The 51,965-nt window shown below is 39.5% G+C and overlaps 1 protein-coding gene across 1 annotated transcript; it reads right to left on the bottom strand.

Moving 5' to 3' along the window:
• Positions 1–591: 591 nt before the first annotated feature.
• On the bottom strand, positions 592–30,352 carry CD44 (CD44 molecule (IN blood group)). The gene is made up of 6 exons (XM_072421559.1): positions 30,085–30,352; positions 7,674–7,833; positions 6,298–6,437; positions 3,180–3,254; positions 1,669–1,992; positions 592–785 (listed from the first exon to the last, which is right to left on the bottom strand). Exons 1-6 carry the CDS (start codon positions 30,152–30,154, stop codon positions 592–594), a joined length of 963 nt encoding a protein of 320 aa, XP_072277660.1. The 5' UTR covers positions 30,155–30,352.
• Between the last annotated feature and the right edge of the window lie 21,613 nt (positions 30,353–51,965).

Here is a 51,965-nt window from a genome sequence, read left to right as displayed (position 1 = left end):
TTCCATGTCGAACCAAAAAATTGATGATTTCTAGTTTACTTTGTTGTACTTTTAAGATGTGTTTAAAAAATACCAAGGTACTGAATGCTGATAATGCTCCTCAGCCTCAATTCCTCTATAGATTTCCAGCCATGGAGTCCCATGTAGACAATATTTTGTCTAGTATGACTACTGGACACCAGTATAAGCTAGGCCTATTTTACATGACTATCCACCTTAAACACTTTTACTATCTTGATGGCCTTTCTTTGGACACCCATGTAGGCCAATTCTACCTAACATAACATTACTCTCCATGCCTGGCCTACCATGTAAGCCAAGTTTACCTAATGTGACTATCTAGTCTTGGACTTCCATTAAAGCCAAAACTACCTAACATGACTCTTCATCCCTGATCTACAATGTAAACCAAGTCTACCTAACATGACTATCTAGCCTTGGACTTCCATTTAAGCCATATGTACATAACATGATTTTTAAGCCTTCAACTACCATGTAAGCCAGGTCTACTTTCTGTGACATCGACATACCATAGTTGCCCAGCCTCAGTGTCCCAAAATACACCATGTCTACCTAGATGGTAGCCTAGCATTAAACTTTTATGCATAAAGCCTTTACAACAAAAGACAATTTCAGTCGACGGAAAGTGTATCCTGGAACAGCTGCCCTTCTCTTCTGTTTGGTTTGAGTGGATCCTGATCTGCCCTTGGCCCCACTATCATCAGCGGCAGGATCCTCACTCTCAGTATCTTTGTCTGAAGGAACGTTATATACGTCTAGGAACTCTGAAGAGTAAGCAAATGCAACATAAGCCTAAACATGGTGCATGGTAATAAATACTTAAAGCTGTAAAACCTCAACATGACAATTTAAAAGACATAAGTCTCAAGCACACATTTTCTGTCAATTAATCTATTTCTAGGGATTCTCCACCCTGCCTCCTGACACATGCTTGAATGCTTCCTGACTTTTAGTTTTCAGTCTAAATAATTGTCATATCAAGCAGCAATGCTAATTTTGCAACACTGTTGTTTTAATTTTCCTTTTCCTTTTCTTTCCTTTTTTATCAGCATAGGCTAATAACTATCACACTGACTTTAAATTTCAGCTGGAGTGCCAGACATTTGCTGGAATTGGTGAACTAAAAGATATAGGTGGGCTGTCATCTAATGGCCATGTATTTAAGGTTTTCCAAAGCCATGGTATATATATGGAATGTTTAACATATTTATAGTGCCATTACACAGTGCACATTCACAGATGAACAATATTGCTCTGAATTAGCCACTAGCTTCCTATAGCTTGCAAGCTCCACTGTTGGTTTAATTCTCCATCAAGAGAAGATTTACCCTGAATTGTGATTGTCTTGGTGGCTGGATAAGACCATTATCACTGATCCTTGGGACATGTTATTACCAGCAACTACTTAAAATTCAGCATTGAATTTAAATTATTGTCCTATCACATGCAAGAAAATCAAGAATAGATGCCCAGAAACACCAACAGAATAAGAACAATAATACAGAGAATATTCCATCATGGACAGAACTACATACTACAGAGAATTTGACAGAAAGATGGCAGTTAGGCACTAAAAAAGGTATTTAGTCTTGGCACCGTCTGTGAATGACTTGTTAAACCACTTCCCAAGGAAAGGCTTTGTCCTACCATCATTTTCTCGTGGGTTCCAGTTACTAGGTGTGTTTGTTGCTGGGGAATGGCCATCTTCTCGATTCACGTGTCCATCAGCTGAGTCAACTGAGATCAGGTCATCTCCTTCTGTAACGTCATTGTATTCCTCATTTCCATTTAAAACATTTTTTTTAGTGTCTCCATCCTCTGGTATATTGTGATCTCCCGAGTGCTCGGACTGCTCAGTAGACATCTCAGGTACGGTCGTAAAATCCTCTGAAACAGTCCATTGACTGGGACCTACGTCAAGTCCAGGGTGAGTTGGACTCACTTTACTGGACTCGGAATCACTGTAGACTCCTAACATGAAGGAAGAGAGCAGGAAATGCTTACTAAGGAAGAAGTATCACCCATAAGCCAGTAGGGTTTACTTCTCCTTATTTACCTGTTTTCTAAACACAGGCAACCAATTTGTGTCAGACGGTTTGGATGGTTTACTCATATCTGTATGATAGGACTTTAGTTACAATGTGCAAAGCTATAAGTAGGCTCATTTTATGCAGTTTTATTATGAGTTTGAAATAATACCCAACAAGGCAAATTCTTAAAGCAATCATATTGATTGATGTAAATTATAAGTATTTGCTGTGGAATTTAACTTTACAAATGGAAAATCCCATTGTGTAGCTGTGCTTGGCTGTAGCTATGCACCTATTCACACAGTTCTGACCTCATCTGACGTTTAGTCTTTAGTTAATACATTGAGGCTCATTAATTGCTTGCTACCTACTGTTGACCTGTTGCAAGAAAGCTAGGCAATGCCACCTGGCATCTGTTTGTGTCTCTATTGTGGATATTGTATGGTCACATATGACTGACGATGCCACAAGATTTTAGAGATGAGAGGAAGGTAGTGCAGTATGCAAGCATATTGGGCCCATAAAACAGATATTCTATCCATATTTTGTCTCTATACACTGTATTTCACTATCAACCTGATTGCTGTTAGAATTTTCCTTACTCAGTTTTGCATTTCATTGGGCCTTAATATTATTTCAGGCTATACATATATTTTAGGACTCACTTGAGCCTCAGCAATATCATTAGTTCTTATAGAATTGGTAGGTCTCACACAAAATGGTAGCTTCCATGCGAGTAGTTCACAGGTTCATGTTAAACAGCTATAAAAATACATTGGAAACAATTCAAAGTCATTCAGAATCTTTCTATTTGTTTCGGGATTTATTTTTTTTTTTATGTTAAAGTATGCTGGTTACCCTCCGGCAGTCAGAAAGTCACCAACATACAAAAACTATGGTTGGCAATATGGAAGATGGACTGTATCACTAAGATATAGAGTATGGACTATACCATGATATTGGGGAGGATGGACTAAACCACAAGATGGACTTTACTACAACCATATGGATAAGGGATTTTATGACGAGACTATGAAAGATGGAATAAATAGTTCAAGTTGTAGATATGTTTTTCTTGTGATGACTACCCTCCCAGGAGAAGACTTTAATTATCAATTAAAGACATACCTTCTTCAGTTGGATCATGGGAAGGGATACTTTTGTTCCTGTAGTCATATTGTTCACAGTTCTTTTCAGTCTGATCTGTGTAAAGAGAAAAAAAGGCATTAATAAACCTAAAAAGTCATAGTCATTAGAAATTTCCCAACAAAAATCAAGTTATTGTCCAACTCCACCTGATTCTACCCATCAACTACATCAATTATATTGAATAAACTATGACACGTCAGGCTACATAGTAGTGTGTAGAAAATAACTTGTGTAATAAATCTTTATGATAAAGTCTGTTTGTATTAACACACTTTCAACTCATTTCACATATGTCAGAGTCACTTCATCAGGGCTTGTGTGTGATGCTCTTTCTCCTCCAGTTCGTATCTAGTCCAGTCCAGAGATGTAAGTTTTATAGAATACACCAAGATCATATCATTACATTTTTGGTTCCCATTTCTACCTATTTAAAGTAACCATGGTCTGCATAGAGACAAACAATATTCCCCACAAATGAATACGCAAGTTGCCTATGTTGTGGGGTTTTAGGCAAACGTATATATATACACACTCATTAGTTTATGCACAACTTGAACTACATATTATTTTCCTAATATTATTATACCAAAAGTGGTTTCTTCTGTATTCTCTCCTCCTTGTAACCAATTTTTGGGGCATTCAAAATCAATTGATAGCTGGACTGTAAATGTAATAATCTTGACCATCCAGGATAGCTAGGAAGTAGCGTGTAACTATAAGAGATGCAACTTTCCCAGATGTGCAAGGTGTAGTTAGGATCTCTCTACAGCAGCTATTCCCTGGAACCCCAGGGTTCCTCCAGGGCATGGTTAGGGTTCCTTAAACTGTGGGCAATTGACCTCCCATTGATGATACCTGCATAGTTATGGGACCAACACTACTTGGCAGAGCCAGCTGTGTGACTTGAATTTTTTACCATTGACACATACACAGCTCGTAGGGAGCGATCCCTTGGGAAGGAGAAGCCTGGTCTTTTGATTACCATTACCCATGACGTGGAGGGTGCGGCACGTAAACTATTTTGGTTGACTGTTTGGACAGTAGCCAGATAAGAAAGAAGAACGTATGTGCTGTACAAGCCTAAAGCATAATACAAACACTGCAGATATTCAGGGGCTTGCTTGGTCCTCCACAACTAATATTTATCATTTTCAAGTAAGTCTACAATAAAAAGTGAGTCTACAAGTTTTAAAACCCCCAGGTGACCATAAGCAGTAAATAAACTGATTGCAATTAGGGACTGAACAATCTGGCTTACAGACGTGGGACTGCAGGCAAGGGTGCAGTATGGTTTGTCACATTGAATAGGACTTAGACAGCCAGCAGGCTGTGTATCCTTGGCTTGCTTGTGCATTGCAAAGGTTACAGTTAGAGACATTGTGAAAGTTTATACTGAGTCATACTGTGGAAAAACGGAGCATAAATTATATTTATTGGAATTGTATGCCAAAGTTACCCAGTCAATACAGAAGATCAAAAGAACCAAGAGACAATATCCTTGCATGCAGTGGTGTAACAATAGCAGCACGCGTGGCTATGGTTGGGCCTGGGAGAGGAGGGGGTTCCATTATGAAAGCTTTTAAACTGTGATTTCAAAATGAATAAAAGTTACAGACCCCACAATGTAAATCAGAAGGCCTTTGTTTAGCTGTCTTAACAGTGTAGATGTATTGCCACTTCTGTAAACCATTTCAAGAGCCAGTCAGTTGTACTACAGTGCCAAATTTTAGGCTGGAAGAGGGATAATAGCTGAACATCTTACTGAACTGCAAAAGAAATATACAATTCTACTCAAAAGCTTAAACAGGGCTCGGTGAATCTTAGGACTTGATGGGCAAAAATACAAATTCTTTAGCAGGCAACCATTCTTCCATATAAGTATTTATTCTGTGCTGGTAGCTGTTTGCCTGGAGTGCAGCTTTACGTCAACCAATCAATATTCTGTCTTGATTTTGCAACCATTGCAGTTACTATTTCAGGCCTGTGATTTATGTATTCACATTAACTAATGACCTGTTATGTCACCAGTGATTATCCATGACTTATGATATGATGATTCAATAATGTAACTCCCAAACTGCCGCCCTAAAAAACTGGGACGCTTTAAGCCAATGTCACAAATGCCCTCACCCCATTCTGACCCCATAGGATGGTACCAAGTATCAAGGGGTGTGGTGTGCCTTTATGTGATTTTGAACTCCAGCTAATGTATAATATAATATAAAACTTAGATGTATAGGCTTCACATTTCCAAATTATACTCCTGGGATGTTTTTACGAAACTGGAACGGCTTAATGAAGTATAAAGAAATAAATGTATAGAAATGTTTTGACAACACTTTGACTTTAAGGATCACTAAACACCCTTTTTTGTTTTCTATATCAAAGCTAAGCTCCAAAGGAACAGTTAAAATGTTAAAATACATATAAAGGAACTGTTTCTACCTTATTTACCCTTGTGTTGGTTGCCTCTCCTTACTGCAAAGGTTGTTTGCTTGTTTTGCCTAAATGATGACAAAGAAGATAATAAACTTCTCTTTGTGTCACCAGTCCTCCAAAGCCTCACCCCTTTCCTATCTGTCTGATTGCAGCCCTCTAACATCATCCTATACAATGCAGGACCAGCAATTCTGCATTGCACAGGAGGAGACCTAGGGTATAAAGTGTTGAATAGTTGAAGAGAGTGCTGGTATTTGTTTCATCTAGCTGTATGTAATAATCCAGTTAAACTTTGCCTCTGTATAAAGGCTTCCTGTAATTTAGGCCAGTCTTCGCTACTGTCTCTGTTTGTGCACGGTGACTGGTCTTGTGTCCGCCCCTTCTGTAGTTTTTAGCAGGTAACTTGTAATAGGTGGGGCATGCTGGGTCCCTCCTACAGTTGGTACTTTACTATCTGAGTTTGCAAAGGCATTTGGGGCACACAAAGTGTATTGATGTCCTTTGTTACCATTGAGGAATATGTTTAAATAAAAGTAATTTGAATTTAGCTTTTTAGCTTTAATGGACTTTAATAAACTGTGTCTTGTATAGGCGGACACCCTTTATTTAGTATAGGCAGGTAAATATAAAATTTTGAACAGCAATTAGCCATACTGACCTGAGGCATTGTAGCAGAAGACATCATACTGAGTGGTAAGATTGGGGTGCAATACATAGAGTCCTACGTAGTTACCAGCGCAGATTGGATTTGGGGTTATACGAGGAATGACAACTGTGTTATTGTCTATCCAACCATACCTGTAAAAGAAAGCTTGCTTCAGCAACCATTGCAATAGTATATAAATGATATGCAAACATTCACCTTGCAAAGAGCCATTTGTAATGAAAGCAAGCTCCTTTTTTTACTCTCAAGGCAACTCATGGAGTGTTTCTCAACCTGGGTTCCTCCAAGAGCTCCTTGAGTTCCTTGAGCAAAAAGCAGTGTGTACCTCTCAGGTCAGATTAACTGACACCAATAATCTTTTTGATTATCTGTAAGGGTGAAGTTCCTCCCAATAGCCAGCAATGTAAGAGGCATTCTTCTCATTGACCACCACTCTAATGTACTATGAACATTGGATTTAGTAATATATACCTGAAAGTTATTTCTAGGGTTTGCCCCATGTTAAAAAAGTTGAGAAACACTGTCATATAACCTCACAATTATTCCTTGACAGCAGATAGAGCTTTATTTAAAGTATTGAAATCCTGTTTAATTATCTTTGTGATCTGACCTCAATTTTCCCTCTCCACCAGGCAGTGGACTGGCGTCATCCAGGACTGAGTGACGTAATTGCATATGAGTGGGCTCAGTCCTGCATACTGCAAACCCAGTCTGCGTCATGACTTACCCCCTTTGGCCAAAAGTCTGGGTTCACAGTCTTCAGTAATGAGCATATTGCACATAAGCCTTGTTCAGTCCTTGAAGATGTCCGGTACCTCCAGAGTTAGTGGAGGAAGTGCTTCACTTCTTCTCCAGTCCATTCACATTCTTATTGTGCAAGCTCCAAGTCAATGTATTTCCAGTTTACAAATAGTATAGGACTCTCTCCCTTTGCCTGGGTGGTTGACCAACAAGCCCCAGTGCTGTCACGTCGAAGGAAAGAGAGTAGTCACATATTCCACCGGACCTGGAAGTACTGCTTTTTTTACTTCTCTTAATAAAAAGTTTATTAAAAACTAAACTGGACCTACTGTACTCCGGGATCGAGCAGTGCCCATGACCCATTTTGTGCTGCCCAATACTGGAAATGACCTACCTTCTGCTGCCAGGGAAAAAAAAGAAGAAAATGCTGTGAAACCACTAGACTGGATAAAAGACTTCAAGACCAGGCGGTGCTTTAGGGGTATGAAGAAGGCAGAGGGTGCCTGATGCAATAAATACATAAAAACATAATTTGCTACAACCTTTAATTCTTTATTAAATTATTTAAATTAATTCATAATTAGCTGCAGTCACTCAATGCATCCCCAGTTATTATAGTGAAGCTGTACCTGCAGATCTCAAATCCGGAATCCATAGCCAGCGTCACATGTTCCTCGGTAGCAATGACGGCATCCAACTCAGCACAGGTTTTCCTGGCTTCATCAGCAGTCTGATTATATCTGGCTCCTTTCTCCACATGGAAAACACCCCAGAACCGACAACTGATAACTGAAAGCAAAGAGAAACAAGTGTTGTGTGAATTCATCAGAAAGCAAACAAGAGATAAAGTCATAGAACAGTGAACAATGGCTCAATGGAGAAAACTTCTTGTTTCCTATATAAAGCAAATTAGAACTTAAAGTGGTACTACATCCAACAATTTAATTGTTTCCCAAAACAATTACATTCAAAGCATGCCTTTGGGGATAACATTCACAGTGGCTGGGATGGATGTCGATTCTCAATCCAACTTCCAAGACCTCAAATAGTTGGTGTCATAGCTAATTACAAGTGGTGCACCATGGTAGCTGTAGACCTGAGGCCAGGGATCCAACTACAAATTATAGGACCCCAGCAAAAGAATGAATGGCACCATTTCATATCATCCATTTGGTTCAAGTACATGGAGTTCCCCCACACACCCCATCTCATGTACCATGAAGAGTAATGTATAGAAAAAAATCACAATTACAACACACTGAAGCACTGGAGCAGGGAAGAAATATGGTGGAGTTTCTTCTGAAAGAAGGAAAGTTTAGGATAAGGAGTTTTGAAATTTCTGTTGGAATGTTTTCCTCTAACTTCTAGATTAAAAGAAAATGCTTTGCTTGGAAAAAAAAGCTAAGGTTCATTCTCCTTTTATCCAGTCTCCCTTGGTTTCTCTTTACTCAGGAGCCCTCAGCCCAGTTGCAAGAAATGGGTTGGCTCTTATTCAGAGGTTATGCAGATATTAAAATGCATTAATGAGGAGTAGGGATGAGCGTGAATGCCTATGGCATTCCTGCAAAAATTTGACTTTTCGATGGTTCCACAAAATTTCAGCGAACTGATCACGAAACCATCAGAAGATCGAGGAAATTATAACAGGAGGATTCACATAGGATTCACGGGATTCCCTTGTTAATCCTCCTGTTTGCGATCCCCGGGGCACTAGAGATTAATTAACCTCTAGTGCCCTGGGATCTTCTCAATCATTCATTGAGAACAGTGTGTGATCCCCAGCACTAGAGGTTACTTATCCTCTTGTGCCCCGGGGATCGCACACTCTTCTCAATGAATGCAGCCACAGCTACAATCATTGAGACGTTGCCCGGCAAAGGAGAACCTCCTGACATTCCAATATAAGTATCTCTTACAAATTATATATTTGTTACAGATACAAATGTATCATTTGTAAGAGATACCTATATTACAATGTCAGGAGGTTCTCCTGTGCTGGGCATCTTCTCAATGATTGCAGCTGTGGCAATGATTGCAGCTGGATTTCCTCCAGCCAGGAAATGTGGCAGGCTCTATCTCTACATCTGCTTCTAATGCACATTTTGAGAATCTCGCTGTGACTGCTGCCCAGGACCCTCTGCACTCATGTGTATGTAATTCATGAGTTTCAAGTCTACACGTCTTATTCTGTCTCCTAAAACCCTCTCTACTTACCCACCATTCCATATCTCCCCTCATATTGGGCCTGATTTAATAAAGCTCTCCAAGGCTGGAGAGAATATACTTTCACCAGTGAAGCTTGGTGATCCAGCAAACCTGGAATAGATTTCTTCAATGTCATTTGCTATTTGCTAGCAAATGCTTTGAATCCTGAATCAGATCCATCCCAGGTTTGTTGGATCATCCAGCTTCACTGGTGAAAGTGTATTCTCTCCAGCCTTGGAGAGCTTTAATGAATCAGGGCCATTGTGTGCTACTTCCCCTGCCTCTTGAATTGTAAGCTCTGTGTCACTATCTGTTTGTCATGTGCAACCCCTATATATGTGTACAGCCCTGTGTAATATGTTGGCGCTATAAAATACTGTTTATTATTAATAATATTATTAATATTAATAATAATATTAATAATAATAATAATATTAATAATAATAATAATGGTTTAACTAGCAAGCTTGAGCAATCACATTGTAAACATTCTAAAATTAATTTATTTCTCTAGAAAAAAAATAATGCAATTTAGATTAGTAGCAGTAAATAAAAAAAAACACACTTTTCGGAACAATTAGTCATAAACCAAGTCAAGTTTTCAGACCATGTGAGTTATAATGTCACCTCTTACAATCTTCTTTTCTAAAAGTTTCAATTTTATAATTACAAAGGTAATTTTTTTTTAATTCCTCCTACTGCATTCATTGTTAGCTTACGTTTTCTTTCAATTCTTTACTGAAGGTTCTGGTACAATGTAATTCTTCAGTAAAACCCCTGGCTGCAGCTGTGTATTGCTAAGATCCGGATGAGTCACTGCTTGGAGTAATGAGAAGGAGAAACCTACAGCAAACAATACACTGCAGTGCAGTAAACTATTTGTTCTTGGTATCCACACATTCAGACACGATGCAGCTTGAATAGCTTATGTTAAAAGAATACAGAACTAAAAGTTTACCTACAGGCAATCCATAATGTAAATCCTTGAGATTAGGGATAATTCCATGGCGTGCACTAAACAAGATTATAATATTATTCTGGGTATGTTTTCTTATAGCAGACCTGCAGTAAGAACTACTTTAGTGGGATTCACTTATAAGTGGACCCACCCGCTGTTATTGCCTTGTAATAAAAGACTTCTGCAAATCTCATCTCTCATCCCTCTCAGTAGCTGGCACACCCCACTCCTCTCTCTGATGCTTCCTCCTTTAAATTTCATTATAGAAGATGATTCCAGGCCTGCAACTGCAGCATTGACAGCTGTAAAAGTGAGTCTTGTGGGGACTTTTTGCACAAGAAACAAAAGGAGCAAAGGACAAAGTAAGTAAATGTACTTTTTATGGGTACCCTAGAGGTAAGTAAGCATACAAGACATTGCAGGGGTAACTTTCATTTCCCTGGAAATAGTCTTTAATAATACTTACCCCTAAGACCTCTAAAAAAGGTAATTGTCCTTCTGGTGAGATGTCCAGGAATGATGGTTATCTCAAGCATCAAGAAGAACCAAATATGCTTAAATTAGGAATCAAAGTGCTGGACATCATCTCCTAGAATTTAGAGCATTTCATAGGACCTCTTCAGAAGGATAGTGACAAGACAAGCACTTGCAGAAGACAATGTTACGTAAAGGGGAAGAATGTCTTTGGCAAAATCTGTTCTACCCAAAAATTGTGCCAGCTAGCATTTGTTTGTTTAATTCGAAGTATTTGTGATGCATTTTTGTTTGCAATTAAATATATTTTATTTTGCAATTAAATATATATTCCAGCAAAGCTTAGTTCCCCCTCCTGATGCAGAGCCTAAACCTTTATTGATTCCATCCAACCCCCATGTTTTGAGCACCCTTCAAACCTTCTCTGGTTACCTCCTTTCACCAAAAACTTTTATCGCACCCAACAAGCCTCTTATGTAAGGATTTAGCTTGTAACCCCAATAGGAAGATTGTTCTGTCTCTGGGACAATGGGAACACAATTTCAATAAAAAGCAAGATAAAGATAAAGCTAAAGCTGGGAAGATTTAGAAGTAATTACCTTTATTGCTGTGTTGTTTTTCTGGGTGGGGAAGTGATTTCTTAATATTTTTCAGGGAAAACAGAGCCAGTTAGTCCTGAAATTTGGGCAGGGGATGGAAATAATAAGTATTTTTCTGATTTCTTCATCTTCTGTCTTCTGTCTAAACGTTGGAAAAGATAGGAGTGATCCGATACACCTCATACTGATCAGACCTATATCAACAAAGGTCAGAATATTTTTAGAAGGAACTTTGCCCTGGAGAGATCTAGCACACCCTGTTTTGACCAGACCTATATTAGCAAATCTGCTCCTATCTCATTGCGGAGCGCTAGAGCAGAACAAAATAAACTATATGATGATGATGAAGAATAATATTAATATTATTATTATTATTATTATTAATATTAATAATAATAAAACAGTGTTTATATAGCGCCAACATATTACGCAGCGCTGTACATGAAATAAAGATAACACGAGTCTTTACTTTCTGTTAATGGATAGCCTAATTTACTCCGGCTTTGACTACTTTCTAAAAAAATACCTATGATACTTAGCACAATGTTTCTTTGGATGCACCTGGAATGCATTTAGCTGATTTAAACCGAAAGTTTAATAAATGGGACAGAAGATAATTAAAGCAAAAACAAATACATATACTTTGGCACGCTGCCCAAATCTCATTGCTAATTGGCTCTGCCTTTTATGTAGCAAGCTCTGCATCTGCTGTATATGTTGCAGCACTAAGTGGCATGTGGCTGACTTAGTAAAGGTTTCTTTTTTCTTTTTTTAGCAGAAAACATAAATGATCTCCATGTTCAGCTTCTTGGATTCTGCATATTTAAACTTTTTTAATACATACACTGTATAGGTTGCTCCTTTTGAACAAGCCCCATCAATGATAAAAAAATAACCAAAGTCCTTTTCCTCTGGGTAAATTATTGTTAGGAAATCTCTTAGATGAAGGATAGAAGCAAGAAAAGACTTTTCTAGTGGCACTTGGAAAATACTTTCAAAATATATACATTTTTTCATTCAACTTTATTTTATTCCAAAAATGATTTGATTAAAATTGCATACAAAGCATTAAATGTATATATAACGTATACTGCACATACAGCAGTTTTTTAATAAGTCTGAATAGTGTTTATTAATATATTCATGTGTCTCCCTTCCAACACGTTTCACCCCTGTATTGGGCTTCCTCAGGGGATTTGGGGAATGATACAACACACTGAAGAAAAATGATACAATTACATTCTTTGTTACGTCTCAAAGGGACATAAAAAAAGAGCAAAAAAATCTTCTAATATAAAAGTATTATGATTACCGTTTTTCTATTGTTATGAAATAAGTGCTGCTTCTAATAATATTTAACAATGTTACCCAAAACAGCATCTCTTAGGTTGAGATGTGCTGTACTCAAGGTGTTGATCCTCAGCACTCCTCTGTGCCCGCTCTGGTCATGCCAATGTTTATTGTCTAGATTTTATTAGCCCTGCTGCAGCATTTAGTTTTGCAGGAGCAGAAAGTGTTTGGCAGAAGTCTTTGGATACGTTCTGAGAATCAGGAGGTGTAGTTTGAAACTTCTAGACAGATCATTTATATTTGGATTAGACATTAAAAATATATGGAAAGCCAATTCTATTTTTAAGTATGTTTGGCATCATGCCACACTGTATACAGTTTTCTTAAGCATTTCTGAGGTGCAACGCAAAGCAATAGAGCTAACAATTCTCATATCTACTAATACTTACACTTTAACAGGGATTCAAACTGTTCCCTATCCTATAAAAAACACAATGGGATCCAAAAAATATATTTTTTGACATTTGCAGAACTGGTATTGATTTCACAACAATTGTATCCATGACTTAACTGGGACTTGGTCACTCTATTAGGCATCCATTCTCAATCATTGCAACATTGTGGAACCCTTGAAATTAATTTTAGGTCATAGGCAACCCTGGATAATAAGTACTGAATTTTAGGCTCATGGTATATTAGCATGAGGAGTAAGACATATAAGTATGGCATATCCAAACTGTTAAAGGCTTTTCTATTTAATAAAAATATTTCAATACAATATTTACATTCATAATACAATAATGGTATCAAAATAAATTCAAACATTGAAAAATTCAGTGTTTCCAAATGATAGCCATTGGAAAAGTGACACCTTTACTGATTGTCAGTCCTATGCCACCTTACAGTGGTGGCCACTTTGATGCTTCTGTACAGTGTTGGTCATTAAAGTGCCACTTTAATATGGGGGTCAGTAAGATGCTCCTTTACATTGATAGTCAGTGGACAAATCCTCTTAGATTGGTGATATCTTCTTATCTTCTTATAATGATGGTACTTTGAGAATCACTGTGATAATGAACCCATTATAGCGGTCAATAAGAAGAATGTTATTATTATTATTATTATGAAACAGGATTTATATAGCGCCAACATATTACGCAGCGCTGTACATTAAATAGGGGTTGCAAGTGACAGACGAATACAGACAGTAATACAGGAAGAGAGGACCCTGCCCCGAAGAGCTTACAATTCCTTACATTATTGGTCAACAATGCCCCTCTTGGTGTCAGTGGTTACTTACCGAGTCATAAATTGTGGAAGGAACCCTTATCAGCCTTTGTAGGAACTCTAGTTGAGTCAAATTCTCTGCCTTACTTTTTCTACTCCTTTAAAACAGACCTTGCACTCAATTGGAAGGTCCACCTATATTGGTCAAGCCCCCTCTTACTTCCCAACTTCACATTCTATATGTAGATATACCTGTAAAATGGTAAGCTAGAATTATACTCACCTTACCCTTGTCTTGAGTCCACATCAAATAAGAGAAGATAACATCATTGTCCTTCGAGGTAGAATCGTGTGGAACGCAGAGCAGATGAATTCTCACAAAAAGATGCTCTTGCAATGGACTGGGGCTTCTTCTCATAAGATTTTGACCATTCTGCATTCCAGGAGGCTCTGCCTGGAAGAGTGGTGACCTCATGCCCAATGAATCAGTAAGGTGAGTATAATTCTAACTTCACCCTTTACAGGTACATTTAGAGCTTGTAGAATATGATCTTGGAAAGGAAAGGTGGCCTGGCCAACAATGGAGGACCTTCAGTTTGAGTAAAAGATCCTCTTTATATGATTATGTGATTTTGTTAATGTTCTTTTCATTTCGGCATCACCAACATCTGTGTTTGGAGCAGATATGTTCTAAATTCTCGAGCAGTTAAAAATATCTTTTCATTTACAGAAGAAAGCCACAATTAATGACCTGACGATGCAGTCTGTCTCAGGACACACGGCATAGCAACAGTCTCTTAGCAGATGTTCTTACAGTTGTTTGCAGGAAGCTGTTACCAGCACTAAAAGAAGAATGTCAGAGTGCAAACTTGAAAAGAAGGAAGCTAACATATTCTGTGCATGCAGCTAGATCAGTTTTAAAGTTTTCCCTTTCAGCCATTGAAGAACCATAAGTTCTAATTATATTTTTAGCCGGCCTCTATATAGGTGTATTTCCAGACAGGACTTATGAAAAACGAAAACCTTAACTAAATGACATTTAGTTTGCTTCAAATGTATCTAGACCCAAGATCAAAATCTATTGGCTGCATTAGTTTTCATTGTTTAGGCTTTTTTAAAATTTGGATTCACCTGATAGCCCTGCCGGTAATACGCTGAGTGCCATTTCAGACCCGTAGTAAGATACAGCATTCTGCCGTTGGCTCACTCATGGTCCCAGCCGCTCTTATTCAAGTGATTGGGAGCTGATGGAGACTATTTTTGTAGCTGCAGCAGATCCCATCTCAGTTCCCGAAAGCAACAAGTCACTTTCTGTTTAGGATTTGTACCATGGCCGCCTGCAAATGTGATTGCCCGCATTGAGGTTTGCCTCTGCCAGCCACACAGTGGCAAATTACCTTTCATGTTGTTTTTACACCATGGGTTAAAGGGGCCCTTTATGTGTAACAACACTCAGCATACTGAATCTATAGATGGTCACCCCTAGGATAAGACTAAAAAACACCTCTTTCTATACTCATCTCTATTACATAGGAGAAGGAGTTTTGAATTCTACAGTATAAAGCCAAAAATACTGCTAACATTGTTTGGATATTAGGATCAACAAATATTTTTGTCTACATGCAAAAAATCGGCAATACTTAGCCTAAAGATACAAAATTTGAATGTAGCCACTATGTCATAGGACTGAAAAGCCGAAATACATTCCATTTTTGGGTTAGGATATACTCTATACCCAAAATTTAAGATCTACTTACATTGTCCAGGTTCCTTCTCCTTCAGAAATCAGCTACACAATAACAATAATAATAGGATAATAATAAAAAAGAAAAAGTTTAGAATTATAGGTCCCACAGCCCATCTTCCAATTTGCTGGGCATGCCAATTATTGAGCAGAGGAAATCTCATTAGAAGACTCTCCAGACTGTTCCAGGAGGATCTTCTCAAGAGAATTTGGCTGCTCTGCAATCCACAGGAACCATCCTGGAACACTGAGGATCCAATCCTTGCCTAGGCCCATGGGCAGAAGACTGGTGTATGGTAAATTTTGCACTTTTTTTGTAGGTTCAGCAGCTCAATTACCACCTGACCCAACCCACGCTCTCAATTCATCATTTACCATCAGGCTTAACCCGAGTTAGGTATTTAGTTATGGAGTGGCTGAACCATCTACCATACAGAATTCATTCCATCAATTTCCAGCCTCATTCATTCCATCATTTTTTTATCATTGTGGTGCCTCCTGACCCTTTAACCCTTTCCATTTATATGACTGTGGCCCAGATGGCTCTGTAAAATTCCACAGCCTTGTTATGTGATTTGGATTTCAGCAGATGCCCCGAGGGGGTAATGACATCCATACCCAGAAAACAGGTGTGTAGTGTTTCTTTGGCAAGTGTCAGAGTATTTCACCATCTCTGTCTCCTTGCATAACAGCGTGCTGTGACACCCACGTGTGAGAATTCACAGGCATTCTCCTTCAACCCAGCGTACATAAGTATTGAAGAGAACCTGTTATTTTGCAAAGTAGGCATTTGTTTGGGTTCCCAAAACGTTCCAGATTGACCAAACTCAGTTCTAGACAACTGAGCCAACCACTCAATAGGCAAGGAAACACTGAACCCATAATCAGTGTACACAGCGGGCATTGTTCCCCTTGGCCTGTGAATACACTGCCCACAGTTGGCAAGCACCCACCGATGGTTTGTGTTTGGCAATGTAATTATCAGCTGTGAGCCCAATATTATTTACACAATGAAAAGCAGGGATCTACTAAAAATTCTGCATACGTTCATGGAAATATTGATCAGATGGTGGGATCTGGATCACACCCTATACATATCGACTGAACTGAAACAAGAAGCCAAAAAATTGTTGGTAGCCCTTATCTGCCCATTTGTTCCTGGTTAGCTTTGCAGAGTATTACACAACATGGCAGCCAGGCAACTATTATTTTCAGACCCAAAGTGCCCTATATGTCTAATGACAGGTTCTCTTTACTCATTTCTCAGTCATCCTCCATCTGCACATTGTGACAGGATGTGTCTCTGCTCCGGCAGAGAAGTCTTTTTATGAGAACTGCACACCACAGACCACAAAAAGGAACATGACTCCATCTTGGCCCCTATGTGTGTGCACGTACCTTTCATTGCTTCTTTATTTAATCTAGCAGGCTTCTGCAGACTTTCACCAAAGTTTAAGTGGAGGCAGCCATAACTGCCATTATAACCTCAGACCTAAACCCCATCACTAAAAAGTAAATGTAATTTCAGATGTTGTTCACAAATAATAAAATGTGCAGCAAAATAATACCTGGAGATGCATGAAGGTCCTGGTTTATGTACGGTGACAATGCTACATGTGCACCTGGCATTGACTTAAAATTCACATTGAACAGACATGGTTCAGTATGTCGGTCCAGAGCAATAATGTGCAGCCATGGCTGGAGCGAGTACATAGAGACTGGAAGAGGCTGCAGGGCATGGGGTAAATGGTAATTAAAGATGAGAACAAGTATTGCATGGAAGAAAATCATGGCTGTTGTTTATGAATGCCAATTACAAAATGCAGGCCTTATTGTGGAAACCTACGGTGTCTTAAGGAGTTCTCACTGCATAGAGATTGAAGAAAGTCCATCACATGACATGGGTCTCCTTTTCCCAGATTTATTTAAAATGTATTGGTATGAATGGTGATGGACTTGCTGAGCTGCTGAGTCACCACTATAAGGGTGAGCTGACCTGCTGATTCACTGCTGGAAAGGGGGAGCTGGGCTGCTGAGGTACTGCAGGGAGGGTTGGAAAACAGGGAAGCTGAGTTTATGAATCTCTTGGTTGGGGATTTAAAAAGGAAAGGAAAGAATAAGGAAACTGAGCTCCACTGGGAAGAACAGGGAAAGGTAAGTTGATGGGTCACTAAGTAGAGGAGGGCAGATGGAACTGAGCTGCTGAGTTACTGCTGGGGAGGGGAGGGATGGTGGAGCTGAGCTGCTGGGTTACTGCTTGGGAGGGGAGGGATGGTGGAGCTGAGCTGCTGAGTTACTGCTTGGGAGGGGAGGGGAGGGATGGTGGAGCTGAGCTGCTGAGGTACTGCTTGGGAGGGGAGGGATGGTGGAGCTGAGCTGCTGAGGTACTGCTGGGTGGGAAGGGGAGGGAAAATGGAGCTGGGAGTCACTGTTGGAATGCTGGAAGGGGAGTGGACAGTGAGAGTTAAGCTGCTCAGTTTTTACTGTTGTGAATGGCAAAACTGAGCTGCTAAGTCTCTGTAGGGGAGGGGTAACTAAACACACCTCCTGAGTTTATAGGTTGGGGCCTTAAAAAGGAAGAAGTGGTCCCTTCCTGGAGAAGACCTTGGGTAGAATTGGGCTTTATTATTTATAATTATTTATGTTCAAACATGCAGCAGATGAAATCAGGAATCATGTCCATATATTGCATGCAGGTGAACCCAAAAGTGCGAACCTATAAGCCAGGTAACTTTTCCAGAAAAGAGCTAATTGATAGCCACTTACATATTTGTTGAGTAAAGCTTCTTTTAATAAAGTTGGGTGTTCCTGCAGCAACCAATCCCATCATATGAACTTTCTGGCCCAGCCTAATAATGGAAAGCTAAGCTACTGTTTTCCTCCTTTCCACTTAATAGTGAAGAGAATAGTAAATATATAAAGCAGTATAAAGCGACATTGTCCAGTTCATACTGTGTGACTAAATACTCGTGGCGCCAAAAGTGGCTTCTGCTTGCCAAGCGGAGCTGGCTGTGAAATTCCATTGGGTGTCCCTGGAAATCTTTAAACTAAGTTATTGAAGCATACTTGTTCTTTATGAAGGAGAAATGTACCCCAAAAACAAAAGGAGGCAAAAGTCACGTTAGATAAAAAGATAGAGAGAGAGAAAGTGGGACGGATCCTATTCACCCAACATCTCCGCACCTGTAAACAAACCAAGACGCTTTGACATCTGTCTCTGTTGCCTATTTCTCACCACGAGCAGCTACTGGAAATGAGACAACATCGCCAGGTGGTAGATCACATCTGTGAAATTATATGATAGAAAGTCATGTGTGTATTGAAAAGAATTACTCCAAAATAAAGATGAACAAAACCAATCTCATCTTTTTTTCACAAACATGCAAAATTTGTAATTCTGAGTAATTGAACTACAGGTACATGGCACATTTGTAACAACTGTCTCATATTTGGAGGGTCTGTCCTTCTTCATACTTCTCAACTGTTGTTTAGTTTGTAAAGATTTATAATTTGCAGTAAACAAAGGACAACTTTTTGTCCACCACAACATACGGAGGGTTTTTCAGCCACTAAAATATACTCTTAGATAATAAAATTCACCTTTACATGGTTTTCTGTTTCTCCAGAGTCAGTTTGTGCTTTTTTTGTCATATGAAACCCAATTTTTATTGTACAGCATTGCATACTATGTTGGTGCTATATAAATACGTTTGTTAATAATAATGTGTGCTGCTCTGGCTAGGTGCAATAGAGTGGCACCATACCTCACCACTTTTGGTTTGGTGATTGCAATGCTGAGGGTCCAATGGTTAATATGATCTGCTTTGGATTTTCTGCATATCCATCAAATGCATAACCAAGGACCTAACCCATGACCCAACCTATGACCTTCATATCAGGGTCACCAGGTATTTTAATAATGAAAGCTGCAAATTTTAAAACAAGTCACTGAATGCATATAATGACTGACCCATACTCACCCTATAAATTTGGTTAAACATCTTTATGGTAGGATCACTAGGTATAATACTAATAAAAGCTGCAGGTTTTGACATGACATGACATTTAGGAAGTGAAATATGGAAACTGTGTCCAAATAAATGCAGACAAAGGGCAAATGACTGTCACCAGTATTGGATATTGGGTCTGATTTATTAAAGCAAACCTGGAATGGATCTGGTCCTGGATTGAAAACATTTGCTAACAAATAGCAAATGACTTTTAAAAAATCTATTTCCAGGTTTGCTGGATCACCCAGATTCCCTGATGAAAGTATCCTTTCTAGCCATGGAGAGCTTTAATAAATCATATCCATTGTCTTCCTGCAGCTGATCTTTTGCTATTACTGACCTGTCTTCCCTGTGCAGAGATGGCCATTATGGAAAAGGCAGGGCTTTGCTTCCTCATGTCAGAGCCTCCAGCAAGGAAAACAATGAGCAACACAGTAGTGACATCACCAAATCTCACTTCAAAACTGCTGAGACAAGCAAATCACTACACATACACAGCAATGAGGCTGCAGGCACAGAGGTGCCTAGGCACCCCCATATACCAGGAAGGTAGCTGCTATTTTTCAGGCCAAATCCAAGACACAATCTGTCTTTTTAGATTGCAGATTAGGCTTAATTACCATTTTTAGATGTTCTTTGTAACATAGCAAGTTTACTTTTTTGAGCTTTTTTACTTTTTCCTATTATAAGATTCTATAAAATATTTCTATAAAAGTTATTTTGTCCTGAATGCTCATCGCAAGCAGAAGTGCAGGAGTTCACCCAAATACAGTTTATTCCAGTGAGTTCGCTGGCGATGAACACGAAGTGGCATTGGCGCGGTGTTGACGGCAATAATCCTGTTTTTGTATCATGAAATGTACAAGTCACTGGAAAACCCAATTAACAAAATAACATACAAAGGAAAAAGGAAAATCCACCTATCGCGTGCGTGGGCTGTGTTACTTGTTATGAAAAGCCATCATGGATAAATGTCACTCTTTAAATGCAGGGCGTGGGGAGGCATATTAAAAAAAGAAGGAAAGAAAAAGAAAGGACAACTAATTCTAGACAGAATGCACACTAAAGGCAAAAAACGTTTTCTGCAGCAACTAAGCAGCATTATATATATAAAAAACACATATTTAATATTTTCTAGGGAAGTAACAAGAACAAAGAAATGTAGTACTAGCAGTATGTAAATATACTAATACACTGTTGTAGAATAACTGCAGTCATTAGCCCAGCCCTAAACCATTTATAGCCCACTTGCTCCCTAAATTTTCCCCTCACCCCTGTACTGTCTGGACCATTTCCCCAGCATTTATTTGCAGGAATGTTTGGTCCAGTCCCAACACTTTTTCCTCCAATCCTAGGCTGGTCCTGGGTGCCACCTAATGACATAGTGTGGGTGAGCCCAGCCAACATTGACGTGGGAGGATGGACCCTTGGCACCTTTATTGGAAGTACATTGAATAACTCCGGATTAGGTGGTGCTTGGTGTGTCTATAAGTAACAGTGTCAGAGATGGGTGAGGATTGTAGCAGCCATTAAAAGCCAATGCTTCTCAATTCTGTAGTGCAGGGCAGTGTGGCATTGGTGGCACTACGATCTCAGATTTGGCCTTGGCCAGGACCCTATCTGCAAGGTGTAGCATTGTTCTCCTTGTGTTTGTTAAAGTATCCTCCAAACATACTGGTAGATTAACTGCCTTGTCTACAAACTGATCTTAGACTTTGTTTGGGACAAATGACCATGGTAATGGACATTGGATTGTGAGCTTCTTTCAGGGACACTTAGCAACATGGCAAAGATGCTACAGAATATGCAGCTGCTATATAAATATATAATATTAGGGTCATCTTTAGTGCTAAACTAGAAAAGAAAAAAGTAATTCTTTGTAAAAATTACCTTTTTGGGTACAAGAAAAGGCCCAGGATAGCTGAATGGAGCTTCCATATACCTTTGGGAGCCAAACAAAGCCCCATTGCACAAGCCTCCAGAATGCCTTCTTGACTCCATTGCATTTTGCCAAAGGGCATCTCTTGATTTCTGTTACATCCTAGTATCAGTGTTTTAATGCAAATCCAGTACACTATCTGAAATGATTCTTGCAGCTATCACTGGGCAAATTAAATGTATTTTCATTGGGTTACCATCTTACCATGTACTTTTGGTTATTACAAGACAATGGAAGAATGTAGCTATATTTGCTGGTGGTGTTTTATTAAACAGCCATCTGATTGGTAAAGCAATCGGATCAAATTTTTTGCAGCAGATGAAAGATGGTGGCGTCTTTAATTTAGCTCCCCAATCCGGAATCCATTAGCATTCACACCCCAGCAAGTAATGCCCCAGTTCAGCAGCAGATCAATGTGACACCAAGAATAAAAGTCGCTTTATTAGCTGGGCTGTCTACAAAACAGCTCATCTCACTTTGATTGGAATGCAGCACTTATTGGAATCCCAGACACAAGGATCAAACACGGACATCTAAGGGAACCAGACTGATTTCATTATATAATATGGAGGATGAAACATTTCGTACAACACTTGCATGTGGTTTAGCCAGTTCTTTCACATGTTCTTACTGGTTATACAACACAGTTTATCATCGAGGATTACGGATGTCTGAAATACTCCCTCCCTTTGAAAAAAAAAAATCTATTAATCTGTTCCATTAATTTGTATGGGTCAGCTATTGAACGCATTCACTGGATTGTCGTGCAGATGTTTCTATTGTCTCAATAATTCACTGAGATGAAAAAGACACTCAAGTCGTCAAACTATAACAAAACAAAAATGGTTCTAAAAAGCTGAATAGACCTTTCATAACCCTTATGAGCCAATCAAAGCCCAATGCACACTTTTAAAGCCTTCAGATTCTCAGTAAAAATGCCAATTGATCACCAAAATGATCACCGCCAAGTTTTCTAGGCAGCCAATCCTGAATAAGATAGATAGGAAATAAGAAGATACACTTTCATAATCGAACCTAGGTGATCCAGAAAACCTGGTATGGATCTGGTCCAGGATTCAAAACATTTGCTAGCAAATACCAAATCACGTTAAAGAAATCCAATCCAGGTTTGCTGGATCACCCAGCTTCCCTGATGAAAGTGTATCTTCTCCAGCCTTGAAGAGCTTTAATAAATCAGATCTATTGTGTGATACTTTCCCCACCTCCTAAATTGTAAGCTCTTTGGGGTAGGGCCCTCTCCTCATGTGTCATTGTCTGAATCTGTCATTTGCAACCCCTATTTGATATAAAGCGCTGTGTAATACGTTGGCACTATATAAATCCTGTTTAATATTATTATTAACAATATTATTAATAATAATAATAATAATAAAAATAATATAGTAAATTTTGTTCCTAGGTTTAGAATATATTAAAACTTCTTTCACTTTTGCTCAACCAAAAAGATTTAAAGAGCTGATTACAAGGTAAGGATATTACCATTATTGGAAGGTATCTGTATAGAACCAGTATTATTTCATCCATGCTTCTAATGGGGGGACACATTGCACCCAAATACCCTGTACACTAGCTGCTGCATGCACCCCGATAGGGGTATTTTTTGCAAAAACACTTTCATATGACATCATCTTGTTTTCCTTGTTAATTGGCCTGCAGGAGCTGACTTTACAAAAATTCCCATTTATGAACACAGTGATTTGTCTTTCACAGCGACGTTCTACATGCCCCGAAGGGAAAAAAAATCAATCCCTGCTTCTGTATGATAATTATGTTTAGACCTATTCTGCTTTCCCTAAACCCCATTAATAATAAGGTGTTAACAAACAGGAGTCATAAGTCATCATATACATGGCAGTCATACGCTCAACCACCTCTGCACCCTGAGAAGCTTCAACCACGGCTGAGAGCAATGACGTGTGGTAAACCCCAGGAGCAAGCCACACTTACCAAATGTCTGTTCACTGTAATATTTGTAAAGTCGTAGGGGTCACAATGTGGGCTGCAGTAACAGACTCATCAGCCACAGAGAAAAAGTTCAGCACTGTTTGGTAATATGAGACAGAGGTGTGTAGGAATTGGATCGGGGCCACACATTGGATGTGTAATCTGTTTTTAGCGTCCACAGATATTTCAGCAATTTCCAACCAGAAGCTCGTAATCCATACATTATTCTCAGCTCTCTCTTATGTTACTTGAGATAAGTCCTCCAACTCTCAAAGTTAAAAAAAACTAATACTAATATTTATTACGGCCTGCATTATTGTGTCATCAATCTCATAATGGATTAATATTGTTGGCCCATGCTTTTCACCAACTGTTATTTAGAACATTGTATCTTGGCATGACCATTTTTAGATGTTCATATATATAATGATAAGACTGCTGACCTCAAGAACCTCAAATACACATAGGTGCGTGTCTACTGGACTCGTTATTTCCAGTAACAGTTGCACTCTACTGGAAGCCAACAGTGGACACCTATGCAGAACTCACATGGGGCCCCTGTAGGAGCTCCTGTTGGCAGAGGACATTCCAGAGCCCCCATGGAATGGTACACATTGCACGTCCTTATGTCTACTCCTGACTCTAGTCATAGGTAAGGGATATGTGTTGGGTTAAGGTTTAGGCATCAAGGTTAAGGGATGGTGGAGTAGTTAGGTTGTTTTGTATTACACAATGAGGTTAGACATTAGCTGTAACATTTAAGTTTAGGTTCTAGGAGTTGAGGTTTAGATGTTGAGGTTAGGCTGAAGATCTGTGTTAAGGGTTGAAGTTAAGAGTTTAGTGTTGGGGGTTAGGTTGAAGCACTGTTTGGTATTATGGCTTCTTGCTAAGGGTTAGGCATAGGGATTAAATTCGATTCGAGATTGAGGTTAGTTGTAGGGGTTGCTTTGGGGTTTAGTGGTCAGATGTAGCATAAGAACTGGGATTTAGTATTAGAAGCTGAGGTTATTGGTTAGGTGTAGGGGTTAGGTTGAGGTTCTGTGTAGGCATTGTGGATGAGGGTTAGGTGTAGGGTTTATGCTAAGGTTTTGTATTAGATCCTGAAATAAGGATAAAAAGTTGGGGTTAATTTGAGGTTTTGTGTAGCTGTTACAGTTAGGGGTTAGATGTAGGGGTTAGGCAAGTATTATGTATTAACTATGGAGGTTAGGAGTTAGGTGTAGGGGTTAAGTTGAGGTTTTGTGGAGGGGTTGCAGTTAAGGGTTAGGTGTAGGGGTTAGCCAAGTATTAGGTGCTGATGAAAAAGCTTAGGGGTTAGGCTAAGGTTCTGTATTGGGGGCTGGGGTTAGGGGGTGATTTAGGGATGTTATATGTTGAGGTTCAGGATTAAAGTCTAAAAATATGTTTGGTGTTGGGTTGAGGTTAGGGGTACGTAACATCTTCACTATTAGTATGTTAGGTAAGATAAATAGTCAACAATAGTCCTTGGTGTCATTGGTGTTAGTAGTGAAGACAAATCCACACACAAACATACATTTATTGATTCATTTCACTTTCACTCTAAAACAATTGCACTCATCTTCAGAAGTGGTAAGACAAGAAATCACTGTATGCATTCTTGAAAGAAGCTCTTCAGAGTTTGTTAACAAGACCTTTTTAGATGAATTTCGAAGAAGACTGGAAACCATCCCATCACGGCTATATTAAGCCTTTGAGGCATCAGTTTTTGGCTTACAAAATATAAAGCAGTTGCAAAAAGTAAAATATGCATTGAGGTACAGAGTTCCTTACTGTCTTCTGATATCTGTAGATATCAGAAGACAGTAAGGAACTCTTACTGTCCAAATGTTTAGTATTACGAGCACTGACCTATTCACTATTTTGGCTTTTCCTGTTGCCCATTGGTCCCCCTGCACAGTGCCATATTCAGTTCCTGTGCCGCAGCTAAATTCAAGTGCACAGTCACTAAAGCTGGCCAAACATGCTATTGTAGAACATAGATCTAAGATAAATCTACCATAAACAATGTAATGTAATCAAATGAAGAACAGTTGGGAGTTCCTCCTTGACTTGTCTCAAGTGCCCATTTGTAGCCTGATCCCATAGCTGTAATGTTTTTGCTAGCCTACTTTCCTCAGTCATTCTGCATCTCAACTCACATGCCTTTTTACAGGCTTTCCCCTGCCATGTGCTCCTACTCCCAAGGAACTGATAGAGAGGAACGCCAAAAGCTGAGGGCAGTGTATCTAATTCCTTAAATATACCTCAAGGCATGCAGCATGACAAAGGGGCTCTGTTCCAGCCAAAACTTCCCCAGCCTCCCCTTCCCATCCCCAGCCAAAGTAGCTGCAGCACATGTGTGCAGACTATATACCACAACCAGGGCCAGTTCTATAAACAGAGATCACTGACCCCAAACCCTGGTCCTGTTTAGCATTAGACAGTACAAAGCACTGAAGATGTTAAACTGCACCCTGTTCCGATATATTTTATTATTGGCACATAACATTCTCCTGTTAGAATCCTGAGCTTTAAAAATAAATAGGCTGCCATTTCTGAACTGTGAAAATTGCATTAATGTGCTATTCTTCCAATGGTTTCTTTATGTCCAATTTCGGAGCTGGGACCAAGTGGTTTTCAGAAGAAAATTAGTAATGGCAGCTTAAAGCTGAACAAACTTCTATACTTTAATTGTAGATTAAAATGCCTTTGCCTAGGAAATGACGGATAAGCAGATAATCTAATTCCAGATTCCCACTGCCCAACCCATCCGATCCGGTACAATGCAGGACCAGCAACCCTGGAGGACACAGAGGGCCCAATACATTTTATCCAGCATCCAAACACAGATGATAGCTAATTGGCTGGTATAATTTCCTGAAAAGTAATGAGGATTTTTAATTATTATGTTGCAATAAATATGTTGAACCCAGAATCCAGAGCTTGGGGTTCAAGGTTCAGTTCAAACCAGGATACTGGTTGCATTGCCTATGTAAATTTCTGTCTAAATGACAGCTGTCGGAGCTGGGGAAGCATTTCATCCCTAAAAGGAACACAGAGCACTCCAAAAAATTCTTCTAAACAGTAACAGGGGTCACCTCCTTTGGAACTCTTCAGCATGGAATGTGTCATAGGTGACCTACTGTAGGCATTGCAATACCCGGAGAGCAGTGATTCATTCTCATATCTGATTGATTTGCCGGAGTGCAATGAGCCAGATCAGAAGCTTTTTGCAGTCGAGCCAGTGGTTAGTTACTAACCTTGAAAGGTATAAAATCAGCTAGTGAACAGCAAAAGCTAAACAGAACCCTTCCTTACATTCCTTACTAGAATGTTTTTTTCTGGAATTGGCCTTTAATGTACAGTTTTTTGTAATATCTTCAGATATAAAACTAGAAATTACCAGTAATAGTAGACTATAATTTCCTTTGGGTCACAGGAAGTAGGTATATAATTTAAATTGCACAATTGAACACAGCCATATTCTTTAATGCATTCTTTAAAGCATATAGAATATGTAATGATTTATAAATAAATAAATCAGATATTCAAGTATGATAAGCAGGCGGATCCCCTCTGCTGGAACAAACACACCTCTTTAATCTGCCAGCACTGAATCAATCACTGCGCTCACTGCTATTAATGTCACAGCTAAAAGGCCTGGGAGATGGCAGATAAGACCCAAATGATTAGAGTAGAGCTCCACATTCTCCTTCCTCAGTGTTACTTGATTCCAGGCTCCATTTCATTCTCCATTGGGCAATTTGTGGCAAAAACATTCCTTGGATTCCATGACTATATATTCCCATTGCTGACATTGGTAGGGCAGGGCACATCCCTAAGTCACCCACTCCAAAAGGGCACCCTTGTTTCATGATTTATGTAGTCTTAGGACCTCTTCTTGAACTATGCTCTTTTTTGGATTGTTCTATTTTTAAAGTCAAATGTTTAAAACATATTTTTTATATTTTAATGCAATTGTGGGTAATGGTACTGAAGTAGCTCATGCATCGTGTGTCTCAAATCCAAAAAAGCTCCATATTTCCAGCTCTGCCAGTCTTTCCCATGGCTTTTTTGTGAGTTTTTAACAATTTATTATATAATAAATAAAAACTTTAGCAAAGACACCACCCTAAACTTTAGAGCGTGGTGATGGGCTGGGCTGGCATTAATGAAGGAAGAACCCAAGGGGTAATTTTACCCATATGCAACATAGCTGAAGCAAATTATGGACAGAACGATTCTTCAGGTTTAATAAACTCAGCCTGCTCATAATATTATAATGATAATTAAATTATCATCTTGTGTGGTGCTATACCAAGCGTAAGGGAGAGTCTCAAGCTCACCAAATTGTACCAGGGAAATGTATGCATCTGCCTATGGGCACCACCCAAATCAAAGAGCAGCATTAATTTTTTAAAATAGTGGTATTAATAAATTGCTATTACTTGATCATCCTTTGTTCTATAGTATACACCCATTACCCTATTGACACATCATAGGGAAAGGTTTCTGGGAAAATGTAATAATGTGGAGGTAGCAATCTGTCTGCAACCTCTCCGATGGCACTTCAGCTTTTTATGGTAGCAGTTAGCCCTTTCTGTCTATGGGGGTATTTACCCTTGCGGCTTTTTTTATACTCGATCCAACGAAGACAGGTGAACCTGAACGTCAGTTGAATGGAATCATATATTTTCGCAGGCAGAATTATTACAAATGTATATTAGCAATTTAGCTGGAATTCTGTTTTTGCTTTGGAATCTTTCACATTGCTTCGAACTGTCACCACCCACTTTATGGCACCTATATGTGGCCGACATGCCATATTTCTTTAATGCCATTTACGATGTAGTATGGGTACCAGGTGACTAGATTTACAGCAAATGTGGATGTGTTTCAATGCATGGCTTGGGTTGGACAGCCTTAAAGCTACACACCTTGGCAGCTTCCATATTCAACGTTTCTTTACATTGTTTCCCACGGATCTTACAATACGGGTACATAGTTTAGACTGTCCCGGGAAATGTCTTTCATGTTTAAGACAGTGCCAATTCTATCAACAATAGCTAATCATTTCTAGCTGTCGTAAATCCTTCCTTTCCTTTAATAATTTGTTTCTTTTCCTCTTATCACTTAACAATCTCCTTGTTAAGTGATTGAAATTTGTTAGCATGTTTGTGGTCTCGCTGACAATGGCTAAGCCAAAAAACCCAAACAAAGTGAGGACAGATCAGCCACATTACTAGTTGCATGTGTTGTATGTGGATATCATCAGACACGGTCAGACTTGAGTTGACCAAGCACGGGCTGGAATTGCAGCTGGCTGTTTATTCTATAGTGAATCATACCCACAATCATCCTCCTAGCTGATAGATGTCAGCTGTCCATGGTCAGAGAAGAATTCCACAACTTTTCTCCATAGTAAAAGGAAAGATTAGCATTTGTTAGTCCACCCTGTTGGACAATGTCTTCATGCAATGATAATTCCATCCATCAGTTAGAGGTGGAGGAGGATGTTAACATAACTAGTCCACAGGCAGCCACCAATGCTCAAACAAGTTCATCATTTGGCCACTATTAGGGCCCGTTCATACTCATACCCAGCCATCAAAACTAGAAAATTAGTTTTAAAGGGGCTTGTAAATATTTAACTTCCCAAACGTTATACCATAGAGATGTGAGCCAGCATCAAAATATGGGAAAAATATGTGCTTGAAATATATTTTAGGCATTAAAATCTATGTGTTTTGCTGCAGAAGAATAGACAGACCCTGACCTAATATGTTAAAAATGCAACAAACAAAGAATCATAACTTGAACTAGCCAATCACAATCCAATCTGGCTGCTAATAAAAGAGACTGCAAGTTGCCATTGTTTTCCACGCTGCCAAAATGAGTTAAATTGCTCCAAATCCTTCCGGATGGAACAAGGACTGGACCGCCACTCTGGACCTTCCCTAAGTCTGACACAAACCCATCACAGCTTAGCAATCCTACAATGGAGTTTCCATATGGAACACGTGCATCCACATGCAACACGCTTCCAGCTGCGGATACTCCCACCTCTGCAGCACATTCTCGTGTTCACAATAGAAAATAGAAATATTGCTCTGGAAGCAGCAAAATTGTGCAAAATACTACAGGAAAAATACCCAACACAGATTGCTGGTACTTGTATTCCCCCTAAAGATGGAATAAGCTCTGATGAGTTGGAAATTAGGCTACAGAGTTCTGGTACTGAAAGAGTCTGCATAAGCCTGACAAGGTACATGAGACCCAAATGCCTCTGGCTGAGAAAATCCCAAAAAGGAATGGTATTAAGTTAAAGATTGTGCCATTCTCCTGGGAAAACAAACTCAACGTCCAATTTCCCATCAGCACGAGACCAAAAAAAAAAGGCACTGTTGTCTACGTATATATCCTATAAGTAAATCCTAAACCAAAAAGCGGACCAACAAAAGAGTTATTGTAATGCGGTGGCTCATCTGTTTGCTGGAACTATCCAAACATTGTAGCCATAAATGTTGCCTTATACAAAGGGTGTGTAATTTTTTAAAACATTTTTTGAAGTGAATAAACTGTTTTATCAAAGCTCAATGTATATGAATAAAAGAAATAGTTTCTCTTACCATAATGTGCCTGGGAAACACTGATCCAGCAGCATAATCCAAAACAGAGCAGCCACACCAGCTTGGACATTTTTGTAGCTCGGAAATTTCGGGGCTCCCACAAGAGGCACAAAAAGCAGCCACTGTGCAATTAAAGAACCTTGTAACTTTGTTGGAGTTATTCTTCTGATTCAAAGAAACTGGAGTTGTGTCATAACTGGGAGGGAGTCAAAGTCACACCCATAGAGAGGGAGAGAGGCAGAGAAGTCAGATTTAGCAGGCTGACAACCCAAGTTTTAGTGCCCCATCTGAGCAGCCCACAATGAGGAAGGGGTGTCCCTTAGTGGAAACTTGAAGGAGTTTCCATACAAGTAATCTGACACAGGAAACGTTGAGGTTTCAGCTTCCATCTTTTAAGCAAGCAAGAAACATGTGGCCCTTTCAAGGGTTAAACCGCTGCAATTTTTTTCTGATGCCAGGGAGACTACAAAACCATTGGAGATTATTAAAACATTTCTGCAACTTGAAAGTTACTGAAAGTAGATGTAAACCTAAGCGCAAAATTATCACATAGGCTGTAATATGTTGATGCAATTTTGAAAGTCTTTTTACATTTTTTAAAATAATACCTCATGATCCTACTGTGACGGTCCTTGGTATAGGGTGACAACATTCTGATGCTGTCTCCCAATTGTGCTCCTGTGTTGTCAGTGCATGGAGACTTCTAGCAAATATAGTACTTATATATGATTACACATTATTTATATGGCACCATCATATTACACAGCACTGCACAAAGTACATAGTCATGTCACTAAGTGTCCCTCAAAGGAGAACACAATCTAATGTCCCTACCTGATTATTATGTCTTTTTAATACAGTTTAAGATACATTTTGGGGGGTAGCCAATTAACCCAACTGCATGTTTTTTTGGGGAGGAAACACATACGCACACAGGGAGGACCTGCAAACTCCATGCAGATAGTGTTTTGGCCCAGATTTAAACCTGGAACCCAGCATTGCACAGAGGACTTACCTCTGAGCCACCATGCTGCCCATATATATGTATTAGATATAAACTAGCACATTGAACAAGTATGGTCCTCCGTTACCACCACCAGGTTATTAGCACTGAGAAATGCTATGCAGCCATTGCTGCGGTGTATATAAGATAAAAGGTGGCTGCAATGAGGTTGCAGGAGTTCTGCATTACTGAGATGTAATTAAAAGGTAGAAACTAGTTTTTTATTGCATTGGCATTTGTGCTGTTCAGTTAGACTTTACACGCAGCACATTGCTCCCTTTTCGCTTTTTCCTATTCTTTTTTTAGGAGTCCATTCACACTATTGTGTTGTGTTAATGTACTCAACACATACCAACTCTCATTATATGCATTGCTGCTGTGCATGCCGTTCTTTCTGATTGATGCCATCTAACAGCTCACCTTGCTGACAGATATGAGTTGTAATTCAGGGCAATGTTGTGCCAACACACTAACACGCTTTGTCCTGCCAGCCAGAAATGGCACATGTACCTTGTACATTGACAGCCCATTGCAGTTTGTCTCTCTAAATTTGTCATTGTCCCACCCATTCTAAGACTTTTTTGTAGTCTGTTATTTACATGGTAATAAATTACAAACGTCATAAAGCTGCAATTTTTTCATTTGCAGAAACAACACCGTAACAAACCCTTTCTCAACCTTCTTAAAATAGGGGAACCCTTGAAATAACTTTCGAGTCATCAGGGAACCCCTTTAATAATTCCTATATCTTTAGCTCACAGTATATTAGCATGGTGGTCAGTAAGAAGAATTCCTCTTACATTGCTGGCCATTGGGAAGAATGTCACCCTTACAGATAGCCAAAAATATCATTTAAACCGACCCGAAAGGCACAAACTGCTCACTAGCAACCTTTAGAAGAACCCTGGTTGAGAAACACTGCCTTAACATCTTCCCTAAACCAGTTTGTTCTAATTATATTACTTCCCAAATTCTTCCACAATACGTGATATTATTCCATAGAGTCCAAGTAGGAACCTGCTCGTATGTTTCAGAATAAACAGCCTTAGTCATGAATTCCATCTGCCCCCATTGTGTGATTGTCTGCAAACTGTACTGACACTTCCACGGATCATATATAAGAAACGTGAGATTCTCATATAAAATACCATTTATAAGAACCAGCATATTCATCTGCTATGCTAATCAATGTGTTCATCCCCAAACCCGGCACCTTGGATTCAAAGGCATAGCAAACCCCCCGGGTAATAACGGCCATTTCTTGTCCAATGAGGGGAAGAATACTTCCTTGACCCTGGTATTGAGTCAGAATTGTAGGATGAACACCAATATTTAGAGAGAGATCTCAGTACTAGGGATGAAGAAACTTCTAAAAAGTCAGATCTGCTGTGGTTCAGCCAAATGCGGACAAAATAAGAATTTCCCAGCCAACACTTTAATTGAAGTCAAGGGGAATCTGAACAAAGCTCCACAGATGTTTATTAGCAAGGGATACAAAATTGTAAGGAATGATTTATGAATGCTGATGATAAAGACCAAATGATAGTAAAATCCCTGCAATGCCTCCTTTAGAAAAAAAATACCAGGGTACTAAGATGGAAGGATGGAAGCTGGTGAAGTTACCCCGGTCAATGGGGGCATGGCCTTTGCATTTGATCAATATCTCCTTGATAGCCATCATTTACCTGGTCGTCGCTGTGCACCCAATGACCAGCAAAGCCAACATTCAGCTAGAGGAGCTCCCTAACAACCACCAAATGGCAGAGCCGTTACCAGCCAAATGTTAGCCAAAGAATGGGCATTGCCAAATGTTCCATCAACAGAGTCAACAGATATGAACAGGTGCAGAGATAGGGGGGTGCAAGATGGGCTGATGCATGAGGGCCCCGGACCTTTCTCAGCCAACGGGAGCCAGAGTCAGTTTACGAAGGTGGCCCCCAAGTCAGTTCAGCACAGGGGCCCGCTGTTGGTCATTGTCCACCCCCGATCATGAAGATGTCAAAGTAAACAAATGTCTAGAAGAGGCTACAAAGCAACCGATCTGAAATCAAACTGTGTCCAGTAATATAAAGCTCAGATAGACATTTTGTCTTGACAGAAAATGATAAAGGGCGCTGTAACGGTTCTAGTTGTGAACACTCCGCTTGTCACTTCCTGCTGTTTCATTACAAAAAATCCTTTTATTCTATGTTGTTTTATCAGTCAGAAATATCATCAACATCCGCTGGCAGCAGCTTTACAGAAACCACAAGCTGTCATTATTTAAAGGAAATGTAAAGTGTCTCTGAAAATGTTTTCTCACGTTGTTTTGTTCAAGTCACTGAAAATGTTTTTGTATCATTTTTTAGTAAGTCGAATATGACGTATTGCATGTATTTTATGTTTGCTATTTTCAGGCAGATGGATGAGAAAAATAAAATCTGTTTACAGAGCTCAATAGCTGAAGATAATATCTGGGTCAAGTGGCTCCTCCACCACCTAACACATCAAAATTTTAAACAGTGTTGTCATCTATGGTATCATACCAGCTGTTTTTTGAATAGTGGTAAATCAAGCATGTTTCCAACAATACCTGTTCTTTTTTTTCCCCTATGATTGGTGTCCCGAGATCATCCAAGGGTCATACAAGTTCACATTTTCCAAGCTTGCTAGCCTATGATTGGCTGATGGAGCCAACAGCTATGGTGACACTGGGATCATCCCTTCAATACATTCATCTTTCACCGTGTTTTATCCCATTAAACTCACTATAACTGTTGATGTGCCAAGAATATAGTGGGCACCTACTTTCTGCCTTGACATGACAATACGGGATTGTTTGGCTTTATCATCTATAGCACATGGTGTCCGCCCTGCTTTCCTTATTTCTGATATGGTACGAAGAACACAACTGGACAATGGTTGGTGGTAAAGAGGTAAAGGTAAAGAGCTGACAGGGTTACCATTGGCTGGTAGTTGTCAGGGTAGTACCTCCTCTGACAACTACCAGCCAATTAGAGGCTGCCTGATATGTACCTTATCAGCAGGTTCCCATCAAAGACATTAGGAGAATATTTGAGAATATTCCCCTTTGTGTTTCAGTTTTTTTCAGATATTTTACATTCCCTGTCTACCTGTTATGGACACAAAGTGTGAGGTTATCTCTCCAGTGGAAGGGAAAGTAGTAAAAAAATCAGGTACACAGGGTGGGGACACCTTCTGGAAATATCTACCCTTATTTTCTGTATTGGTGACACCCTGACATAATACCTGGACAGGATGTATGGGGAAATATTCTCCCATGGTATCAAAACCAGCAACATAAAACTTCCTGGTACCCACCATGCCTTTCAGTACCACGTGGTATCCATTGTATTGTCATTGGGGCCCTTACCTTACCACATGTTTATTATGCTCTGGAAAAATTTTTCAGATGGGGTAGATAAATGTTTGGTTTGTTGCTTTGACACTGTTTGACTTTTTTATGTGCTATCTGTACCTCTTCTCTTTTTATTTCATTTTTTTCATCCTGCAGCAAAAGCAATTTTTAAAGAGACCCTGTCACCTAATAATATCAGCAACAACCTTCTATAAGATAGATGCCAAATTCCCTTGTTTTGTGTATTATTGATGATATGATAATATTGACCAAGCCTAAGGGCTGGTAGGCAGGAGCCTAGAGAGGAACCCAAATAAATCTTATCTCAGTAACTTCCATAGTATGTTTGGAGTTTTTGACCATCTCATGTTGCATGTCTATAGTTTATGCTTGCTTTATAGTATATTGCATTTTTCCAACCTCTACCTTGTGATGCATGTTTGCAGTCTCTGACCATCTCAAGTGACATTTTTGGCCTCCTTCTGTTACTTACTTGGAGTTTATGACCTTCTATTGCATCTGTAGAGTCTCTGACATCCTCTCTGTCATACTTGGCATATGTGGCTATTCCTGTTGCATGTTTAGAGTCTCTGACCAACTGGTTCTGCATGCTCAATGACTCAGTGCATCTAGTGTAATGTGTTTGGAACCTCTGACCATCTTGTGCTACATGTCCAGAGTCTCTGACCATCTCATGCAGCATGTCTGAGCCTCTGCCTTTATGTATTGCATGTATGTAGTATTTGACCCTATCCTGTTGCATGTACAGAGTTTCGGACTCCTGCTGGATGTTTGGAGTCTTTCACCCTCTCCTGTATGATGGAGTTTCCGTCCATCATACAGTACATTGCATGTTTGCAACCTCTCTCTATCTTGTGATGCATGCTTTGAGTTTTTGATTATCTAAAGTTACATTTTCGGCAATCTGCTGTTGCGTGTACAGAGCCTCTGACCTTCTTCGGTTTCATATTTGGAATTTATGATCTTCTATTGAATCTGTGGAGTCTCCCACATCTCCTGTGTCATGCTTGGAGTCTGACTATTCCTGTTGCATATTTAGAGTCTCTGACCACCTCCTGTTGCATGGTCAGTGACTCAGTGCATCAAGTGTTGCTTGTTTGGAAACTCTGACCATCTTGTGTTGCATGTTCAGACTCCCTGACTATTTCCATCTGGATGTGTTGAGCCTGTGACAATTCTCATATCATGTTTAGAGTCTGTGGTCCTTTCCTGTTTCATGGTTGAAATCACTGGCCTTCTGGTTTCTGATTGTCCCCTATTGCATATTCAGAGCCTCTTGCATTACCAGTTGAATGTTTGGAGCCTTTGGCCATCCTTGTTGCATATTTAAAGTTTCTGACTATCTCCTGTTGTATGTCTGGAGGCTCTGACAATCTCCTGTAGCATTTTCACAGTCTCTGTTCATCTTGTGTTTCATGTTTGGCATCTCTGACTATCTCCAACTATCACCTGTTGCATGTCCAGAGATTCTATCTGCTTGATGTTTGGAGTCTTTGACCTTCTTCTGTTGCGTGTTTAGAGTCACTGACCATCTCCGGTTCAGGATCTCCTACATCATTTGCTACATGTTCGGAGTCTGTGACCATTAACGTTTCCAAATATTCTGTGTGACCCTATGGTGGTACTGGGGGGGGGGGTCACACTTGAGGCTCCCTGTATAAAGAACTCCAACCACTGTTCAATCCATTTCCATACTCTACTCAAAACAAAAAAAGAAAGTTTTGGCCAAAATTCAGCTTTATAGTTTCATTTTCATAGCAAACTTTAATTCACCCTTTGATGAAGTCTTGTATTTGCAGCACAGATAGGGGACTGATAAACTGCAGATCTAGAGATTCGCAGCCCCAGCATCACATGTCAGTTCCTGTCGACTCGCTCCGTCACACACTGACACACCTGACCTACTAAGAGTACAAGTCAAACACCGGAATACCTAGCAGGCTATGGAGCAGGTTCGCTGTTCCTTGATTATACATCTTCATTCTTCTTCAGAGTTTCAATGAGATTTTGTTGCTCTTCTATGCCGGTCATAAGAAACATTTAAAGAAGAATCTCACCAAGTTTGTATTTAGAATAATTGCGTAAGATTATTTTTGAAGATCTGCAACCCTTTTTAATTAAAACCTTACTGACTATAAATGACTTTTCCATATCAGTGTCTGTCAGACAGCTTCTGTTTTTGTTCTGGTGGGTGGCTTATTCTCTGGTTTTTGTGCCAGAACATTTGGCATAGAAATCTTTAGCACAAGTCAATGTTATTGAATGTTCCAATCAAAACTCGAGATTCCGGCTGGCTTCACACTTTTGTGTTGCAGTAACGCGCATTGATTCAATTAGTTCACTCACTTAAAGCTCAGTTCTGGGCTCCAGGCTCGGTGATGGTTCCAGCCCAAAAAAGCCAACCCAAAAACTCCAAATTGTTGCCAATTTTTTTAGTCTTTACAATCCAGAGTCTATGGTCATTTCATGGACAAACAAAGCCAGACAGAGGGTTAGCATTGTCCTTTGGGGTTATTTGTTTTAATTTACCAAGGCACAGGCTGCATTTTTCACAAAATTTGTAAAGCTGGAGTGGCCTTTAAAGTTTATTAAAACTGTACACTACACTGTTCAAAGGTGACAATACAGCTGTGTGACTTCATAGTAATGTTAACTCTGCTATAGGATATAGGAAACAAAAATGACTAATCCAATACTATAATACTATACTAATATTTTGGATGTTCTCCTGATTGTTTCATTCCAAACAATCCACAAGATGACCTCCCAATTGTCCTAATTCAAACAACCTAACTGAAATGCCCCACATTTTGGGCTACAAGATGTCCTCCTGACTGTTCCAACCCAAATGACCACATTTTTGGGCCAGAGGATATTCTCCTGATTGTTCAAACAAAAACAAACAAACCCAAATAACCAAAATTTTGAGCCCAAAGATGTCCTCTGATAGCTTCAACCCAAACAATCCAACCCAAGTGTCCAAAGTTTTGAGCCACAAGATGTCCTACCAGATGTCCTTATTACGAACAGACAATGTCAGAGAGAAGATAAGCATTGCACCTCAGCGTGTTTTGTTTTTCTTTAACTATAGGCTACTATTTCTTAGGATGGTCAGGTCAATACTATTGAATTTTTGCAAAATTGGGCTAATTTTTGTAACTTTATGAACTTACATTGCACATTTGTTTGAATTTATTAAAAATCATGTAAACATTGTATTGTTACCAAAATTGCTGGTATCAGGGGGACCCCATGTGGGTTATCTTTCCCCATCTATACTTTCCTGTGGATTTACAGAAAAACAACATGTTTTTTGTTTTATTACTTTGCATATGTGCCCACAGATCCCATTGATTTCATAATCAATTTGGTAAGCACGCCACGTTCAGAGCCTTTATAATTAAACTTATTTTGCTCAACAATTTAGGAAAAAAAATCCCATTTTCCCCCATCCCTAGTAAAAAAAGGGTAATTTACTTTTGGGATCAACTGCCAATCAACTGGTACATGGGCATTCGGAAAAACAAAAATGCAAATGATAAACTGCATTGTATACGCCATGTTTTATTTTGCTATTCCAGTTTACTAAACGCTGTTGCCTTCACAAACAGTTGGAGAACTTTGATCATTCTAGTCTTGATTGGCCAATCCACCAATTACATAAATTGAGTGGGTAACACTATTGGCATGAGATATCATGAATGGCCATTTAACTCTCATTTTCCAGTATAAGGTTTAATTGATCAATACTAATCAATAATATATGATAACAAATGAGCTTCTACTGGATTTTGAATCCATTCTACTTGGATTTTAATAGAATGGTGATAAAATAATTTTTGTATGATAAGTTAGGATTCCTTGCCAGCTTTATTAGGAGGATCCTTTGTCTTGCGACCATCATCTGCCTATGTTTGTGGATGAACTGTTTTTTGGGCCATACCCAGTTTGTGTTGCGTGACTCCGTGAAACTAATAGTGAGCTCAGATTCAAAGGCTGCAGTGTATGAGCTGCGGGATGCAGGACAATAATCACAGTGTTTAAGAGAATATCCACAGATAAATACTCCTTTGTGTGCTTCGGACCAAGAACATCTTCGTGTGTAACGTGGCAAATTCTTTTTATTTAAAAGACAAATCAATTCATTATTTCAACACTTGGCAGTTATTTTCATACAGTGGCGATGGACTAAATCCATCAGGATGTGTGAAAATATATTTGTGATTATCTCTGAGCGGACACACCCTTGTTCAGGGCAGAATAGATAAACCAAAGTGATGAGAGGACAGAAATGAGTGAATGGGACTTCACGTTATGCCAAAAACATACACTAAAAAGGTTTGGTTTGGAAGATCAAGGGATACTTAGAGGAGGTTCTCCTCCCTATTTACGACAATGGTATTTTATTTTACAGAAAATTCATCTGACTATCTTCTTCAGGCCAGAAACTATGTGGGCTTATATACTTTTTTAGGATTCTGTAGACCCCTGGTTCTGCCCAACCTCCTGCCTGTTCTTTGGACAGTGCCACAAAACAAGTAGTTTAGCCAACATGGTCGTCCACAAGATTTCTTCTAATGATAAGGATCAGTCAGTATGAATAGGTAGCATGGTTGCTCAGAGTTTGGCCTTTGCTGAGCTGGTTCACAGGTTCGAATCTTGGCCAGGGCACTATCTGCATGTTCTCCCCATTATTGCGTGGGTTTCCCCCGGGTACTTTGGTTTCCTCCCACATTCCAAAAACATGCACTAAAGGTTGACCTTAGACTGTGTTACTGACATATGACTATGGTGGGACATTAGATTGTGAGACATTTTTAGAGACAGCTAGACTATGGACTTTGTGAAGCGTTGCGTAATATGTCAGCACTATATAAATACTAGTTAATAATAATAAAAATGAACACCAACCCTCCCCTATAGAAGAGAACAAATGACCAAATACTTAGGCCTTTGGTCATCTTACTAGCTCTGCAGGGAATCCAAGAAGAGAACCAGTGGTTGAAGAGGATTGCTGTCTTCATGGAAATCCAATGTGGAGCCAGAACAAAGATGGTGCCTTCCAAGGATGCAGTGATGAGATCTCCTAGACTCATCATCACTGCAGGGCGGCTGCATACAGGTAAGTATGTGCCATAACCCACTATCACCATTGAGTTTAATTCCGCTTTAATTATTAAAATTTCAATGTGTGGTGGAGACCTATTAGTGAGTGTGCACCTGCTGCGATTGTTATGGATGGGTACAATTTACCCTGACAGAGCACACAAAGGTGGACGCCCCAGACTCCTAGATAGGCAGGAATACAAATCATATCAGACGTCAGTGGTTGACTTGGCCTATCAAGCATTGCCTATAACTAAAAAAAAACACATTTGGGTGTACTGGCCCTTTAATGGCCGTATTATTCTCAGTCTGTGAGGGAACAATATTTTTACAATATCATCTCTAAATATGATATATGTAGACAAAACAGAAAGTCAGATAAGAACGATCTGTTTTTATTTTTGCAGCCTTAAAACTAAACTGCAAGCAAACCACTAAATAACAGATATGTGAACTATCTCAATCCTCACAGAATTGCTAATTTGGTTCAACAAATTTTTCATTTGTGCATAGCAGAAACAGGAGGACAACAACCACATTTTCTGGTCAGTTACAGCTATGTCACCTTCCTCGAAAATAAGAAGTAGGCGCCCTAAATGTATTCCCTACACCCCTGCCATTCTTCCAGTTGCCCATTTTGCCCTCCCTCTCCCACCAAAAATGTGGCTATGAAGGTAATATCAAGACATATTTCTATCATTATCTTCAAAAAATTGTGCCTACAGATAAAGGAAACATACTTGGACAGATGACAAATTAAATTGAGATAGTGTTAATCTAAATGAACAAACATGCAATGTGCAAAAATAAGTACACCCCTAGATTTGTTACTACTTCCATGAGATAAAATTGGGTCCTCCAGAGTAAGTGTCAATGATTAGCACCTCCCAAGGTCCTCAGAAAGAAGGTTCTGGATGCCTATAGGTCCAGCAAAGGGTTTTAGAAAAGATTGCCACATTATTTGAACCCAAGCATTGTGTACTGGGTTGACAGCTCACTAATGTGGAGTTGTCAGGAACCCCAAAATTATATCAAAGGATCTGTGGATAATCCTTGCAACAGTTGGCAATACATGCATGCACATTGGCAAAGAATTTGTACCAATTAAAAATGCATAGGAGATATTATAGAAGTCTTTGCTGTCGAAGAAAACATTAGAGCAAGACTATGGTTGGCCATGAAATATATGGATAATGAGCATACCTAGTGTACCAATGTACTGTGGGCTGGTGAATCAAAAATGGAATATTTGGTCACAACACGAGGTAGACATTTTTTGTGCAAAAAGAAGACAGAATTTTTTAATCCAAATACAAACAGTGAAGCATGGTGATGGAACTATAGCTCGGAGGTTGCTTTCCTGCTTCAGGGCCTGAGCAGTTAGCATTCATCAAATTAATTATGAATCCCACATTCTATCAAAGTATTCTTTATGAGAACACAGGGCCATCTCTCCAAAACGATCCAATGTGTATGAACATATCCACCAAAATATAGTTCGAAAAAAAGAAATGAATTGTTATGGACTGGCCTAGTTAAAGCATTGACTTGAATTCCAAAGAAATGCTGTAGGGTATTTGAAACGGATGATTCATGTAAGCAAATACACACATCCTAAAGGAATTTTTTTTATTGAAGAGTGATTTTAAATGAAAAACTTCACTAAGCTAATGTTGGGTATTGGTTGGAATTTATGCAATAGGAGGGCAATAGCAGGTCATGGGGCTAAAGGTGTTCCATTTTTCTATAGAACATCATTACATATATTGCTATTTTTGTAGATTTAAAATGCAAATATATACAAGTATATCACCTTGCCTGCCCATATCAAGTATATTTAGGCCTTGTAAAAATTGTCTATTTAAATACATTGTCAACAATTTCCATGGGGTGTACATAATTTTTTCATCTGGAGTTCAGTTTTTGTAAAAAATGAATAGACCTCTATAATGACTTTCACATTCAGCTCTCTGCACATCATCTGCCATCATTGTACCATAAACTTCTGCAATAAAAACAACAAACTGCAGACCCCCTGGATGTTTCTGTTCTGAGTATCTCGCCCCAGTAATACCATCCCGTGTTTTATTCTGCAGACTGATTACGTTTCTCTCACTTTTGCTCTTTGGGAAATGAAATCTACTTACAGCATCTGTGTCAGACCATGGTTTATTTAATGAGAATTTGCTCTATAACAATAATCCATGTTTAGAGTCTTCTTTCAGCATTCAGATCCGGACGGACGAGGGGGGAGGGGTGCCTGGAGTTAGGAATAATTCCCAGCTGTTGTAAAAGGTAATGTGAGGGCATGTGTTGGTGCTCTGGGTTGCAGGAGGCATTTTTTTTCAATGAGGAAGGTTTATGGGTAGTCCAGATTTGGGACGGGGTGACCGGTCCATTTTAACCTTTTGGGAAGTCAGTTTGGGATTTTAGAACTTTGGAGCATTCTTTTTAGCAACGACAATGACAACATGCATGTAAGTAAGAATTACAGGGAGCTGCAGGACCTATGTCATTATTAAAATCAATGAATTACCATTATATGATAGCAAATGTCTAATTTTGGGTTAATCTGGGTTACCTTACCCATGCAAGTCATTGTGCAAAATGTCACTAGTAGTAATGCACTGAAGTGGCATGATGGGGGGCTAAAAGTTGACCCATCTTCTATTATTTAGAAAGAAGTAACAGGTTGTTTTCACAGTTCACCTCTTCTGTTATCTCTGGTTTCCATATGTAAGGCAAGGTACACACGTCAGATGAATAATGCCCGATATGAATGGCCAGGCTCATCTTGAGCTCGATGTTAATCCATCGTGAACACAACTACACAGCCTATCAATCTACTATCTTTTCTTTCCCAGATTAGGAAGGTCTGGTGTAGGGTTTGGGTTTCTATCAGAATCTGTAGTCCTGGCCAATATCCCTCATTTTCTAGTTCCTAGGAACCCTTTCAGACTTGCGGTTAAGCCTTTCCCAGCCACCCTTCTTCAACTACTATGCTATCAACCACACGGTTAGACAATCACTTTGTTGTGAGGTTGAATGTGGTGAAAGTGCACTTCTTCCATCAGAGAAGGAAATACAACTTCACAGCAAGGAGTCAGCAAGGAGTGCAGAAACCGCACTGTGGTCTACCTGAGCCCCATGCAAAAGACGGTTCCCAAACGCTTCCATTCTGATAAATGAATGTGGTTGGAATTAAGCTCAGTGTGTGGTGGAACACTGCAGTCCACTGCAACCCAGTATCAGCTTCTGGAGCAGATGCTTTATATCCGTTTTGAGTTTCTATTCAGAATCCCTCTATATCAGTACAGCATTTGCCAAGCCCTGATAAAGGGGGACTTTATGAACCCCGACACGTCCTGGCTTTAACTAACTGTGACTTTGCTGCTTGATTTTTTACAAATGCATTTGGTGCTTCCTTCCTACACACTAGCTGACCTGAGATATTTGGCAGCTAACAACCGTTCCTCCTCGGAGAGCTACCCAAAACAGAATCCTTATATATCAGATTGCAGCTGCAATTGGAGTCATTCATAAAATAAATAATCCAGGACCCCACCTCTCTTGTAGTTTATAGCAATACAAAGGATGGATTTTTAATAATACAAAAATAATATTAATAATAATAATAATATTAATATATAATAATAATAATAAAATTAAACTTTTGCTATTTATTGTAAAATGTCTGATATGTATTGAAGCAGACGTGAAAAATGATGGAAAGGTCCACTATAAGAGATAAACATTCTTACCAAATTAAGGCAATACGATCATATAATTCTGGTGTGGCTATGGGTACCAAAGCTGTGCAAAGATGTAGAGAATATGAAGTTATCAGTTTATTATTTACTTTCTCATACTTCACTTGTCTGACTTTTTACCAAAGTACCAACCCTCACCTAATCTGAATAATAAAAAGCTTAAAGTGGAACTTAGCATTAAAAAATTAAATTAGAGTGGGCTTATTATTGCTGAAGAGACATTTAGTGAGACAAGATAAGGAATAAAGGGCTGGAATATACCAGAGGTCCTCCAGGCGGGAGGACTGACTTGCTGCAGTGTCTAATGCCTGCTATGAGAAGCTCACAGTGTGCAGTCAAATCAGAATAGGCAATATCAGAAAAGACGAGAAGCCGGTAGAACTGTGCGAGGTTGAAGCTGTGCAGCGGCAAATGGGGTTAGGTACACTGATGTTCATGTCTGGCATTGGATTCTGACGTGTTTCTGATACTTTTATAGATGAGCTGGAACAGTGCTGGAATTTTGAATGGAATCTTTTTGAACTGAGTGCACATATGTTTTCTGTTGTTTCTGTGTTGCTTTTTTTTCAGGCATGACTGGAACAAAACACACACAGCTAAATTCTAAAAGTCAAGTATAGTGTATATCAAGCACAAACACTAATGAATTATTAGCAATAATATGGAATTGAGCCCTCATTTGCAATCTTCTAGGATGGATCTGGAGTGTATTTGGTAATTTGGGGTCCATTCAGCCAAAAAAACATTTGTGAGATCATGTAGAGTTGATGTTAGAGGTGACCTGGCTCAGAGTTGGTGTTCTAATTATTCCAAAGGTGGTCACTGAGGTTGAGGTTGGGGCTGTCTGTGGACCACTTAAGTTCCTCCAAATGAAACTCATCAAAGGACATCTATATCGAACTGGCTTTGTCCACAGAGGCACAATGATGATCCCCAAATTGTTCCCACACATTTGGAAATGCACAATTGTCTAAAATATTTTTGTACACTGTAGCATTAGGAGCACCCTACAATGGAGACATGTGAGTATAGGTGGGATGATAATCTTTTCACAAACATTTAGTAGTCTAAGTTACATGTGGTTTCCTGTAACCAGGAGCATACTTATATATCAGGTGGCCATCAAAAGAATAAATAAATTAGGTGTTTGTATTACCCTTCCCATTACCTAATCCCCTTTAATGGTCATAGAAGGCTCCTTAAAAAGAAGGAGTTTGAATCTGGAATAGGTCAAATTTTACAACACACACATAACTCCATATCTAAACTTCATCATGTGCCCAAGTTCAGTTGTTCAGGTTTGTTAAAGATCTACATTAATAAACTGGAATTTAAAACAGGACACATTGGTCATAAAGATTCCATCTTTCTATTGTTCCACTGCTATAAATTTCGAATTCATGGTATGATAAGGTCACTTCTAAGGAATTTCCAGTTTCTTCTGTTGTGTCACAGGTTCGAGCTGCCTCAGCTTGTTATAAATGTTCAGATCTAGTGTAAATTCACAATGTATAGACAAGTCATACAATATGAGAGAATGGAGGGTAGGAAAATGTTGTTATGTGGAAAAACACTCAATACTAAACTCAAATGTGCAAACAGTGGTGGGTGAATTAGTCCCAGGTTCAATTTATTATAGGTTCAGCTACTTGTTCTGGGTTCTTTGCATCCTGTTCATGTCAAACATGAACCAATGTTTACTGTGCCAACTAATTTGGCAGTGCTCCCATTGGTTAGAACTTCCACCAAACCAACAGTAGTGCCACCTGTTGTATCTTATAGCTGACGTTGACAGTAGTTTTGAGTCTGCTTGGATTTTGGCATTCAGTAAATGGCGGAAGTTCAAACTGAACCCACTGTAGGAACTTGAACTTCACTCCCTATACAGAAGTATTTTACCAAATCAATAGCAGACTTCTTGCTACACATTATTGATTTTCAAATAAAAAACTTTATCTTTTTGGGGAAAAGTGATAAACTTTTTAGTTTTTTTCTCCTTTTGCAGTTGCAGATGTCCATTCTTTCTAGCTGTCCTGATGACAGTGCTCTCCTAAAAATCCAAAATTCAGTTGTTTGCAGAGCCAGAATTGAAGGGAAAATATCCAAAAGGAATGTCTGGGACAACTTTTAAAGAGTGGGACTCTTCTCGCTTCCTGATGCATCCCAGGAGCACAGGAGGTTTTGGTAAAATTCCCTAACCCACAGCAAATAACAAAAATATCTGATGTGGTTTTAAGTTCACCCTGCTCTATCCAAAACAAAAAAGTTTGTGATACTCCATATGTGTAGATTTTATTTAGTAACTATTTAGGGTGCACTGACTGAATGGAAGAATGTTGTGATTTGCTGTGTAATGGTCGAGTATTCTGGAGGGAGGCCATAGCATATGTAATGTGTTGGATCACAGCACTGTCTATGGAAAGGATGACTGATAGATATCGGGACACACACCCAGGAAGTGAGCAAGCTCACTATGACAGCTGCACCTCCTTTTATGCTGAGATCACATAGAAGTCATGGGAGCACATGCTACTTCTCCCAATGGTCTCTTCTAGAGGGGACTATTAATTCTTCTTTGAAATCTCTATTTTTGTCGCTCCTAGTTTAGAACCTTTGTATGGATTTCATTGCTGTGTCCCTGCAGAGATTTTCTTCCCAATGAAGAAAAATAAACTGGATTGGATTTATAAAAGGGAATTAGGCACAGGAATTTAAAGTAGTATATGATTACCTTGTGTAAATATTTTTACAGTAAATGGCCCTATTGTGTGATACTTCCCCCACCTCCTAGATTGTAAGCTCTTCGGGGCAGGGTCCTCTCTTCCTCCTGTGTCACTGTCCGTATCTGTTTGTCATTTGCAACCCCTATTTATTGTACAACGCAGCGCAATATGTTGGCACTATATACATAATGTTTATTAATAATAATAATATTATTATTATTAAAAATAATAATAATAATAAATGATTTAAACTTGTCCACTTTAGAAGCCCGTTAACAACAATGGGCACCAAAAATCTGACCTTCTGTATCTACGCAATCTAAGTCTTGCTGCATGTTGTGTTGTGCTACTACCCAAGTGCAATTTGTAGCTGTGTTGAGGTAACCTTACGTTTTGTTTCAGTCTCCGTATAATATCATTTTATGAATTATTGATCCAAATTGTTTGTGTTACATGTATGCATTGATATTTTTTTTTTTTTTATCATTCTTTGATTGCTACAATATTTTCTGCTTTCAATCACATATTCCCAGCCCCCGTATTGTTCCACTGCCATTATTTCTGTTTCTTATTATATTTTTATTTTACAATGAAGTCGCATTGATTGCTTCATGCAAGGACCCAACAGGATTTACTATTACACAATTTCATTTTTTCCCACAGTAGTCATATGAAACTTCTTCAGTGGCAAATTCCTTTCTGATTTGAGCGAATTCATAAGTGTAAAAAACGATCATAGCAACCAGACATAACCAAAGTAAACTACATTGTGCAATCTGTATTACAGTACTTTATATTATATAAACGAAACATAAAGGGGAGGGACATTCAAGAACACTTGCTTTGTTGCAAAAATGTGAAGTTCTGCATTACAGATGGGACCATAGAGTGATTGTCACAATTACAAGGGCCCTGTCACTAATGTAAAAAAAATTGTAGGGTGGTAATTTAAGATATTTCAATAGTTACAGCATTTCTGTTTTTAAAACTATTTTAATTTGCTTTTAATGTGTCTTTAAGCTTGGTAGAAAATTTGACCTTTCCAGGAAGAATCCATTGCCTGGCACAGTGTTATGCTGGGAGAGACAGAACCTCCAGGGGGATTTCTCCAGAGCCTCTAGTGGTGGGGATGTTTGCTGCTGCCAGGTTGAAGTCCTTGGTCATAACAGGGTGGGCAGGTACCAAATCACAAGGCAGTAGAATAGTCGAGGAAGGCCGGATTCGAGGCGGGCAGCCAGCAAGAGAGGTCAGGAACAAAGCCAGTGACACGGGGGCCACCGCAAACACAGGGGAGAACAGGAGACACAAGAAGTGACAGGAGGCACAGGAGACACGGGGGTCACTACAGACCCAGAGAAAAACTGGAACAGCACAAGAGAACAAGCAGGGAAACACCCGACTGGGCAACAAGGGGTAAAAACAGGAGCAGGACAAGGAAAGCACTACAGGTAGTCTCCAGGTTAAATAGAGATACGGACTGTAGGTTTGTTCTTAAGTTGAATTTGTATGTAAGTTGGAACAGGAACATTATTTTAATAAATGCAATTAGGACAGATGTTTGTCTCAACATATTATTAGGCAGCGTGGTGTCAGTTACTGTATAAAATCCTCACTGTGAGTTAATCACAAACAAAGCAAAAAAACAAAGCAAAAAAAAATAACTTGGAGGCTAGACATTTATTAACTCTTGGAGTAGGCTGTGCTTTGATATGCAAAACGAAACAATTGCAGAGTTTGTCTTGTTCATTAAAGCGTTACAAGAGGTTGCAGAACAGCAAAAGATTTCATCTGCAAGTCATGCAAACCACCCCTCCCCACCAACAAGCCTCTGTCCTGCACACACATGAACAGGGATGCCCCGTTCATATCTAGGAGTCGTCTGTAAGTTGGTAGTCCTTAGCTTGGGGTCTATCTGTAAATTATTCAACAAGTGTAGAGGAAATGCTCAGCAGAGCTAGGGGCCTCGGCACCAGTGGAAACAGATTGCATGAACGCTGAGTGCTGTGTCTGAGCTAGCTAGATAGCCAGGGATGATTAAGAGACTATTACCTGAATGGCAGGCAGGCACGCCCAGGGTCAGATATGCCTGCATGCACAGGAGATAGGTGTCTGCGCTTTAGTGAGAAACAGGTAAGGGTGACACACAGCCCTTTCTTCATAGCCCTCCCTTCCTTTTTTTCTACAAGAACAACTACAATAAAAAGATAAAGCTTAAATACGGGAATACCAATAGGAATCATATATAACCTGATATCATGGTTATTTCACTATGAGAACAGAGAGGAGATAGAGTATACAGAAGAGCAGGGACAAGTAAGATAGAAAGGGGGAGAGAAATTAGATCCAGAATGGGGCTCCAACAGGAAGCTGCCGAATACCAAAAAGAGGAGAATCGGAGGTAGGTTCAAAAATTCTTGAATCCACAATGACCAGGTAGGTTCCTATTTTGGCATGTGTCTTGCAGTTGAGCAGTTAGCTTTTCATGAGCCATGGCCCAGAAGCTATGCCTTTCCCCCTCCAAAAAATGAAGAACTGGAAATTTTCACACATGGGCAATGTACTGCTTTGCAACGGTCAGAAATAGAAGCAAAAGGTGGAATTGTGGGACCATGAGGGAGGTTGGTTTATCATTGCATTATCAAGTGCCTAAGTACTGCCTGTGCTAACCCAGATTCTTAGCCCCCCACTCACCTCCATAATTATTTCTGTAGAATACTATAGAGCAACCTTTCTCAACCTTTTACCCTTGAGGAACCCTTGAAATAATTTTCAGAACTTAGGAATCCCTACTAAAACCAATTTTTGTTGGGTGGAAATAAAGCCTTTTAGGTTGGTGGACAATGGAAAGACTTCCCTCCTTACAGTGGTGGTGAGAATATCTATATAGACATGTAGCTGGCTCTATTAGGTGATTTTGACTCTAGAACAAAGCAGGCATTATCATCATCAATTGGCCACAATTTACAGAACCCCAGCAACTTTTGAAAGAACCCTAGGGTCCTATGGAGCCCTGATTGAGAATGTCGGCTATAGAATGTTATGTAAGTAACAGATCCAAGCCTGCTGGGGCTGCCAACATTACAAGGTGGCACCCCGCAACCATCTCAGGGCCTTTGGTTGTCTACAAAAAGGAGACATTTACAGGTGAAATATGTTAGATGCAAAAATACCATCATTTTATTCAAGATCAATGGTTTGGGGCAGGATCCCTAAAAAGTTTATGTAAACCCTGAATAAATGTTGTATTTACTTTACTATGGCACTGTACTTTATAAACAACTGCCATTACTATGTTCATGTTTCTGAGCCAAACCTCAACATTGGGAAATCTGTATATTTTGGAGATATTTTCTCTCATTTTCCATTGTGTTTCTTGGACAAAAAGTGAAGAGTATTGTCCCATGCAGGACACAGGCAGCTAAAACAAAAATATAGAGATTTTAACTCTTCCCTACTAAAAAAAAGTAGGACTCTACATACCATTTTACCCTTTTTTGCTGTAACAAGCTGCTTACCTGTTGTCTGTTGAAGCTTAGATTACACATAAATCCTAATGGGGGAATGTACCCACTTACTTTTCTCCCTGCATCCACCAAATCTTTACTTTCGAAACATAAATCAATACCGAGTTGAATGGACAAGGGAGGCATCTTTACCCCAGGCCAGTCTTTGCTGACTTTCATGGTTTCTACTGGGTCATTAGAGATCATATCGGACTGCTAAGTAAAGTCTTCTCCAGCACAGCCTAAAGATTCTCAATGGGGTTTAGGCCTGGACTCTGTGGTGGCCAATCCATGTGTGAAAATGATGTCCCCCGATCATTACTCTGCCCCCATAGACACCCCATATCATAACACTGCTCTCATAGGCAACCTCTGATGATAACACTGACCCCACAGGCACCCTGGATCATAACGCTGTCCTGGTATGCCCCCCACCCTATTATAACACTGCTTTCACAGGTACCCCAGATCATAACACTTCCCCCATATGCACCCTGATTCATAGCACTGCCCTCACAGGCACCCCAGATCATAGCACTGCCCCCACATGCACCCTGGTTCATACCATTACCACCCACAGACACTTAAGTTCATAACTCTGCCATCACAGGCATCTTAGATCATAACACTGCCCCCATAGACACCCCAGATCATAACACCGTCCCCATAGACGCCCCAGATCATAACACTGCCCCCATAGTCACCCCAAATCATAACATTGCCCCCACAGGCACCCCAGATAATTTCACTTCACCCACAGGCACCCCGGATCATAAAACTGCCCCCACAGGCATCCCAGATTCTAGCACTGCCCTCACAGGTACCCCAAATGGTAACACTGCCTCCACATGCACACTGATTCATAACACTGATCCCACAGACTCCCCAGATCCTAACAATGTCCTCACAGACACCCTTGGATCATAACACTGCTCCCTTAAGCACCCCAGATCATTACACTGTCCCTACAGACTCCCCAGAACCTAACAATGTCCTCACAGGCACCCCTGGATCATAACACTGCTCCACTAAGCACCCCAGATCATTACACTGTCCCCACAGGTTTGGGGACTCATTTTGTGGCCCGACAGTGTATAATTATTTCACTTACTATGGTGTTTAGTAGGACAGTTTTAATCATCACGTCATAAATTATTTCATAAGAAAAATAAATAAATACTAAATACATGACAATGTGTAAGACTATATTATAATAAACATTTGAATCCTTGCACATACTGCTGTGATCTCTGTCTACGTCTGTTGCAAACCGGTATTTATAGTAATCACCATCATCAGTGAGTGGGAGGAACAGACCCTGAGGAAGAATAATTGGACACAACATCAGATTGAATCTCTGTAATGGTTACTGCTGTTCTTTTCCAGACTGGAAACACAATCTGCATTTCTTTAGAAGAAACTTTCCAGCATGGCATTCCAGCACTTAAGGTCCATGGTATTGATTTCCCTTTTGTTTGGCGTCTAGAATAATAATACTTTTTATTGGTGCCAAAACTGGCATTCCATCACTTGAGGTCTAGGATATTGATTATCCTGGCATTTGGAGAACCTAGGCATATTTATTTCCTAGGCTTTATTGGACGCTATGTGCCTATTTGGTGGGTGAACAAGATGTAAAATGATTTGCATGGCAAAGTAGATGTTAATTTAGGGTGTTAAATATCCATTCCACCCACCAAGTGCTGTGGTTACTCCCATTGACATGTGTGTTCTGTAATGACAAGGTCACTTTCAGGGTCCGATTCAATGACATACCAACATTAACCCTTTTAGGTCCCTAATGACCACACATCGATACTCAGATTAATATTATGACCCATCAATTAACCATAATAAAATTCATTATGAAGCTCTGTGTTGGAGATTAGGGTGTACATGCCAGTTCAGGAATAGGACGTACTTTCTCAATATATAATTAGCAGAAGTCTGCAGAGAGCGGGAAGCAGCAACTCCTACATCGATAATTACAAGTTGGCGTTTCAGCGTTCCGTCACATGTCGAGGTCACATAAGAATAATTCTCTGTAGACATAAACCCCAGGACCAAGCATTCATTTTGACAAATAGGAGTAATTAGCAGGATTGGGTAATTGGACGGAGCAGCACTGATTAGTACAGATAGCCGCGCTCCCATGGATTGAGGATAAATAAAACTCATTTATCCAAATTGAACACTGCAGGAAGGAGGAGGAGAACTCAAATAAAATAAAGGCCTTCCTGGCTCATGCCTAACGTATGGCAATGCCATATCGGAACATCTGCTTTATGTTTTGCCCTAATCCAATACTTCTTAATAATACAAATCCAACTCTAGCAAGAGCTATATATTTCATTTTGGAGCAGAGAAGGTTTGTGGTGTCCCCACAAAGCAGACCAA

The sequence above is a fragment of the Pyxicephalus adspersus genome, chromosome 9 (genome assembly GCF_032062135.1).
Source record: "Pyxicephalus adspersus chromosome 9, UCB_Pads_2.0, whole genome shotgun sequence".
Taxonomy (NCBI): domain Eukaryota; kingdom Metazoa; phylum Chordata; class Amphibia; order Anura; family Pyxicephalidae; genus Pyxicephalus; species Pyxicephalus adspersus.
The sequence above is the reverse complement of the archived record's forward strand: the minus strand, read 5'-3'. Positions and strand labels throughout refer to the sequence as shown.

Coding starts and splice junctions, on each gene's coding strand:
- CD44 (XM_072421559.1), bottom strand. CDS start 30,154: ATGTCCAAGCTGGTGTGGCTGCTCTGTTTTGGATTATGCTGCTGGATC. Junction 7,834..30,084: donor TGTTTCCCAGGCACATTATG/GTAAGAGAAACT, acceptor CTTTGCTTTCAG/TTATCAGTTGTCGGTTCTGG. Junction 1,993..3,179: donor CCATGATCCAACTGAAGAAG/GTATGTCTTTAA, acceptor CCTTCATGTTAG/GAGTCTACAGTGATTCCGAG.